General features: G+C 41.5%; 5 protein-coding genes across 7 annotated transcripts in view; 3 read left to right on the top strand and 2 right to left on the bottom strand.

The window, feature by feature from the left end:
- LOC307019925 (protein FAM200A-like) overlaps positions 1-251 on the top strand; it is a gene marked incomplete at both ends in the record, with an annotated part of 1284 nt that extends 1033 nt beyond the window's left edge. Inside the window, one exon of the mRNA XM_079651024.1 lies at positions 1-251. This exon is cut by the window's left edge and continues 1033 nt beyond it. Coding sequence (XP_079507150.1) covers positions 1-251 — 251 coding nt within the window.
- Positions 252-1293: 1042 nt separating this feature from the next.
- LOC307020841 (ephrin type-A receptor 4-A-like) lies at positions 1294-21066 on the bottom strand. The gene is given in 17 exon segments (XM_079652441.1): positions 1294-1680; positions 2172-2381; positions 2549-2610; positions 2926-3111; positions 3235-3311; positions 3313-3346; positions 3665-3723; positions 4573-4684; positions 4792-4951; positions 5095-5219; positions 6631-7152; positions 7996-8151; positions 15916-16270; positions 16674-16784; positions 17088-17285; positions 19394-19461; positions 20100-21066. Coding segments are annotated over 17 exon segments (2811 nt in total). The 5' UTR covers positions 20257-21066; the 3' UTR covers positions 1294-1461.
- Positions 21067-28078: 7012 nt separating this feature from the next.
- On the top strand, positions 28079-29948 carry LOC307020928 (C-C motif chemokine 17-like). Its single transcript, XM_079652630.1, has 4 exons — positions 28079-28218; positions 28325-28445; positions 29236-29313; positions 29439-29948. Exons 1-4 carry the CDS (start codon positions 28137-28139, stop codon positions 29581-29583), a joined length of 426 nt encoding a protein of 141 aa, XP_079508756.1. The 5' UTR covers positions 28079-28136; the 3' UTR covers positions 29584-29948.
- A 543-nt stretch (positions 29949-30491) lies between these two features.
- Positions 30492-51757, bottom strand: LOC307020842 (uncharacterized protein). The gene is made up of 6 exons (XM_079652442.1): positions 48513-51757; positions 35309-35431; positions 31400-31565; positions 31065-31173; positions 30870-30944; positions 30492-30749 (listed from the first exon to the last, which is right to left on the bottom strand). Exons 3-6 carry the CDS (start codon positions 31473-31475, stop codon positions 30698-30700), a joined length of 312 nt encoding a protein of 103 aa, XP_079508568.1. The 5' UTR covers positions 31476-31565; positions 35309-35431; positions 48513-51757; the 3' UTR covers positions 30492-30697.
- A 17344-nt stretch (positions 51758-69101) lies between these two features.
- LOC307020464 (ephrin type-A receptor 3-like) overlaps positions 69102-72089 on the top strand; it is a 93856-nt gene continuing 90868 nt past the window's right edge. For all 3 annotated transcript variants that reach the window (XM_079651827.1, XM_079651826.1, XM_079651825.1), the window contains exon 1: positions 69102-69286. In XM_079651827.1, the coding sequence (XP_079507953.1) occupies positions 69169-69286 (118 nt within the window). In that variant the 5' untranslated portion in view covers positions 69102-69168. The remainder of the gene's footprint in view (positions 69287-72089) is intronic.

The raw sequence follows: 72089 nt of genomic DNA, 5'->3' as shown, positions 1-72089 counted from the left end.
ACTTTTGGATCAACATGGTTCCCCAAGCTCGTTTCAAAAACACCAGAGCTATTGCTATGTTCCTACTCACAATGTTCCCCTCAACATACATCTGCGAATCAGGATTTTCTTCAATGAATGCTATCAAAAGCCAGGACAGGAACAGACTCTCCAGTGCACATCTTGGACAGTGCCTCAGGATTGCCACAACAGAATACAAGCCCAACATCAGACAGGTTGCCTCATCCCGCCGCTCTCACTTCTCTCACTGATTGGTGAGTGAACAACATCAATTTATTTTTGCAATTTGTCAATTCTATTGTGGTATAATAATTATTAAGACAAAAATAACCATTTTATAGTTATATTTTATATGTACATTCATTTCCTAAATAAAATGCTACGCAGCGTAATTAAAAACAAATTATTAATATGATAGATAAAAAACCTTGGATAATGCAGGGCTTTTAACAACAGCCCACAAACTGGTTAAATTGAATACAACATTAAAATAATATATTAAAAATAAAGTAAAAAAAAAACAATGCTATTTGTTATTTACAGCCTGATATTATTTGGTACACATATTTAAAAATGTTAAAACTGATAATGTGGTGAATTTGGTACGACATTATAAAAGTAACTAACTGAAACTCTCTCTCTGTCTTCCTGTCTTTCCCAGTGTGTGTGTGTGTGTGTGTGTGTGTGTGTGTGTGTGTGTGTGTGTGTGTGTGTGTGTGTGTGTGTGTGTGTGTGTGTGTGTGTGTGTGTGTGTGTGTGTGTGTGTGTGTGTGTGTGTGTGTGTGTGTGTGTGTGTGTGTGTGTGTGTGTGTGTGTGTGTGTGTGTTACAGTGTTTGCTGAATTGGATGTGGACCTGTCTGACTATTTGATCAGAGTTCACTGTTGTTTTTTATTTTTGTTTTATTGTTATACCCCATCAGACCACAGCAAAATCATTTGTATTTGATAAAGCATTTATTTATTATTATTGTTAATAAATGTTTGATTTCGGTCTAATTTTGTTTCAAGGATGCATTTTTCCTTTACTCTCAACACAGGGTTTGTTTAATTACTACTGCCACTACTACAACAATTATAATAGAGGTAACATCTGCACATAGTGTAAAACAACTTTTAGTGACACATAGCATTTTGGCCCTTAGCTTGTCATGCTTGAAAAAAATTGGCCCTTTGGTAAATATAATTGGGGAACCCTGCTCTACAGTATGTTATAAAAACATGCCCGGATTCTTAAATAACATTTATTGTAATTACCAGCAGCATATGGCTGGAACTATGAAAAGAAGGTGGCAAAAAAAAGAATTTCCCTTTTAATCTTCAAATTACTCCATGTTGTGGAGCTCAATCTTTTTTTTCCTCAAATTCATCATATAATATTAATGGAGGCGTTCTGATTTGTAATTTACCATTTAAGGTAAGGTATATACAAAGTCTTTATGGAATGAGCTCCCTCTTTTGTCTTAGAACAAACTGTAGGTTAGATGATGTATAGAATGACTCACATCCTGGTTGTTCATGTCCCAGTAGGGCCTCTCTCCGTATGAAACCACCTCCCACATGACGACACCATAACTCCACACATCGCTCGCCGTGGTGAACTTCCTGTAGGATATGCCCTCTGGAGCCGTCCACCTGATGGGGATCTTCCCTCCAGGGGAGAGATAAGTCCCACTAGCCTCCTAATAAAGAAGTCAAAGTCATTGTGGTCCAGTGAATAAAAGGTTTTTATTTCTATCATTGTTTAATTTGGTCTTTTGCCTGACTGATTACCTCATTGATTAATATATCTGAAGAGAGAAATAGTTTTTATTCCTATTGTTGTGGCTTTAAGATGTATTCTTTGATTTTTTTCCAATCTCAATCTTTATTTATTTATAAAGCACATTTAAAATAACCTCAGTTTACCAAAGTGCTGTACAGGGAACACATACAATATACAATAACACAAAAGGAGTAAAAGAATAAAACAATAATTAAAAACAAGATAAAAAACAACATGTCATGTTCAACTAGTATTAAAAGCCAGTCAATTGTTCATGCATTTGTCTATAACAAATCTTTTAACAATAAAAAAGCAGCTAATAAATAGGCTAGGAATGACAGAGCTAACAAGAATGACGGCTAACGGTTAGCTGTTTGTTTGTATATGTTATTTCTGTGTGTGTCTTACCCTTGTGGTGTAGGCAGCCTCTGGGTCGTCTTCCAGAACTCGACTCAGGCCGAAGTCGGACACCTTACACACCAGGTTGCTGTTGACCAGGATGTTACGAGCTGCCAGGTCTCTGTGAACATAGCTCATGTCCGACAGGTACTTCATACCTGAGGCGATGCCGCGCAGCATGCCGACCAGCTGGATCACCGTGAACTGCCCGTCATGTTTCTGTAACATGAAAGTTATAGAGACAGGAGGGCAGGTTAGCAACAGGTAGCTCTCGAGGTCATGACATGGTTATTATCTGCTATTTAGTACATTTTTCAGTGAGATGGAAAAATGCAAAGCTGTATTTATTGGAAAGAAAATTAGACAGTATGAGGAAATGCATGTACCCGAAGAAAAGTATCCAGGGATCCATTTTCCATGTATTCTGTAATGATCATCAAAGGCTTACCTAAACAAGTAAAGAGTAATAAATGTTAAAATGCAACAAGATCAGACCTTCATTAATCCCTGTAGGTAATTTCAGGTATCAAAGCAGAAACATCAATAAGAGACAAATAAAACAGGATAGGGCAGGTAAGGGTAGGTAAAGGGATAACAACCATATAATTAGGTAAACTGTTAAAATATATACAGATGTGAATATATGTGATAAATATATGTACTGTATGTGCAAGTCTGCAGGTGCGAGTCCAAAATATGTACATATAGTGCAAACTCACAACCCAAATACTACAAATTTGAAATTGCAAGTTCTTCAACTCACATCTTGTGACGACACCCTCCAGCCTGATGATGTTGGGATGGTCAAACTGTCCCATGATGGAGGCCTCAGACAGGAAGTCCCGCCTCTGTTTGTCAGAGTACCCCGCCTTCAGACTCTTGATGGCCACGTAGATCTCCCTCTTTCCCTGAACACGCAGCCGGCCACTGCACACCTCCCCAAACTCTCCTACACACACAGAGCAAACAGCAGTGTCAGCGCCAAGCCAGCATGTGTGTGGGGGCCTGTTACTGCGCGCGCGCGCGCGTGTGTGTGTGTGTGTGTGTGTGCGGGCACTGATGCCAAGCTTACCCATGCCAATAACCCTCTCGATGTGAATACTGCTAACATCAATCTCCTTGGCAAACTCGTGGATGGCCTGATCGGGGTTCATAGGTGAACGGATCCACGTAGATTTTAACTCCTGCCATAAAGGAGAGGCGGGAGAGGAGGAAGGATGCAGAGGAGGGTAAGAAATAAGAGTTGTATAACTGCTGCATATGCTATGCAAATAGCTTTGGCAATAAGTGTGTAGGATGTGTGCAGGTGTAGAAGAAATGTAATAAAGAGCATCAGTCTGTGTGTGTGTGTGTGTGTGTGTGTGTGTGTGTGTGTGTGTGTGTGTGTGTGTGTGTGTGTGTGTGTGTGTGTGTGTGTGTGTGTGTGTGTGTGTGTGTGTGTGTGTGTGTGTGTGTGTGTGTGTGTGTGTGTGTGTGTGTGTGTGTGTGTGTGTGTGAAGTACCTGGGTTAAGATGTTTCTCCTCCTCAGATTCCTGCTTTGTTTTACTGTACTTGCTCCTCCTGATGAGATAAAGAAGGTGATTGACATGTAACACTCAGATAGAAAAGTCACAAAATAGATTTTTGTCACTCTTTTTTTGGTCAGGATTTTAACAGTTTGCAAGAAATGACAAATGGAAAAATATTGTTGTGTCCCATTTTTTTCAACTTTGTTTATTTTCATTCCTAGTAGCGCTGGGCATTCACTGGCTTTTTCAGGATTTGCCGCCATTGAGAGGGAAGACAATGAGAACAGAGAGCAACGGGCTGCAGGAGAAGCAGAGCGAGGAGATGAAAGCATTTCAAGAGAGAGGGAGGAGGGGCGATGCCTCAGGTAGTGCAAGATAAAAGGTGTTTCCATTAAACAAAGAAACTGTCAAAAACACCTTTGTGGCTGAGCAGGTGTGTGTGTGTGTGTGTGTGTGTGTGTGTGTGTGTGTGTGTGTGTGTGTGTGTGTGTGTGTGTGTGTGTGAGAATTTGCGCATGCTTGTGTTTCTGGTGTGTATGTGTGTGTGTGTGTGTGTGTGTGTACACACCAATTGAAGTTGACATACAAGCTGTGCTGCTGAAGAGACAGTAATGACAAGTCAGGGACAAAGGGATTATCACTGTCTCACTATAATCCCCTTTAAAAGCTCCAGGTAACACACACACTATTTACCAACACAATAGCAGTTGTTTGTGTGTATTGTGGCAGTTTGGTCAAAAGCAGTAGTTAGGGTTGAGGCAGCACGCATGTTGACGTCAGCGATGCACTGATGGGAAACTTCCCACCATCATAAAAAGCCTATAGGTGTGAATGCCTGCCTGTATGGATGCCTATATATGTGTGTGTGTGAGTTGGTGCGTGAGTTTGTGTGTGTGTATACCTGCGGCTAATGATGAAGACAGCTGCAGATATCAGCAGTAAAATTCCGACCCCGCTGACAGACAGCAGCAGGAAGGCTGAGTTTACTCCTTCTCCAATCAGAGGGAAGGGATCTAACAGGGAAGGACATAAAAAGGGCGCATCCAGAAAGTTGTTACCTTGGAAACAATAAACTTTATCGTATAGTTTTAAAACTTCATGAAAATTACTGTCACAATACCTGAGTTGGTGGCGAATTCGAACGCGGTGCTGAAGTCTCCGTACCCGGCAGCGGTGCGAGCACGCACATGAAACACATACACAGTGAGGGGGTTGAGACCCGTGACATCCACGCTCCGGGAAAAGGTCCTCATTATGCGGTAGGAACGCTCCTTCTGATCCTGATTAGACGGGACAAAAAGAGGGGCTCTTTTCAATGTCTGACCGCAAATCCATCGCCGCCATCAAAGTTACACAAACAGCGTGCCAACATATCGGCATTCCAGACAGCTGCCTGAGCTGCATTAACCTGCGGGCGCCTCACCTTTTCATAGAACTTGACCTCGTATTCTAGGATGACCCCGTTGGGTCTATCCGGCTGTTGCCAGGACAACGACAAACTGTGCCTGGTGACGTCGGTGGCTAAGATCGACGAAACCGGAGATGGAGCTGGGAGGGAGAGAATGATGAGGAGGGATAATTCAGTGACAAGAAAAATAACTTAGTGACAGATATATATTATAAGCTCATAAGATTCCATGTATCATAGTTTAACAGCACAGCAACGTTTTAAAGGTATGTCTGCTGCCTGTATGTCAATAATCCCATTGACCCAGTGCACCTGAGAATTGACCTAAATCTCATTCCTTCCTATTCCCCAGGGACCAGCCTCATTCTCCACTTCCTCTCTGCTTACATTCCTCTACTTTCCTTCCCCGCACACTGTTTGTCTTCCTTTGTGCCTGTTCATGTGATATCGGGCCATATGGTGGTGCAGGTTGGACGAGACAAATCCCAGGCAGCTCTCATGCTGTGCACACACAGCTACGTTATTTCCCCGGGGCATCTAGATCTAGGCAGGTGTGCCGTTTTCTAAATGCCACCATAACGACTTAAAGCAATGACAGTTTAGATGTTACAGCATGGGGGAAAAAAGCACTCGCTGAAAACTAATGGAGAGCATGTGTGAGGAGCGCCACACACTAGCTGACACCTTCACAACCTAAATGAAACACGCCATAAAAGCCGGGTGACTTTCCACACACTTCCGTGGTTAAGAGCTGACAAGAGGGAAATCCCACCCTCACATACACTAATGCCCTTATGTGTCAACTTTTCTGCTCTGTGCTTTTTTCATTTACTTTTCCCTCAACATACACTGTCTATTTGTATTTAAATCAGTGATTTACATTCCCCTGAACACTTTCTGACATCCTCTCGAGAACACCCCTATAATTAATTTGGCTGTTGTTAGGTGTAGGAGGACGGAATAATAACTATGGCAGCTCTGACAGATAGTAAGAGCCAGAATTTCCAGTTGACAGAAAGCAGGAAAGGTGTCTTGAAGTGTCATTAATCTTGATGTGGTTGTTAGTGGAGAAAGCGTCACATTGCATAAATAAGTTTTCTATTGAAGAGTTATGTAAACAATGCATTTGAAGTATATTTGCAATATATGGATTTTTTTATACAGTATTACAATGTGGTTATGTCTTTTATGTTTCAAGAAATGGGGCTAATTTATCCTATCTGCATTTCAAATGCTATTTCAGAATCACATGCATTCTTAGGATGCACTGAAAATATATTTGTGGCAGTACAGATATATTAAGCATACATTTCCTAATAATCATAGCAACAATAGTTGTCTCATAGCACTGAAATATTGTTGGATGGAGGTTTTCCCCAACATGCTTCCACATTACCCATAGGGCCTTGCTTCCCTGGGGGGTCTGCATGCAGTGAACAGCAGTTTGCATTGTGCTGACCCACTTACGGACCAACAACCATAAGCATATTTTATGTTGCTGCAACAATCCGACAAACACATTTACTCTCACACTCAAAGCCTTCATCTCACCAGCTTGGTTGGTGGTGACGGTGACGGACACACTCTGGGTCGCCCCTGCACCGCTGGCCAGGGAGACCCCGTTGCGCGCGTGGACGATGAAGGTGTAGTGTGTGTGGGCCCTCAGCTCGCTCACCACCACCCGGCTGCTCTTCAGGCCACTCTGCTCTGGGGAGAAAATCACATCGGAGGCGCAGGGCAGGCAGAGCTGAGAGCTGGAGCCTGCGCCGGGCCTCGGGTAATCCCCAGGTCTGCCCTGGTAGACCCCCCTCCCTGACTGGACTTCAGATCCCACAATCCCCTGGTCTGACTGCATCCCCAGGCCGACGCGCTGAGCCTCGGGCTGAGAGAGGCTGTGATTCCTGGGGGGGGCTTTACTGCCAGTCTGACTGTGGCTGGCGGTCTGACAGATGAGGCACTCCAGACTGTAGCTGGTGTCACTCCGTCCCCCCAACCGGCGGGGGAGGGCCCACTCCAACACCACCGAGGTCTCGTTCACCACAGAGATGAGCTGCTGTGGAGCTGATGGTGGCTCTGGGGAAGATTCGGGGGATATAAGCTTGATTAAGCATGAACAAAACCAATAAAGTTTATATTCTATATTGCACATAATGGGGAGGGTATACGGGTTGTATATGGGGTCGAGGGGGTTGCTGCAAGCCATTGGCACAAGTTGAAAAGTAGACATCTGGCATTAGACTGAAACCATAATGTTCAGAGATGTTTTTGATGGGGTGGATGTTTTATTCTGTGGTATTTCTTTTTTGTGTGTTGTGTGTCTGAGAGACAGGGCATGTGTGTGTGTGTGTGTGTGTGTGTGTGTGTGTGTGTGTGTGTGTGTGTGTGTGTGTGTGTGTGTGTGTGTGTGTGTGTGTGTGTGTGTGTGTGTGTGTGTGTGTGTGTTTTCATTTTTCCCAGGCCAAGGAAACCATGTGCTGTAAATAGGCATAATTAAGTTTATGACACACAGACCGAGGCCTCCAATTCTGTCACAGAGGACCTACTCAGCGTCTTAAAGACAGAGAGAGAGAGAGAGAGAGAGAGAAAGAGAACGAGAGAGGGAGAGGACATTTATTCACTATTTAATATATTTACTTATCACTAGCAGACAGGATGTAGATGGTGGCTTAGTCATAAGTAATGGGATCATGAAACAGGGGTTGCATTCAGACTAGTTTGTTTCTCCCTCTGTTTGGTAGAGATAGAGAGAATGGGAGACAATCAGTGTGCTTTATTTGCTTGTATTAGCAAGCAATGCGCACGTATTGTCTTGGTTTGACTTGTGTATGCTGTGTGTGTGTGTGTGTGTGTGTGTGTGTGTGTGTGTGTGTGTGTGTGTGTGTGTGTGTGTGTGTGTGTGTGTGTGTGTGTCCTTACGGGTGCAGGCCATGGAGGGAGGGTCGCTGTCGGCGCGGTAGAATCCAGAGTGGCAGTCGCAGGCGGTCGCCCCGTCTCTGAGCGAGTGGCTGTGCGGAGGACACTTGGAGCATACTGCTTCTGAAGACTTGGCCTTGTAAAACCCAACAGAGCAGGCTGCAGAGGGACAGAAACAGACAGATTTAAGACTCCACTTCAATAACAATGCATAGCCACGTACACCTGGTCCCGAAAATGTCCATAACAACAGGTCACATTGATATAAACTTTATTGTAGACATCAATAAATATCTTGTAAAATGAAGTGACAACACGTTTCCTTCAACAGAACACTGTAGTTGTTAAAGGTGCCCTGTTTTGGACCACTAGTGGTGCTAAGGGGCAATGTTTTTGGTCATTTCGGGCAATCATATTCACAATTTAGCTGACTGATTTTTTATGAAATGTAAATGGTTCACAGGTATTTTAATTTTTAAACTGTTGGTTGGACAAAATAAGCATTTTTTTTAAAATACGTAAACAGGGGACATTTACTGTTGCTGCTGCTAAATAAAAATATTAAATTCATTAGTTACAGCCTTAATTTGTACAACAGCTGTCCGCTGATAGAAAAAAACATACATTTTGGTTAAAATAACATGTTTTGTTGAGACACCAAAAAAATGGACACCAAAACATCCATGGTATTCGTCAGCTTTGAGTAATTAAAGCAGTGCATTAAACACTGACTTCAGGTCAGCTGACCCCTGAGCCTTGTTAGAGTCTTAGTTACCCTACATATTGACGGCTGACAACAAAGTCAACACATAGACTGCAATTCCATCCAAAGATAAACAAGTGTACAAAAAAAGATCTAGAGATAAATAGATATAGCATGAGGGGGAGGGGTAGAATGATTTCTTTTATCTTTGCAAAGAAATAAACCACCTAAAGGAACACTAGGTGATCAGCTCCCACTCACACACACAAACACCACAACTGAATACATCAAAATGCAACGCCAACACAAATATAACTGACATTTAAATAAGTGAAAGAGGAGAAACAGAGAGGGTGATGGAGAGACAGAGGGGGAGTGGAGGGGGGAAGAAAGCTTCTCTCCGTTTACCAAGGAATTCACGCATTGACAGAGTAACAATACAATAAATGAGTACATAATTATACCGCTTGACATCCACTGGTGAAGCGAAAGAGATGGCAGAGCGTGGCTGGTTCGAGACATTTTTTTCATCTTTTTAATTTTGGAAGGAAACCCTCTCGTTTGTTTCCACGGCAATCATTTTCTCAACACCTTCCTTTTCATCATCACACCCTATTCACTCTCCTTCCTCAATCCCACCATCTTTCCCGGTTTCTCTGCTCATTCTTTTTTCAAAGCTTTCAATTTCCAAGAGAGATGAAGACATCCCAGTAGGAGTGGATAGGAATGTGGGAATGGTGTGTGTGTGTGTGTGTGTGTGTGTGTGTGTGTGTGTGTGTGTGTGTGTGTGTGTGTGTGTGTGTGTGTGTGTGTGTGTGTGTGTGTGTGTGTGTGTGTGTGTGTGTGTGTGTGTGTGTTCTAGTGCTTTATGACACACTCATCAGCAAATGAGAGGGAGGAAGTCTTCTCTGTAATCTTCTCACACCGACCATCCTGCTCCATCTGTGTGAGCCACCATAGATTTGCTCTTTCACACACTCATCTGCCCTCCCTTTCACATTTTTCACAACCTCCCTCATTCGCTCCCGGCGCACTTCCTCCTCGACCTCTACTTATCTGTCTTTGTGTCTCTGACAACTCTCTCCATCCTGCTCTATCTCGGTATGATACTCTGCGTGCCAAATCCTTGAAAAGCTTTGAAGCAGCGTTTATGGCTTGATATTGATAGTAATTCAAATGAGACCGCACACGTAACACACGAGGCTTTAAAGCGTTTGTCGAAACCTGTAAATTCATAAACACATTCACGGCTGATAAGGCTGGCTTTCAGGAGTCGTTAAAATGTGTCAGCTGATATGATCAAATGGGAGATAAAATACAGTTTTATCACTATTCTGCTGTTGTGCACATTCCTTAGTGTTTAATCATCTATCTGGCGAAGTAAGCCATGGATGGGAAAGCGAGGGAGATAAAGAGAGAAAGAAAGAAAAGTATTTGACCTGCTAAAGACTTAAGGGTTGATTATAGGACTAAACAAGACGCTGCCAGGGGAGTCACGCTGCCTTTGTCTCTGTCAAACCAATCCTCTATCCTTGTCTCCAACACAGAGGACGGATTGAAGGAGGAAGAGGAAGAAAGGAGCAAGTATTTGAAGCCATAAACTTCCTTCAGTGGCCTCTCATGTCTCTATTCCCTCTGTTGCCTTTTGTGTCTTTTTTAGCGCTGGTTTTGACAGGGGGGGGGGGGTGAGCGCAGCTGACCCCAAATAAGAGCTCATGAGGGTGTCATTAACCCGACATTAACCCTACGCTACCGAGGGCTGTGCGGATCCTGAGCCTATCCAATAAAAAGGGAGGGATTTGGACACAAACATACTTTTAAAAAAAAGGGAGATAAGGAGAGATGTGTGTGTGCATGTCTGTGTTCACATTTTGCCTGTTAGCACGGGAGCAAATAGACTGCAATCAGCTTTTTTGTCAAGCACGAGAAAGTGTGAAAAAGATGGAGGGAAGGTTGACTGGGAGAGACAGCAAGCCACTGACAAGAAGCAAGAGATAAAGAAGTGGAGAGACAAAAAGATAGCGAGTGAGGAGGAGGGACAGAAGCACAGGGGAAGGTGCCCTTTGATTGTTATCAGCATTGTCGGCATTTGCATATGCATTCATCTGCTACCTAAAATGCAAATGGGGCTCACTGCAAATCTGAGTAAGAGCCTTGTCGGCACACTGTATTTGTGTGGGTGGGTGTGTGTGTGTGTGTATTCCTCCTGACCCCATGTTATCTGTCATCATCCCTTGTTCTTTCCCAGCAAAGGGGTGTAGATGGAGGAAGTACCCCCGGCCGCTCCACAGTGACACCTGTCCGTGTGATGGATGGAGGGAGGGACGGACTGACGGATGGATGGACGGATTGATAGACTGTCACGCGAGAAGGAGGGACGCTATTAATCACAGGGGTCATGGCCCGTTAATTAAAAGCCGCCGAAAAAGCTGGAGATAAGCCGTGATCCTTATCTTCTTCCTCCTGTATGTCTTCATTGAAAGGACAGCCCCCGCTCCCCAGGAACTCACATTCCTACAGAGCCTGGTATTAAATTCATCTCATACATCATGCACGGGCACTAGCTTCTCACACGGGTCTGCATTTAAAACCTAAGGAATGTGCTCAGTGTAAGCCGCAGCTTTAAGTTTGTCTACATTTCAATACTCACAGAAACTGGTGCTACGATGGATTTGTGTGTTTGCCTGCCCAAAGCCAACAGTGCGGACATTAGCATGTGAAAAGGGCTCTGCAACAATACACCCCCCTCTCCCCCCATCGCACACAGATCACCCCCTGCCACCAGCAGCAGTAGCACCCCCACCCACCCCTGACCACGGATCAGGGGAGAAGAGTTGGAGAAGAGAGAGGAGGGATAATGAGAGGGAGACAGAGAGAGAGCGGGGCTTGTTCCGATGCCAGAGAGCTACAGACTGACTGCTGGTGCTGGCAGAGCTCCTCTACATTAAGAACAACCTGGGAGAAAGGAGACAATAGCACGCGCAGACCCTGACTGTGACGGTAGAATGCAGACCATTCCCCCCACCTGAGTTACACACACACACACACACACACACACACACACACACACACACACACACACACACACACACACACACACACACACACACACACACACACACACACACACACACACACACACACACACACACACACACACACACACACACACACACACACACACACACACACACACACACACACACACACACACACACACACACACACACACACACACACACACACACACACACACACACCTCCTCCCTCTCTGTTTGCCTCAACACACTCTTCTCTCTATAGGCATTCCATGGGCAGTCCTCCAAACTGTGAGTGTATGGGAGGGAGGGCTTTGTTAGGCAGAGAATCAGAGATACAGTACCCACACATGAACACTTGTGCACAAACACGCACACTAAATCATCACTCCAGCATGCCCAGAGTCCAGAAATGCGGTGCAATAATTAGGGGCTGAATACAGCGATTATGCACTCTTTTCTATCCAGCGCTCACTCTTTCTTTCTGTCATCTCCCTTTGAGTCCCCTCTCCCTCTTTTCATCCCGTTCTCGTCCCAAACACTTTCTGCGTTTGACGAGACACTGCAGGTGCGTTGGAAAGAAGCACAAGCATGAAATCTCTGTGGACGCAGGGAACACAGAAGCAGTCCAACCCTCCCAGGCAGTCACACACCAGAAAAAGGGAGGCCAGTGCAGGGACAGCGAAACAAAAAAAGGCTCCTCTTTCATTCCGCCTTCCTGGCCGTTCACATTTCAAATTCTCTCTGTTGTTTCACTCCTCTTGTCTCTCCTCCTTCATTTCCGATCCTCCCAGACGGATCGCAGCTGTCAAACTTTTGACGTCTTCATCTACCTCGGTCATGACCCTGCACCCTGTAGCTAAACTCTCTCTGTGTGAGTGTGTGCGTGAGTGGCTGTCAGTCAGAGTTTTTGACGTCTTCATCAGGCTCAGTCATGACCTCGGTCTTAACCAAGGGTTTAGAAAAAGAGGGGGCGTTCCCTCTCTCTTGTGTTTCTCTACTCATCCCCTTTGCACCCGATGGCGAACCCCCAGCGGGGGAGGGGCAGGTCTGTATTGATGCCTTCTGCTGTCAGTGGCCTTCTTTCAATCTCCCTCTCGCCCTATTCAACTCCTAATCCCTTCTTCCTCTCCAGAGCTTCTCCTCTCATCCTCTCCATCCTCATTACACTGTGTCAACAGTGAATGAACTTTTCACATTTCTCCGCTTTGGCAAAGTCCTGTTTCAGTTCAGTTCAACAGGAGTTTTGGGGTAAAATTAAATTAAAAAGTAAAAAGGCAGTACACATATCAACACAGCAATGAGTGGTTGTTGCACCAGGACTCTAAGCTTGATGAAAATGTTGTAAAATAGTTTTTTTTAAATAAATTCCATTTTACATAGATATACAGTATGCTAAACAATTACTGGTAGACATTCAGAGCAGACACAATTATGAATATATTTTACAAATCATGCAAGTTTGAATCAAGAATTTTTATAATGAGCCTTCTACTAGACAAATATGTGTTTACCCAATAAGGTCTGGATTTATATTTTAGTTTTGGCTTAACTTCGATGTTTTCACGGAGGAAATTTTAGAGAAATATTTCCACGTTTTGGGAAATTATGTTTATTCAGTTTCTCGCCAAGAGTTATATGAGAAGATTGATACCATTTATTGATGTATCCATTGAATAGGAAACCAGTAGTTAACAGCTAGTATTGCTCTGCTTTAAAGGTTCAACAAAATACTGACCAGAATCTCAAAAACCCACCAAAAACATGTCCTATCTGTTGTTTTTTTTAAACGCACAAAAACAAAACTTACAAAGCAAAACGTTCCTGTAATCCTGGGTGTCAAGTACAGACTGTTTCTTGGCCCAGAGGCTGTGATTTCCTCTGTCTTTCCATCTAACTCTTGATAACAAAGCCAGTATGAACCAACCCTTAATAACAAGAGCCTCTGTCCAGTTATAGCTGGCTATATTCAATCATTCTTTGCCAGTGAAGGCACGAGGGTCTAGAAGATCCTGAAACCTTTTGACAAGAGGAGAGACAGATCTCATCTCAAAACTATCTGCCTTTTTCTCTCTATCCCCCCCTCTGCCCTCCCCCTCTCTCTGCACATTTCAAACTTAAAATGGAAGAAGTGTTGAGGCATCTATCCAATACTGCAGGGTCAGAGTTTTCACTGTGCAACGTTGGGTATTCATTCAGACTTTGATGGATTTCCACTGAGGCAGCTGAGCCCGGCCAACAACCTGACAAGCAGCGAGAGTGGGGAGACAGGGAAGAGAGCCGCAGATAGATAGATAGCACTTCACATCTGCTGGAGGTTCAACAAAGTCAAGGGTCTCCACTAAATCTAGTTGAGGAGGAGCATCTTTCAGGCTTCAGGGACCATCCTGCAAACCTCCTCCTCTTTTCACAAAGGACAATCGGGGGAAGCGGGGTAAAGGTTTTCGAGGACGTTTATCACAGAGAATTTTGGCTAGTGCTCCTCTTATTACAAAGAAAAAGAGTCACATTCCCCCCCCTCTTTAGCGCCAACTGGCAGTAACCGCATCGCTCTCTTTAGGTCCATCTTTTCGCCTTTCTCCCTCTCAGCGGCTCTTCTCTCCTCTTTGAGTTATGGGTCTGTTTGTTATACAATTAGCCTTCTGGGATAGGATTCATAAATAAAACAGATGGAGCAGATCAGTGTGTCTCTCCCTTGTCTCTGTGCATCTGCATGTGGATGTGTGTGTGTGTGCGTGTGCGTGTGTGTGCGTGTGCGTGTGCGTGTGCATGTGTGTGTGTGTGTGTGTGTGCGTGCGTGTGTGTGTGTGTGTGTATGAGAGAACATGTTGTGTGTCCGTTCTGTATGAGACTGAATGGGGGAGTGAAGCCATGTTGTAAAAATGTCTCCACCGAGTCTGTTGTCCCCCATTCCCTCCCCGCTTTCTCACACAAACACGCACATTTAGTTGTCTTCAATATCACAACAAGTAACTTTTACACGTCATTCACGCCACATGCATGTTGGTGAAATGTGTGAACAGCTTGCACATTTGTTACCGTAAAGTTCAGACCAGATTTGTAAGTGATAGAAAGACATGTTTGTCCAGATGGCAGTTATGTCAGCACACCTCACAATCAGACCTTTGAGCTTCCACGTATACTCATTGCAAGACTTAAGAAACTCTTTACATCTTGAATTCATCAGGATATTGAAGTGTTATGAATTATAAATTCAAACTGTTATTTGGGGTAACTCTACAGATTCTACAGCAAAATGCAATGATTGTTACTGGTATCTCTTACAATCAGAACAGATGAATGAAGTGCTCTAATGTCCTTTCTTTAGTTTGATGACAAGATATTATTCACAGGCTGCATTCAGGATCCAATTAGCATAGCTTAGCCCAAAGACAGTAAACAGAGGAAAACAACAAGCCTGTCTTTGCTGAAAGGTAACACAATATGCCTTCAGGCTCCCCAAAGCTCACTAATTAAAAAATGAAATCCTTCTTGTTTATTCATAAAAAAGATTAAGATGAGATATGACATGTTGTGTTTTGTGTGTCAGACTATTTCTGGACTGGGTGCAGAGACTCTCTCTATGCCACACGTTGGAAGTGCTGGTAGATTTTGTCCCATTTGGACAGATCCAGGCTCTTTGTTTCCCTGTTTCCAAAATTGTTAGACTTTTCTACAAATATGCAGCAATTTAAGAAAGTGTAATATTTACTTGAATTTGAATGAATTCAAAATTGTTAGGCAGTCTTGTATTGTGCACCTATCTCTAAACTTCATTCGCCTCACAAATATTTTTGAATACAACTCCTCAACTATCAATTTGTAAAAGTTAGAAAAAACAACCCTGATGATTCATTTGTTGCGGTGTTGGGGAAACAGACTGCACAGTTAAACTGTGTGAGTATCCCCTTTACAATGACAACAATTCTAAATATATCACGTGGAAATAATTAAAACAATCCACAGAATAATCAAGCAGGTGTTAATTATTACACAAGCCAAATCTGTCAGTGTTGGTTAGCAAATAGCTTGTTAACTCAAGGACTAATTATTCATATGCAGATGAGCTTAAAGCAACACAAGGGGAGCCGAGTGCCTTTAGACTTAATGCAAAATGGATGAGTCTGAAAATCACAAAATTAAACATCAATTTTATGGTTTTAGTAACCCTGCTTCTCTTACCTTTACATGTGCCACCCTTCTCTTGATATCCTGGGTTGCAGTAACATCCACCAATAGGAACCAACCACTCTCCATCAGCACCGCAGTACATTTTAGGCTCTTCTTTCTCCTCTGATTGGTCGACACAAGACCCCCTGACCTCCACTAAGGAAGACGTATCGGCCCCGGTTACAGTGTCGGGGAACGTTGCCAGGTTACGGATGGTGAGCGGGCAGGTTTTGTAGAAAACTCTGACAGAAACCAAAGCGATACAGGCGCCAACATCCTGAAAGGCCAGGTAGAAACCCTTCCGGGTCGTGACCTTGACGTCTCGCACCTCAGTGTTTAGTTTCATGATGCGATCACCAACGTCCACCTGGATGGAAAAACATTTAGAGGTACATTAATTAATTGTGATGTAAACAGTGTCAGCCCTCTATAATTTAAAGTGGTAGTTGCTATTGAACCGTGGCTGATCTTTATATCGTCAGCATTTGGCTCTCATCCAGATTGGCTTCTATTGATTGCAAAGGTAAAATAAGATGTAATGCCTGCAATGCCAAAAACTAAAGTAAGTTTTGTTAGGACTAGGCAAAAGCACCTAGCCAGCATTCCTGGGACAGCAGACTGGACATGGAAGACAAAAGTGCTTGTAAAGTAAATACAAAAATTACAGCTAAGTACCCAGGGGAGGTTTAGTTTCAAGATAAGAGCAAATTAAAGCGAGCAGAGAAGGGAAGATAAAGAACTCAAAGCCTGACTCAGTTGTTCAGTGTTACCTGGGTGAAGCTCTCGTCTGCTGCCACAGTGTCCACCTTAATGAAGCTGCTCTCTCTGATGTAGCTCTCTCTGTCTTCGTTAGACTCGTGGTAGTACAGATTGAATGTCTCCTACAAGACAAAAGAGACAGGAAAAAAAGTGAGACTGACGCCTCTATTTATCTTCATCAGCACTCATCTTTTCTCTTAATATGATAATGAGTCAAAGGGGGGGGGGGTTGTGTTTGAATAACCAGCAGCTGTAATATATAATAAAGCGTCATTAGCTGCAAACGGTCCGTTAGATAATTAGCATAAAGTTAACATATTGAAGAAATCCTTGTTGAAATGTCATTTTGCTTAAAACTTTATGGGCCTGAGCCATACAATGACCATCATGCAGTGTTCAGACAGCATAAGTATGTTTTCCTGTACCTTGCAGGTGCCGGTGACCCCTGGCAGGCTGTTGCAGTCTCTCAGGGTGAACTTGACTTCGACGTAGACCCGCTGAGCGCCGGACCGAGGGATCCAATCTGTCCTCAACCAGTTATTCTGATTGGGTTCTAAGACGTTGCACACCTGGTATGTTCTGATGGGGATGTTCTTCTCATCCATTATACTCACCTCTTCCCACTGCAAACAAACACACATCCAATTGAATTAGTACACTTGTGAGGGCGTCTACTTATGAAGCGTGTTTATTTTCTCGCTCATTGTAAAACATCAATATTGAGATTGATTTTCTACTTTCAAAACATCAACTGGTTGAATTGCATGCCAAAAGAATAAAACTCAATTTTGCGGAAAACTTCATTAAAAGATGATTTTCCATCCTAGTGATCATTAAGCAGTCATAGAGCAGGTCAAAACTTTTTCTGATTCAATACAATTTTACACATTTGATAATTAGCTGCTAACTAGCAATCTTTCTAAGGGACATTGTTCAAATCTGGGGGGAAACTAATACACAGATCTTGTGGAAAAAGGATGTAAATGGAGAAGTAAACATTTTCCTGGCACTCAAGTTTCACTTGGAAGAGTATTTGAATGTTAAGGGGAATATTTATTTCCCACAAATGCTGAAGAACAAGATCAAATAAAATTCAGATGCTGGGGCACATCCTCTAAATTAGTGCTGTCACTTGAAATAATTCCTTCTTGCATCAATATTCAGCAGCGGACAGTGGTTCAGATTTGTTGGGACTCCAAGGTTTTACAGGCACATTTCCATACAAGTAAAACAGGCTCAGCCTTCACTTCAACATCCATCTCAATACAGCCGACGATTTGCCTTGTACTGTGACCCTTCAAATGACCGCAGGGCCTCCCAACTCCAAATTGGCTTTTTATTGCCACTGAATAATAATCTGCTTTGGGGAGAGCTGTATACACACTAAATGTGCCGTGTCGAAAGAAAGAAAAAGAGAGGGAGAGTCAGAGAATGTATCAATGTGTGTGTGTGTTGGAGGGGTGGGGGGTCTGTGTGGGAGTGTGTGTCTAATGAGCTTGATCGATATGTCATCAGGAATGATTTCAATGGGCAATATTGGCTTATTACAGCTATATTGATGAATTAATATTGGTGTATATGTTGGCAGAAACTGCACGGCAGTACATTTCTATTTGACTTTTCTAAAACCATTTATTTATTTCAAATTATTTGTTTTCAGTTGAGCTAACTGTTGAACACTTGTGGTTTTCTTGTCTTTTTGGCCAGTACAATGTAATGTGATAAAAATAGGTTAATATAACCATTATCAAGTTTGTATTAATCTCAAATATCCACATATGCATCAGCCTCAAAAATCCAGCATCGCACTTTAGTCTGTAACTGTGCACTCCTACAGTATGTGAATATAAGAGAGTGTACGCATGAGCGAGAGTGGGAGCTCATGGTCACGTCTTTGTATGTTGTGTGTGTGTTTTTGCAGTGCATGTGTGGAGTATTGAGGAAGAGAGCAGTAAAAAAAAAAGCTGTCATGGGGTATGAGGCCTTCTTGTCTAGTTTCTTTTGGAGTCTTTGTCAGCAGACAGAAATCACAGCTGTCAGAGGGAAAAAGCTTTGCCCCAACCATACAGAGATGATGTTTTGTGTGTATGTGAGTGTGTAGCTGAGGGGTGCGGAAGGTGGGGGTGCCTGTAATCAAAAGCTCAGTGCGTGCAGACCAGGACCCCGTCAATCAAGCAGCATGTGAGAGAATGGGAGCATGGTGACTGAAAAAATAAGAGTCAAGTTCACCAATAACTCTTAAACCAACAAAGTGGTGAGAGAGACACTGAGTGAGAGAGAGAGAGAGAGAGAGAGACAAAGAGAGAAAGAGAGAAAGAAAGAGAGCGAGAGAGAGAGAGAGAGAGAGAGAGAGAGAGAGAGAGAGAGGAAGCACATATATTAATTGTAGATCACAATGTACCAACAACGAAAAGAACAAAAAGATGAGGGCGCAATACAAAATGGATATCTACAGGATTTGGCAACTAGTAGTAGAAATCCCTAAAAAAAATAGACACCCACCACCAAGCTGGTTTATGCTTTTTCTTTTGCCAAACACAACGCCAGCAAGCTCATATTAGCACTTAGGCTTGGTGAACAACAGCACATTTCAGAATCTGTGGGATGATTATTTAAAGTTCCCAGACCAAGTGTGTGTGCGTGTGTTTGTGTGCGTGAGCGATAGAGAGTGTGTTTGTCCAAAGAGAGAACAGGTTGTAAACAGTGTATCTGTAAAAAAGCTCCCACTCACCCCTCCCTCGGAAGGACTGGCTGCCCATTTCAGCTCTCCTGGCACTGTCCTGGTATCCAGCAGGGTCACTAAAATGCACACGCACACATGCAGGTGGTTTAAGGGCAAACAGCCTACAGGGTATAAGCACAATAAAACTCTTTTGCAGTGAAAAATAAGTCACACGTTTGCACTTAGCCATACCACAAGATCAACACTAAATGACTAAGCATGGTAAATGTGGAATTAGCAGATATCATACCCCACAAATGTGATATGTATAACACTTTTAATATTCATTATCATGAACATAACATTATATCATATACATAGTCTTCATCTTTTCAGTTTATAGTATTGATTGCATTTCTTCAAATGGTATTTATGCATTAAGAAACATCAACCGTGTATGATTTGTAAGCTTTTACTGCATGCTCCACACTAGATTTTTGATCATATCATGAGGAAACATCCAAGATCAATGGGAAGACAGAGCATGCATCTGAACAGCTTTGGGGCTCAACTACACAAAAAACTGGACAAATAATACATTTCCTCCAAATACGACTTTTTGACGGTTCAGGTTTCTTGCATATTCGCCCTGCTCTTCACAATCATCACGCGTACGCGGAGCGCACGCAGAGGTGTCTCCCAGCGTGCAGGAGCGGAAACCCGAAGTCACACACACACACACGCGCGCACACAATCAGAATCCTTCGTTACTCACCTTCGTTCAGCTGATAAATCCTCGTCCTCGAACTTGAAACTAGTGTTAACATCCATATTAAGGTAGAAAATAATCGCCGTAAGTGTGCAGCCATGTGTGCCGTGTGAAAGCGTGTGTGTTCCGCGTTGGCTCTGCGCACTGGCTGAAGCGGCTCCATCCCGGTGGGAAAAGTGTGTGTGAATGAACCCAAGTGTGAAAGCGAGTTGGATGCAGCAGCGGATACTGGGGCGGTCTCTCACACTCAGATGCTTCTCTTAATGGTAATTCAAATGACACGAGCCAAAAGACATACAGTACTGTGCTCCATATCTGCGTCAATGCATCATTTCTACAGTTTATTTCCCCAACTAAAAGGACAAGCGGAATAGGTTTTTGGAAAAAGACCAGGCTTCATTTGGTAGATATATCTGTAGGCTCCAGGGATTCAAAAACGGGACCCTAGAAAGTAATACTTTCCTGTTTAATAACCACCATCTTACATTAAATATTGTTGACATTTCTCCTTGATTTTCCAGGATAACACTTGATCTCCTGAACAACTGCAGGTAAGACCCCACTTCGAAACCACTAATCTAAGGTGAATATCAGAGGATACAATTAACAAATGCACAACTCCTGCAGATAGTCTTTGTTCCACACCAGAATTGATATTTAGCAGTTAAAACCCTGAAAGGTGCCAGAAGGCATCTGGTCACAAACGTCACATAGTCAGATAAAACCACGGAGGCGTGTGGTGCAGTGGATAGAGCGTTGGTCTTCGGATCAAGGGAGCACAGGTTCAAACCCCACTGCAGTCAGCATGTCGCTGTGTCCCTGGGCAAGACACTTCACCCCAAATTGCTCTTGTGGGGATTGCCCAAAGTATTGAGTATGTAAGTCGATTTGGATAAAAGCGTCTAACAAGTAACATGTCATGTAAAAAAAAGAAAAACATGAATACCAAAATATAAATGTGTCACCATTTTTTGGCCGAATGGCTGGTGGAAGCTCTTTGTCCTGAGGAGCATGAAGAGTGTGACTGCAGCGCCACCTGTTGATCATTGCTGAGGGGGGGAACCCAATATATAGTCATGGCTTTTTCAGTGTGTTGGATATTTTAAGGCTAACAACATAATAGTAAGGAGCTTCAAAGATCCCCTTACCATCTGTCCACTGAAGTTTGTTATGATTTAGATCTATAAACCCCACGTGATGAAAACAATAGAGAAGAAGAGCAACCTATCTATTTAGTAACAAGGCACAGGAGTAGGGCTTCATGATGAAACGTGGTGGCACAGACAAAGAGCAGGCTCATGACCCATCCGCCTACACTCTCCCTCTCTCAAAGACTTTGGAGAACAATTACTCACAATGGAGACACAGCTTGAAGAAGTAAATACTTTAATTTATTTCAATACAGTGGGGTTTTCCCCAAAGTGTTGTACATTTTAACCACAAAAGAAGAAACTGAGATATGCTCCCATTTGGTTTGACCTTGTTGAACATGTACAGAGTTCTAATGACCTTTGTGGAAATTGATAAACAAAGGGCACTGAGTAGCAAGGGTTTGGCTCATTTCAAGTAAAGTGTTTTAAACAGGGAACTATATGTGAGTGCATGTGTAATTGGTGAGAGTCTGCATTTGCATGTATGTGCTTGTGTGAGTCTTCATCTCGGCCGGTCTCCATCTCGCTTTGTGTCTTCACAGTTGCTACGCCGAAACCATCTCGATCCCCTGTAAGGCATCATAATGGACCCAGGAAGAGCATCTGGCGCTTTGAGACCCCAAAAACGATCTCCCTACTTCGACCTGCCACTCTTCCCCCATCGACCATAATACAGTTTTCACGTTTCATTCTCCCCCAGCGACACGACAGACTGCGCAATCACAAAGACCCAATTAGCCAAGAGGGGATCACGATTTCGCCCGGGGACCAATGAGCCAATCCCATCGGGCGGCGTGCGGCAAGGACCAATGGGGCAGCGACGCAGGTGGGTGGGACATGGCTGTGGGGCGGAGAGGACACAGTGACATGGATGGAGAACGGTCTCTTGTTTCTGGTCATTTGTGTCACCGAAGTTTTGATTGATGACCGTCGGGATGTTTTTCCCACTCTCCCCTGAGATTCCCAGCTCTCTGGAGGGGGTTTCCACAACGGGCCCCCAGCCTCGAATCTCCACTTTAAGTTTGGCCCTTGGTCCTAAACCACACATCGGCACACACACACTTTTTGTTCCGTTTGGGGCCCCAGATGGCTGCTGCCCACACATCTGTATTGTAAAGCACCAAATTAGGCCCTTTGATTTAAGTATTTTCAAACATCTGAACCTACTTTCGTACATATACAGAATCTCCAAGTGTCTAATAGTTACAAAGAGAACAGGAAGGGAAGAAATAAATGAAGTACATACCAATAAGCCACATGTTAATGCGTGCGTCTGTGCAAGAGTGTAAAGAGAAAAGCCAGAGGGACTGTAGGTGTGTGGGTGGCTGAGAGAGATGAACAAAAGATGCAGGGAAGAGATGAGGAGCAGCGCATTGCCAGTGAGCATTTGATTGGGTGGGTGGATGGTGGTGTAGAGGGGGGGTGTTGGGTGCTGAGAAAGGATCTTCCCTCGAAGCCTCACTAAGATATTCCTGGAGCGAGTTAGGTTTTCATTTGGCTCGCAGTCCTACACAGAGTACTTACATCGTACTGGGAGCTAAAACCATTTAATATTCATGCCACTACACTGATATTCTCTGCGTTATATGAAGGATAATAGTCAGATTTGAAAATCTGCACGGTATGAGTGTGTGTGGTTTGACTCTTTGGGTCATTAGCATGTCAGAGTCGTCCCGTTAGTCCTCTCCATAACAGCTGCTAGTCTGGCAAATTACTCAATTCATGTGTGTGTGCGAGTGGATGTGCGTCTGTGTTTATGTACGCGTGTGTTCGGTATAAACAAAGGAAGAAGCGAACAGAAGGTTTCATCAAAAACACCAAGACAATAAAAGTGTGTGTGTGTGTGTTCGTGAGTGTGTGCATCATGTGCTTACTTTGATTATTGAAGACATTTCCATCAGCATCTTGCTTCAGAGCGTACGCTTGTGTTTGTGTGTGTGTGTCTGTTTTTGTGTGATTGCATAAACATGGTGTCAGTGATGAGATGTTCTCTCCATCCATCTGTTCTGCTGGCATTTACATCTTCAGAGGGCTACTATACAGGAGAGACAGAAAAAAAGCGAGAGCACGAGAAAGACAGAGATAAATAGTTAGTGAAGAGATTTTACGATAATGTCGGTGTTGTCTCTCAGTCACCTGAGCAGTAGCCCCTCTCCAGTCACCCGTGGAGCTGAGAGTCTGCACTCACAAGTGATCTTAAACACGTCTGAGGGTTCCATTGAGAGGACATGTGAAGCTTGTATTTTCCCGTGGATGTGGTTACAAGACTGAGTGTGCCTTTGTGGACGTGCAAGTGTGAGAGACAGAGAGAGATCTCAGTGTTCTGTTCCTCCTTATCTGCGGTCTCGGCGGACAGCCTTTGCTGTTTCCCCCTCAGCGCTGTGACCCGGCTGTGATACTGCACGCCCTCGTCTCTGCAGATAACAGACCACCCTAAAAATACTCCTCTTTCTACCATTCTACACTCTTTCCCTCAGTTCTCCTCACCTCTTCTGGCTCACTGTATCCTCCAGAGTCTCCCATGGCAAAGAGTTAGCTCTGCCAGACTGAAATACCTCGGAGCGCTTCCTAAAGTCACAGGTCCTTTAAGTCTATATTTTCCCTTCTTTTCGTCTTTTACTACTCATTCTGTGGCTTCAACAGCAGAAGTGCAACTCAGACTGTTACATCACAAGTTTTCTTATAATTTTCCATAATAATTCATCATACCCCCCCCTGCAGCTACTTCAGTCACCCACACTCTGGACACGCAGGGCAGATGGGATGTAGGAGGAGACGGTGAGGACAGAATCCGCCAAGCTCACATAATTATACATCAAGTAACTTAACATAACTCCTCAATAAAATATTGAAGAGTGCATTGTTTTCCGTGCCTCACGGGTTTGACAGTCTGGAACAATGCTAATTATGATAAACTGGGCTTTTTTTTTGAAGACAATGCCACAGCCAAGTGCTGTGAGAGCTTTTTCCTCTCGCCTCCCTCGCTGCGTTTACTCTCCTCTGTTGTGAAGTGCTTTAACGGATACTGATAATGCCCAATACGGTTGTTTTGAGGAAGTTTTCTGCTAATTTAAAACACTTTTATCCCAGACCCTTTTGCCATATTTGACATTTGGGGTTAGAAAGCTGTCGTTTTTGTTCTTTTTGTGTTTGCACGCATCCTCGCCTTTCTTTTGGCCCAAGCCCACGCAGGTGACCGGAGGGGGTCTTGTGTGGGTGGACAACTCAATGGTGACCCCCTCTCTTTTTACCCTCACTCTTCCTCCTCTCCCCTCCCCTTCCTCCTTTTCTTGCCCTCCGTCGACCAGTTTGAGTCCAAAAAAAAGGGCGAGGGGCCCAGGAGGAGAAAAAGGCTGCTTCACACCAACCCTCGAGCTCACGCACTGGCCAAAATGTTGGAATCGCCAAAAAAAAGCATAATAAGAACATTTTATTAAAATGAATGTTGGCCTTTGATAATGAAGTAGCAGCTTCTGTAAAAACTTGACAAAACAGGAGAAGTGGTTGCTAAGAGATAATTGGGAGACTGCTGAAAGAAGTAAACAACACATTAACACTGACTATTTAAAAGGAAAAATCGACTTACTGCTGTAAAAGCTGCTGAACCCAATATTTCTTTAAATTAACAAAAGTTAAAATGACATTTGGTGTAAAAAGAGTCACTGTTAGTGAAGAACGGACACAGAATTATCACCCAAATCAGTAGTTCCCCTCAGCTCGAGGGAGTGTTGTGAATAAATGCAAATGAGCCTGCATGTCAGCTGCATCTTTGTAATAGGCAACAGTTTGCTAATAGTTGGCCAATCCAGTCGCTATGGTAAAAATGTGTCAATGTTGTGCCAAAATTGGCGTTTTTGTTGAAAGAATAAACATGGGTTGATTGATTTTCCCTTTTTTTTTAAACCTTGAATATTTTTAATTTCTGTGGAGAAAAAAAGATATTTTTGTCTAATTTAGATATTATTTTCAGATATGACTTTTTTGAAGACATTCTTTGGACGCTATTTTTATGATTGGTGAATCTGCCAGTTCTTTTTCAAGGGGACATTTTAAGTAGGTTTTTATTTGTGTTTACCCAAAAGTCCAAGTGTTTGATTAATAATCTATTTTCAGTGATAAAAAACAACGGAGAGTGGTGAATCTGATTTATTGGCATCTTAATACGTATGTATAAAATAACTAACTGATTATTATTAGATTACTGAAAAAATATCTGGGATTGACTCGTTTAAAATGATGTTGATTTTATTATCAAACCCTCAACTTTTTCTAATTAAAAAATGTGCACTAATGAATAATGAGAGTAACCCTTTGAAGTAGGGCTGTAACTTCAGAGAAGGGTGTGTGACTGTGTCTGTTTGTGTGTCCTTCATTGAAGAAAGACAGGATGAGGATAAGAGGCTGTGTTACACGGAGGATTAGCAGGGATTAGGCTGTCAAACCTGACGATCGTCCAGTTTATCATTTACCTTTTCCCTTTATCAGTAGTCTCAAGAGTTCACACAAACATAAGCAAAAACACAAAGAAAGAGGATGGATTAGAAGCCAAGAACGGCTCCTGAACTCGTGAAAACAATGTGTCAATGACACAATGTTTGAAGACTATTTGCTGTGGGCGAGGATAATAACTTTCACTTGTGCGCTGTTAGGTTAAACTGCTTCTCTGCTGTTGACATTATTCAAACCATCTTATTTTTACTTGGATTTGCAGTTCCTAATGTCTTGACAGATACTCAGCCTGTGTGAGGTATTCACTTCACATCCATTTATTTTGTCTTGCTTGACATCCATCTGTGGCCAATACCAACACTGCCCCCCTATGGGTGAAGTTAAAACAAACTGCTGCTGGACACCATCAGAAGTGGTTTATGCAATGTGCTAAAATGAGCCATGAGGGCCAGACTGCCAAGTGTCAGGACAGAGGAGGTTTCAAGGAGGGTTAGGAAGTTAGGCAAGTCATAACGAGAACATCATAATGATTCATGATCTTTAAAACTGTCACAAATTGACAAAGCTCTGAGCACTAATTTAGGTTTACTAGATTAGACAAGGCGATGACTGTGCTTTAAAATACGAGAACCATATTAAAGTGTGCCAATATAAACCAAATAACCATATAATCCAGACATTAGTATTCTAATCTGGCAAATCTATCTGCAAGGGAAGAAATAATATAGCTAAAAGGTTTTGTTTTCTTATGGCAGTTATTCCCAATCATTATAAACCCCAAAGCAGGAGTAAATTGTGACTTCAGCTCATTTACTTCCTGTCTAACTAACTCATGATTCAAGGGAGCATTCATTTTAAGGGAAAAAAGTTGTTATTAAGTTTAGTCATTCCAGTTAATGTCTGTGGGTGAGGATATGAAAAATCCACACATTTGTGGCGTGCACACACTTATTAATCATAGCTACATGTGGTGAGAGTAAGGAGACTCATTTAACTGGCAGCAGGTTCTCCAGCTGTCTCCGTGCTATGACAGCAAGCATCTGCATTTCTGAAGAGCCCTTGAGCAAGACATACTGAATCCCCATCAGCTGTAGTGGCCCTAATCTGTTTCTGGCCTTCACACTCTTGATTTTCTTGTGAAAAGGGCATCAGAAATAGATTTCTCCTTCAAGGATCCGTTGAGTATCACTCTGAAGAATGTAAAATGACACTAAATGCCAAAGTGTAGTTTCAGTGTTTATATATTGCCTGGCAAAATATCTACATGCAATAACATACCGTATGTAGTGTAAACAGGGAAAAAGAAAACCCTACGTCCCTCTGCATCATGAATTAATTCATGAAGATTTCACAGTTTTTTTACTGAGCATGAGGCGTTGATTTTTACAACTAGTCATTTACATCTTGAGCATCTTGAGTCGTATAGTACGCTATAGAGCGTTTACAACTTGCAGATGTTGTGCTTATCTAGGTCAGCTGAGCAAGATTTGGAGTTGTCAGCTTTCTGCAAACTAAATAGGTCATGCTAACGAGGAAGGGGGATTTTGACAAACCTCTCATACTCCATCATTCTTACCACAAAACAATCTTAAGATTGCTGATTACCTAAAACACTCTGACTCCAGCTTTAAGCTAAAATGTCAAATTATGACTATGGATATTGCATTATGGATATTATCCATTTATGTTACTAGAACAAATATATGAAGCAAAATGAGGACAATATTTTGTGGAACAAATTCCATTCAAGCGTAATTATGCAGGCATATGCACTGAGAGATAAATATTCAGCTATATGCTGAAGCTTTGGAGGAATCGAAATGAAGCGAAGAAAGTGACGATTAGAATCTGCTTCGCTGTATATGAGGAACTTCACAGCTAAAATTATGAACCCAAAAAGCATAAATATGGATGAAAGCCAAAGGAGATTGCATAAACCATATGCATCAGTGCGCCAGCTCCTCTGTGGTCCTCTCACATGCCCACATAAACACATTTAGGTGTTGATTTTCATTACATCCAATTACATATCTTAAACAAAACTGTGCCTTTTATTATTGTATTTTATATCTATCTTATTCTATTACACTGTAGCTTGTTTTCTTTTTATTCCATGCACTATTAATGAATCGTATAATTATGTGTGTCCTTTTGCACTGTCTTAATGCTTTTTAAGGTTTTTTGAAAGGCACTTTGAATTGCCTTGAAATGTGCTAGGTAGATAAAGGTGCCTTGTGTTGCGTAATGGAACAATAGAGGCTTAATTTATATTATCAATGTGCAATGGGTGCAAATCTGGTTACCATGATGCAACAGTGGGCTTCCTGCCCTCAATTTAGCAGCCACAGGTTAAAAAAAAAAAAATTGTAACCAAAAGTATATATACAGTTTACGTGGGTGAGGTTTTTAGAAGATCCCGCTGCTTCTTCTGCACATTGTTAACATGGCTCCCAGAGGTATGATCGCCGTGACAACAGTCCTCCTCTGCTTCATCCTGGGCCTGCTCGGTCCAGCTCCAACTGCCCGTAAGTTTATCTCACCACATCCGTAAATCCTATTTACATACAGTACATTACGTTGGGACTTGAAGCTGAACTGCTCTTTAAAGATGTGGTGTGTGTTTGTGCCCAGTGGGATCCCATATGGGCACTGCCTGTTGTACGAGTTACAACAGGAAGGCAGTTCCCTTCCAGCGTATAAAGGGCTACAGAGAGCAAACCCCCATGGAAAACTGCAACATCGAGGCCATCATGTAAGACTCACTCACACTAAAACGTCAAAACTCAAGTCGATGATATTTTAATTTCATTGTTGACCTGGCTTTTTAACGGAGGGTTGGTTAAGACTATTACAATGCACTGATTGGCTATCTTCCAAAATATGTAAAATACATCGGTAATTGTTTTGTGGCATGCGGTACTAATGTTGGTTTTTCAGAATTTACTGCAATAAAAATAGACCATTAATTTTGATCTAGTCTACCACAACATTTTAACATCAAAACTAATTACTGTGGATTTCATGACTTCATGAAAAGACAGCTGTTTGATCTGCTTCATATCTCCATAAATGCTGTTTGTAAATGATTTTAAAGCAAGCTGTCTAGACTTTAAGATTGACACAAATCCAATTAAACAAGAGCTGGGTATCGAACTTCAATCCATTTTGAATATTTACTGAAAAGCTGGGACTGACTTGATAAGACACTTGCTCCAGCTTATTATTTTTTGATATTTCATGTTATAAAGCCTACAGCTTTTGATGTTTTATAATTAAAGCTCCGTAAACGTGTTTGGTACGACAAAATAAAACACTGCATACGATACACTTGTGTTATTTAGTTTTCGTAGAAAAACTTAAAAGAAATGTAATTCATATTAACTTAATGTTAATATTTCTCCAATAATTAATCCGTACTGGAACTCAAGTATCAAACAGGCACAATTATCAAAATATGTTATCAATACTATGACTCATCATGAACACTGAATTACAATACAATGCTCTCTGTTTGTGTCTGATAATGTTTCTCTCTATTGTAGTTTCTACACAGTTAAGAACAATAAGGTATGTGCGACAAAGAAGGATGAGTGGGTGAGGAAGACTCTTGAATTACTCAGGTACGGGACTTCTCACTTTTAAATATCAACTTTTTTCATTTTTAATATGGATTTAAAATCAAGACAAGCTTTGTGTTTTCTTATATTTTGGGGCAATGTTAGTTATACTTTTTATTTCTTTACAGTTCAAAACTGAAGAAGATGTCCAAGACCGACTCTGCTGCAAGTAAAACTGCAATGAGGAAAACTGTAAACCCTGCGCTGAAGAATGAAGGCGGATCTTCCGTCAGTACCACAGGAACCTTCCCACACACCACCGAGGACTATTAGCAAAATCAGGAATCTTTAAATAAATATTCCCAAATAATGCTAATGTGAATCCGGTCCTGTTGGGGATATTAATACAAATAAATTAAAAAAAAGTAAAAGATGGTAATTACTTTTACTTGCCTTAGCATATGGAGAATGTTATCATAACTTGGGGGGGAACCTTAGACAAACAGCTTTGAGATAATTAAAGTAGATTATGTGCTTAGCCACTTAGCAAATGTTCAAAAAAAATTGTTTTAAACCTTGCTTTTGGGACTATGCTGTTTTAATGCCTGCTTTAAATCTCCTGCTTAATCCATTGAATGTACTAAAACATGCCATTAGCAATTCTCATAAAAAAATAAATGTACCGGTACTTTATTCTATCCAGTATTCCATCATTGTTGTCCATATGTTGTACTGAGAACTACAGCTCTCATTCAATTGTGTCAGTCAATTTAAATAATAACAGCAATTTTGAAACTGTCACCATTCTTAGAAGTTGTGCCTTTATCCAATCTCATAGCCGGCTCTCTGCATGGTTTTTTTTTTGTGGCATGACATGGTGCCTGGTGCAGAAAAGGATGCTGCCAGCACATCTGCTGCAAGGTGTCTGAACATTTTTCTATGAGCTGTCCTGCTTTCGAGCTCATGCAGATGCGTGACTTGACTGATAGAGGCAGTCTCATGTGCTATTTAAGATCAACCCCCTGAGGGGTTGCTGCTCTCGTCAGACAAGGTGACTCCCTCAATGACACGCTCTTCTGATCCAAACTGTCCTGAAGTAAATTCAGGTCCCCACTAGATGGCACAATCGCTCTGTGAAAAACTGAGCCTCTGTCAGCTACATCATGAGGTTAATGTGATCATTTAATAAGCAAAGCTACCTCATATATCTAATATCAAACAATCACAATGACACCTCTCGATTACAGACAAGAACATTTATTTATTTATAAAGCATACAACATGCAACTATCAGCATTGGACACTTGTTATCTCTGCTAAGCCTTGACAAATAAAAAGCGCTAATTATAAATATTAAATATCCTACAATACATTACAAAGCATTTTAAATATTTTAGATTATTCAAGATTTGCCATAGATATATTTGATGATACTGTGGACAGCTTTCTAAGGGCTGGAGGTTGTAGGGGCAGCGGTGATGCTTTCTCTGCGGGCCCGCCTGTAAAACAGACAAACAACAGGTTCAAATATGAGAAGAGTTGATACATCACGTCTAAAGCAACCATCATCAAAATGGTTCAATACTTAAGATTGACAGAGATGACAAAGGCCTACTCACTCTAGCTTTCTGATGCTATCTCTCACCCAGCCCTGTTTCCAGTGGCTGCAGACCACTCCCTCTGTGGTCTCAAATCTGGAAGGAAAAAGGTAGAAAAGATCATTAACAACCTTCAAACCAATTTTCATAGATAACTTACATTTTCAACTGTATACTAATTTTAATCATCACTTAAAATAAGTAGATAATACTCACACGACAGCGGCTACACATGAGGCAGTCTTCCTCTGGATCCTGTAGCCAATGATGGGAGCGCTGATCTTTACAGTACCAACCTTGGTGCAGCACTTGATTATCTTTATTTCTGTTGATTCAGAAAACAAAAATGATTGGTTGTTATGAGCATACATCTCTTGAATGTGCAGCATCAAATATGAATAAATGCAGTTTGTTGTAGGCCTACATTTTCTTAAAAAGTCAGCAATTTGAAACGTGCATGGCCTGATACGATTTCCAAATGTACTCAAACTGTCCTGGAGTAGGCAAGTACTAATCTATCTATGGTGAAGGATCTGAAAAAGAAGACTTACCAGAGGCCGTTGTGGTCATTGCCAGAACCAGGGTGAGGAAAGCCAGGCAGGCCAGTCTTCTGAGGCACAGCTGCATGTTTTAGAGCGGGAGATGGTCCAGAGGGTCTTTGCAGCAGCTCAGTGTTTGATCTGGCTGATGGAGGTGAATGATCTCCTTGGACCAGACCTCCAGTATTTATACGAAAGAAAAAAAGGAAGTAGGAAAAATGACGGGATGTATTGTATCTTAGGGCTTTCTACATAATGTGTGTGTATGAGGGTGGAGGACACACTTGGATGATGCTGGTGTCAACCGTTTCCCTTTTTTGTGATTTGATCATGATATTGACTGGGCTTGACCTCAGTACTCAGAGCAGGCCACAGTTTTAACACTTTTATCACCACAAGTAACAAATAAGTAAAAGTGAAATACATTATAGGAATTTATAGATAACAACACAACTTAAATCTTACTTTATTAGATTTTTGCAACATGAGTTTGATATTCTGTTATTAATTTTGCATGGAGTTTACACAAGTGTTTATTTTTCATGTATGTTTCCACTGGGTATTTCTTCCCTCAGTATAAAGATTTAAGGTTTGGTGCCTTGCTTAAGGACACCTCTGCAGTGACCAGAAGGTAAACTGGCACCTCTCCAGTCTAGTTAATTATAAATTCTGCCTAATGATTGGATTTAGATATTCTGTTGATTTCAGCAATATTAAAGAAGCAGCATCATGTGCCTATCACTCGACCCAATGTGTCATCGTTCTCTCTATCTCTCCCTCCTTTCTCTCTGCTGCAGACTGTCAGGGGCAAAAAAAGGGAAGGAAGGAGATCCTTTCCACCGCATATTTCCAAGAACATCCTCCACCCAAATGTGGTCATCTGCCGTTTTAGTCAAGTCTGGACTTGTTTGAGAGGGACTTATTGCAAGACGAATCATATTGACATATGAATGATCTTATTTAACAAAAGACTAAGTGTGGATTTATTTTTGTTTCCTTTTTGTAGCTTTATAAAAAGCTCCCAAACACCAAATAACTGCTAAAAAGACTAAGAATCAGGTTTTTTAAAATTGATTTACCATTTAATGTAAATGGATACAGTACGTTTTTATAAAACGCGGTGTAGGATTTGAAGATGACCAAAGCTTAAATTCTCATTCAAGTCATGTGTGTGTCCTATTGCCCTTAGGAGACACAGCATTTTGGTTTATTTTCAAGGTTGATAGGGATGTCTGGTGTATATATATTATATATATATATATATATATATATATATATATATATTATATATCCAAAGGAGAGGATTTGACCATAATTAGAAAAAAGCCAAGGAAATAGATGATGGGAGAGATACAGGTTTTCCAGATGTTCACATTGGGATCTTAATCTACTGGGAAACACAGCAGACCTTCGTTTTTAGGCCTAAGGGGCTAATTCTGTGATGCATGTAACAAGTGCATTTAACAAACAATGGTCATTGTAACAAAAGTTAACCAAAGTTACACAATATACATACACCCCGAAAAACATTTTTCACCACTGTAGCATTATTCTTTGGTTTTTACTATTTAGTGTATACTGTAGGTATATGTTTGAGAAAAAGGAAAAACAAATATTTTACTCTATTAACTATTGACAACATTTCTCTGTGTTGGATTTCAACAGACACTGGAATAGAATGGCTGCCATACATGTCGAGATTTAAGGAAAACAAAAGGGTCTCCTAATTTTAATTCCAGAGCTGTACATAAATGATATATTTAATAATCACATATTCGAATTAAGTTCACACCTATACAGTATTAGGATCTTTAAACAAGAACATTTCAAAAAGTTGACCCATAATCTTCATGTCCACACCTTTGAAGTCTATATTTCACTTGCTTTGTATCTCACCAAACTGTCCTTTCATGTGTTTCTATTTATTACAGAAAGACAATGTTATTTTATGTGTGTATTATGTTTTGGGTCAAAATCTACGAAGAGGGACATTTGCTTCCACTCTTCAGAAAACCATCAGTTACTTAATATTTATTTGTTTTAGTTTCTGAAAATGTGCATGTACAAATGGTTTAAACGCATGCATCTCAAAACATCTATAGCAGTTTTATCAAACAGCACATGGTAAAGCCACCAGGCTCTTTAGCAAATTAAGCAAATATTAAATCAAACGGGCAGGCTCTTACTGGATTTGATGAATGAAACATCAAAATGTCTTTTTCAATGAAAAGCAGAAATGATTTCTCCAAATGAGGAAGGAAGAATAACCGGTGCGATTGGCACTTAAACGGAGATAAAATTACGAAACATTTCTGAATGAAAATGGAACTTCTCCTTTATGAGCCTCATTCACAAGTTTCTCCTTTACACCAAGGATATTAATCTGAAACATTCAATCAAGACAGTAACTGTGATTGTGTGAGACTTATTCATTCCTCATATAATTATCGTTATGGGCTCCAACTTATTCCTAAATGAGAGAACAATAGAGAATAATCTTAAAGTGAATCAGTGCCCAGCAGACCTCAGCACTCTGCGGTACAACTAAAGGATAAAGCAGCGATTATTCCTAAATCGTAATAACAGAGTGTCGTTGAGGAGGGTCAGGATAGAGTCAATTAAACATAATGGACCCATTTGAAAACAACTCCTCTTAAATTGTCTTTTGGAAAGTGACGGGGTGACAGCTCCATCAGAGCTTATTGACTATAAGATTACTTCTGCAGAGACATGGAGAGTGTAATACCTAATTTAAGCGATGTGTTCTCTTTTCTATGTTTATAAATATAACTTCACTTAGCTACAGAATTGCCCTACATGAGAGAAATGTGGCACACTTTCTTTGCTTTCTTTGTACTACTTATTAGGAAATGTGTTGTAGTTCATTGAAATTAATCTCAAAATACATCTCTATCAAGGTTCTACAACTAATGCTTTATGAAAATATCTACAACACAAATGAATGAACACAAAAAAGCCAAAGGTCCTAATAGTCAACAACTTCTTACAAAAATGTTAATGAGAAAAGTTTGGAACACAACATGGATATATCAGCTTTTAGGTTGATATGGCAAACGATAATATTAATTGCCTTTTTTTCACATACATCAGTTCAAAATCTAAATAATCAATCCTTCATTTAGAGTCATGTTTCTGTCCACCTGATGATTGTCCAACATTCACTCTCTTTGAGCTGTGTTGTTGATCTCCAACAAATCCCAAAAGAATTATCTGGCAATTTAGATGCTAAATGCTACGCTATGTTCACCAGCTAACTGAGCAGGTATATAACAGTTTAAAAAGCTGTTTTGCTGGAAACAGCTGCCTGCTGCACCCGAAAACAGTACTAAAAGAGCAATGAGAGTGAACCAAAACATTAAAGTTGAGAGTAGCCAGTTTAGAAATGATCTGAGAGCCATAGAGCTATGTAAACCTGAGAGGACCGTCAGATTCAGGTTTGAATTCTGTTTAGGTTAATCTAAATGTGCGACTCCTTGGGAATTGTCACAATCTTTTCACAGTTATTAGATACACATGTGTAATTGTTTAAAGAAGGGAAATCAATCGTTACACTGATGATTAAACAATGTTCACTTAGGTTTTATTTCATGCTACTTCCTCTTTTGCTCTTGACAATCAAGTCATCAATGTAACGGCCACTAGTAGTACTTGCCAGGTAATTATTAATATATGTTTTTTTTTCTTCATTTGAATAAATGACAAAGGCTGTCATTTTCTTGTGAAGGTCTCAAGAAAGTGCTGACATCACACCAAAGTCACCCTTCATTGCTTGAATGTCTCATTGCTTTAACCTGGGCATTTGTGTGTAGTGTTATATGTTCAATATGGTTGTGCTTTAATGAAGTCAATTGCTAGATAAAAGCTTAATTCTAAGGAATGTTTATGGTTTTTTAAGCTAACCTGGAATCCAAGTGAAGAACCCATAGTGTCAAAGCCAGAATCCTGGGTTGGTCTCTGTGTCCTCTCTCGTGTAGTGGCAGCATCTCTCAGGCTCTCACACAGTTGGACCAGTTGAAAAACGACCTACATAAGAAACAACATACAATCAGTGAAGCCATTGTTGATTGTTGACTAAACCAGGGGTTGGCAACCCGCGGCCCACGGGCCGCATGCGGACCTTTAAGCCCTCTGCTCTGGCTCCCTTGAGTTTAGACAAAAATAAGAAGGAAATAAAATAAAAGTATTTGTAGGACTATTTATATTTTGTTGCATGGTTGAAAATGTTTCGTATCTTGTATTTTGAGGTGATACTGTGACACATAAATAAAAAACAAAACGGTTTTAATTAGGTCAACTAAAATATGCGTCACATCCTGCTACGGTCCCACGCGAGCGCCTTTTCCTGCGGGTGAATAACCTGACCCCCGGCTCGATGAGCGAACTATGGATAAATCAAAGAAAAGTACCGGAGGAACACAGGATTTAATTCTGTGTGGACAGAGTTCTATGCTTTCACAGCAAACGATGCTGGTTTACCAGTATGTTTGATATGTAGAGAGAAGTTGTCAAAGGTGCTGCACTGCAGCTTTTACGTATCGAGAAACAACGGGAACAACACGGAGAGGAAGACAGCTGACGATCTTCCGTCATAATTCAATGGGGTATGTAATTTATTTCAGAAAACACTTTTTGTTATATTCAATGGAATGCTCTTAACATCCTGATAGCAATGAATATATTAAATGCTTTGACAATAAATACATACAAAAATTAATCTCTGGAAGCCGTAGCGCTGTAAAAACCACGACCAGTCATCTGAGCCGGCCCGGCTAAAATAACTGGATGGCCTACCTGCCTGTCATCCTGTTAGCCTTCCATCTGTGCACACATTTATCTCGTGCCCTCATTGGTCATGTGCGCGTTCGTGTGTGTTGGAGGAGGGGCTCTGTGAGGAAGCCTGAAGGAAGAGGCATATTTTTTCCGGTTGTGTATTTTCAAATTCTAGCGCACTCGAGCTGGTTTCTCCATTCTTACCTACCCTACCTTTAACTATTTTTAGGGTGCAGCTATGTTTTATTTATTTCAAAGTGGGCCCATTTTAATAATATTTTTTTTCCTTCAAATGTGCAGAGGACTCCCCAAGTGCTGTGTTTAATTTATTTTAAAGTAGGCCTGTGTATTATTTTTTTATTCTCCTTATAGGAGTTCTTTGTTTCTTATTAGAGGTTAACAGTTTTATATAATGTAATAAATAGCCTAATAAATGCAAAAAAACTGTAGTTTTTGTCTGATATAACAATAAATACAACTTTATTAGCTATCAAGCTATGAAATATGTTTTGCGGCTCCAGACAAAAACATGTTTGGAAAAAGGAGCAAAATGGCTCTTTTGGTCAAAAAGGTTGCAGACCCCTGGACTAAACAAATAGCCTATACAGCGTTATCTATAAAGTTACTTTATGAATATTACAAGACCTTGCAAGTATCTTATTACCCTGTGACCTTTATTTCTAGCTGAAATGCAACAGGCACAGTTCATTCACTTGAAAGTTCAGGGTTTTCTCATATATAAAACAATGGCTAATATTGTGGTAAGCTAACATTGACATAGCAAAGATACTCACTAGGTATTTTTAAAACACATATCAGGATAGATTTGACCAATGAGACACAGCATCCCAAAAAAAACATTACATAAAATAACTACGACCCTTGAAAGTTCGACTTCAAAAAGACAACAAACTTTTACTCTTGAAACTTTTAGCTAACTAACTAGCATCAATAGAGTGCCACAGTGACGCGTCCTAAAACCCAGAAGTAAGTTAGCATTTTGCCACTTCCGGTTCCTTTGACAAAAACCAATAGAGTGGCGAAGTCACGCCCATCTACTTCCGGTCCATGGGACCTTATTTCGGAAAAATAATGTATTGAAGTCAATGGGGAGAGAAAGATTATCTTTCGATCCCGTTTGAATTGTGCCACGAATTACACATATGGAGTGGAGTGCACCAGCTGGGTGTAAGCTGGGCGTAACTCTACGTCCGACGTAGAACCGAAGGTTAAGACCAAACTAAAGTTATGACTAGTGCACCACTTAGACTTAAGCCCTGTATTCGTTGCGCCTGGGTGTAACTTTTACGCCTAGTATGGAGCAGGCGTAAATCGGAAAGAGAGACTAGTATCCTTAGTATCGTAAAACAGGCAAGAAGGAAAATAACTATGGCAGTGCGTCTTGTTTACATGTTGTAACAACGAAAGGGCATTAAGACGAGAGAGTCGTCCGTGATCGAACAAACCTACTGGATATCTATTCAGTGAGCTGATAGAGAGGTTTCGTTTTGGCAGACAAGCCCTTTTTGATTTAATCGAGGTGATCTCCCCTCAACAACAAAACGGATCAGACAGAAACGCTGCGCTCTCCCCAACCTTGCAGGTGCTGATTGCGCTCAGATTTTACTTTAATACTGTGGGAGACATGGGAAGTCCCTTCAAAAACCAACAAAAACCAACAATTTCTCCATAGGATTTTGGAAAATAGCTCGAAATAAGGTCACAGTTTAAGAAACAGATCACGTTTTGTTCAGCCGGATAATATCAACATGTCTACCCTACTTTTATAATTTTCTAATCATAAATCTAATCGATAGATTTATGATGTGATATATGATGCGGACTGTGCTTGTTTTCTTCTCTTGTACTGATTGTGTTTGTGTTTGTATTTGGTAGCGCCCTCTGTTGGACATTAGGTGAAGAGCAACCATTCCTTCCAGGCCTGTGCTATTTCTTGTAAAATGAATGGAGGTAACAACATTTAACCAGTTCAGTTGTGTATGTGTATGTGTAAATATTAACAGTGGTAAGTCTACAGTGAAGGTCTTCCTTACATCCATTTAAATCATGATAAGGAAAGGTAATGATGATAGGCCAAGCTAATCGTTATTTGTCATTATTTAAATAATACCTGCTTATTTTGTCCGAGATTTTAATGACTCATCTTGGTTTAGTGATTGTTGTTGGGCTATTTAGTATTTATTAACAAGCATATATTAAAATCCCCTCTTGATTAACTGTATATCTCAAAGGGCTGAATTGAACCATAGTATAAGTAATACATGGGGCGAAGCCTGCGAGCTAGTTCAGGCACTCAAGTGAGTCAACTCGAGCACCAATGACACATTAACAAGTGACCATTGGCGAGCCGTGACTTTTATACCTAGGCCCTCTGACCCTCCCCCCCCTTCCCTCTTAAAAAGAAGAGATATTACGTCACAGCGTATACTTCAGCGGAATATCAAAACAGCGGCCCGGGGTGCAAAACGCATCAATGATAGCGACCCTCTACCACACAAAACAACACCATTTACATAAACACCTATCATGACAGGGCACCCACAGCCAAGTAACAATTACAAATGAATTAAGTCGGCACGGCGGCCCACATTGAAAATGACTTAGGCCTACCTTTGATGATCAAAAGTCCATCCTCCTGTCCTTTTGGATGAAGCACTTGGGGGTCATTCAGCGGATCCTTTGCCACTCCAGTTTATCATTGTAACTCAATCTTGAAAATGACTCGGTTAATAATTTCGCAACGACGTCATCACTATCACTGAAGTGAGCCATCATGAATGAACTTATGCTAATCATAAATCTATCGATCATAAATCTATCGATTAGATTTATGATTCTAAAATAATAAAAGTAGGGTAGACAGCTGCTGCGTTAATGCTCCTGTTGCTGTGTTTCATGTTGCTGTGTTTCATGTTGCTGCTGCTCGCCTGCCCCACCACCACCCCAGCTTCCATCCCAGCATCCACCTATAGGCTCGGGGGATAGTTATCTAATCATCACGCAATGTTCTATGTACATCTGTGCAGGGCCGTCTCTAGACAATTTGCTGCCCTAGGCGAGATTTTAGCTGGCGCCCCCCACCACCCAGCAAGAGAATCGTACAATAGAAAAGATAAAGAGAGTATCCAAGGAATACGCAATAGAATGGGGGATGGACGTCACATCCTCTAGGGGGATCCGGGGGTATCCCTCCACATTATTGTAGAAACATCTTCTTCTTATATCCGTTAGAGCAGCTAGCACCAGATTCTAATAACAACAGCGCCGGTACCGGTGCGCCTTCCCTCTCTCCCTCGCTCGCTCCCACGCTCACTCACATTTTGGCTGTGAGCTGCGGGCGCCTGATAAGCCAAGATCCCCCATTTTCATCACTTACAGCGCCCATCGTACAGGGCAAATGAAAAGTGTAACCGGGGTGAAAAGGGTGTTACATTTACTTAATTATGAATAGTGTTACATCAAGGCCGAAAATTAGGATGAGCACCAACGGTCAAAAATGTTTTTTTCCCTCCCAGAGCTGCCAGGGCAGCGCCTCCCCAGATCTGGCGCCCTAGGCGAACATCTATAACGGCAGTGCTACGGGCCGGTCCTGCATCTGTGGAGTGATGAGGCCCGAGCCTAGACGCCAAACTTAAACTATATGCTGCTTTTAATAAACATATTAAGAAACACGTGAATTGTCTGACTGAAATACAATTAACATCATGTGGGTTTCAGGGGAAAATATAAACCTGGTACCTGGATTCTTAGTATAACCATAGAAGTGTACGTTTTCTCCCCCTGCATGCACTGTGGTGGCAGAAATTAGTACACAGCAACAGAAGCACAAACACACACACACCTCAAAAACCTCACAGTAAAAAGTGACTTTACCAATAACCCCTGACCTTTGAAGTAACAGAAAAGGTTTCATCTTTCCTATTTTTCAGGTTACATTGAGCCCGATTATTAGTACAATCCGTTATTAGTGGATTATTATTACAAAAACTGGCAAACGAAGAATCTAAAAAACTGAGAAAAGCTATATCTAAAAAATGTGCGTGTAGGAAAGTTGCAAAAAATGTACTTTGATCCTTTTAAAATGATAGTGAAGTAGAGAAAGTGCCTCAATCACTTCATAATTTTCTCTGACCATAATGAATTATTTATCAACTTCATTTTAAATATTATGTGCATGACCTTTCTAATAGTGTTTCATTTGTCTCTATTTTCTGTATCAATGCAAATTTCCCCTGTGTAGGACAGATAAAGGTATTCTGATTCTGATCATAATTTCTGAGCTGATCTATGTAGCTACTAATGTAACATTTACTTTCCATATAGCATTTAGAAATTTGAATACTATAAAATACAAGCATAAACCACAACCTCCTGCAGTGGAACATTCTCTGACACCTCCAGACCACCAGTGATGAGTAGAGGGGCGAAAAACCACGCCAGTTAGCTGTTAGAGGAAATATGTTCTCTTCTTTCCAGCCGTCTGCAGAGCAGTGGGTGCAGCATGCTTTACTTGTAATTCACGTACTGCAGGTTGGTGGGCTTAAAAGGGCTTGCAGCAGAGACACACACATCATATCATTTCTAGCCAGAGACCCAAGATGACGAACCTTGTCTTTGTCTCGCTTCTCATGATCACTATCTTGGTGTCTACAGCCTCAGCTCAGGGTAAGAACATGTTTGTCCATTAATTTAATATTTTGTAAGTAATATCTGGTGTAATGGATTATGATTATAGAAAATAAGTTGCTGATAATAATATATTTTGTGTCTTTATTCAAAGGTGGGATAGCCAGTTGTTGCCGAAAACTTACAAATACTCTGGTCCAGCGAGAAAGGCTGATGAAATACTACAAACAAAATAAATTGGTATGCCCTATCAACGCAGTGGTGTAAGTCTCTCATAACATGTCCTTGGATCTATTGATATCACTGATGAAATTAAACTGTGATTCATCAAGATAAAATTGTTTGATTTACTTTGTTTTGATCATCTCCTCTTCAAAATTGATACAACATTTTACTGAAAGTGTATTTTTCTGTGTTTTGATTTTCAATAGATTTACCACGCGGAACAACAAAAGGATCTGCTCTGACCCCAAGGAAATGTGGACATTGACCAGCATGGCCTACATCGACGGAAAGAACTGGCAACTCCAACGTTTAACCTGACTCAAACATCGTCACACAAAAGTTAAAATGCTATAACTTCCTATTGCTTTTGTTTGATTTCCACAGAACTTTCAACATTTAGATATTTTATTTAAAGTCCTTGCCTCATTGTAGTCTATCATATTTGCCATTTTCATGTATAACTGCAATGATTATGTATATATGATGACTGTAAATATGTAAATAATACTTTCTGTGTACAATTATTCTGAGTGACAGTACTAATAAAATATGGTCACAAATGAGCAGCTTGTTGTGGTTATTGTGAATTGCAGAACCCTGTGTGTTTTGGTTCATAGAGCTACCTTCGGTATCTCAGCATCTGAGGGGGCATTCTCTCTTAGCGTCTTATCTCATCACTATATGAACTTTATTACCTGAAAAATACCTGACAAGACAATGATTCACCATAGTGACATAGTTGAGTCAGTTGGTAGTGCAACTCTTTTTAGTGTGAAAGCTGGTAGAGATTATTGAGTCAAAGAGGGTCCAAAAAGTAGTATTCACTATTTATCATAACATATTTAGAGTCTTTACTAAAGTAAAATAAGGAATACCAGAATCTAAAGATACTGCTTATATTACCATATTATATAACTATGACTCTTTAAATACTATAAACAATATTAGCCAAGTTGAAAGTGCTTATTGCAGAACATGTGAGTATTAAACACCTCATCACATCGTAGAATAAATACTAAAGGATACAAGAACCTTATAATTGCACTTGAGTACAGTATAATCCACTACCCACAGAGCAAAAATAGTTTTGGGGGTTTGGATTTGTACTTATGCTCTTTACATTCATATCAACACATATGTTTCTTGGAGTTTAGATGATGGGTTAGTCTTTGCTCTACATCTGCTATCTCATCTTGAAAGCGGCCTTGGGTCTCTTGAAAGGCGCTATACAAATGTAATCTATTATTATTATTATTATTGAAACCACAACACATATATTATAATTCATTTAATAAAAAGTCCACTTAAAACTTCTTCGCGAGACCATGGGTGAGTAATTCACGGTTTCAGTTAATTCAGTTTCCCCCCACCGTGATGGCCGTCCTGTTCCACCGCCATCATGTGACGTGCTGGGTTTCTGATGGACATCGTGGAAGGGTTGGGGGCTTTCAGTTAACATGCTTCCATCCTTTGGTGGCACTACCACAATGACAATATGTATAAAATAAACCGTTATGTGTAGGCCGCAGAGAAAGTACAACTCTGTCTCAATGTGCTGAAACCGGGGGAGGTTTGAGGGGCGGAGAGAGTTTGTGGTAATGCAAGGCTTGCATGAACCACGGTGCAATGGTTTTTCCCCGACCCTCACCTTGATTAGTGGCCCACCATTTGTGTTAACTGTATGACTAAGATGTTGAATGCACATGCTTAGGTGTAAAAATAAGTGTTCATGTATTTTATCTAAGTGTGATACAAACCTCTTGGTAAATCGTTATAGGTGCTGTTAAGACTGTTCTATTCCATAATTGTTCTATCATTTTGCCATTGAAATATACAGCTCTGTTATTGTTGTAAATTAATCAGCACAGCTCTGTCTTGTGCTTGGATGATGTTGAAGCTGTAACTTCTGTTTGAGCAGTGTTTGCAAATGATTGTGGGTTACAGATCTCATTTGAGCTGTGTATTTTCCATCTTGGAGCACTTTGCTTGGTTTCTGTCTGTCTGTCTGTCTGTCTGTCTGTCTGTCTGTCTGTCTGTCTGTCTGTCTGTCTGTCTGTCTGTCTGTCTGTCTGTCTGTCTGTCTGTCTGTCTGTCTGTCTGTCTGTCTGTCTGTCTGTCTGTCTGTCTGTCTGTCTGTGTGTGTGTGTGTGTGTTGTATGGCGCCAAAGAAAAGCGTTCTTAGATGCACTTTCCTTTTGACCTGTTAACCACAAACACCTACAGCACACACAAACACACAGTTGCTTGCAAGTCATGTCACATAGTCCACCATGTGTATTAAAAGACTGCTAAACTAAATGATTTGTCGCTACTCCATAAATGACTCTTCATAGTATGATGTATAGTGTAAGAAATTAAAATCAATATTGAATGACGTAATTTAGTTTAAACCAACGCTGAGTAAGCTTAAAACTGTTTTATTCTGAAAACAGTCCCGGTTAAAGTCTATTTTGAAAAGCTGTATTGAAAGGCATTGCCGTTGACAACAATGACCACTTCTGGTTTTACGTTAACATCGATTACAGCCCTTAAAATGCATTAAATAAAAAGTCATGAAAGAGTGTATGAGGAGAAAAAAGGCGTGTGGAGTGATGCAATGAATACACAACGTTTAAATCCTCTGTTTTACGCGATATCGGACATATATATATATAATAACTTATATTGTTTTTCTTGTTATGCTGCTGCAACACAAACATTTCCCAAATTGGGATCAATACAGTAATATACTATCTTAATTAATTAAGAAATATAACTATTATAATTAGTGTAGCAGCTGACACCTATTTTCAATATGGATTAATCTACCATTTATTTCTTTAGTTCGATTTTGATCTATAAAAATATCAAAATAGTGAAAATGTTCACGAGACTTATCAAAGTGCAAGGTTATATCTTTAGATGTTTTGTTTTAGCCTATGTACTGTATGTCTTAATGCTCTTATATGTGACTGGGTGACTTCCATGAAACTAATATGTTATATCTTCCCAACAGACGAGCTGACAGGAAACCTAACAGTCTAAAAACCACAACATTGCAACATCCTCCACTGAATGCATACGTTTAGCTGCCTTTGGCTTCTTCCACTGACAGGGGGTGTCAGTGCAGCTGAAATTGTGGATGGCAAAGATGGCTCATGCAGCCGCATGACTGCATTTCCATTCTCCACATGGGCATTCACATTTTGTGGAGAGAATTCCCTCTTCTCCTGTAGATACCTGTGGTGGTGGGATTGTTTTATTAGTTAAAATATATTTACATTTGTAATGCCTTCCCAATTATCCCTTTAATTGTTTATAGCCTACTGTATGTTTATTTCATGGATATTTCTGTGTTTTCTGGTGTATAATCTTGGGGCCTCTTCTCTTTAACGTCTACATGCTACCACTGGCTCAGATAATGAAGAACAACAAAATAAGTTACCATAGCTATGCGGATGACACACAAATTTACGTAACCATTTCACCAGGAGACTATGCTCCAATTCAAACACTGAGTAAGTGCATTGAACAAATCAATGACTGGATGTGTCAGAACTTTCTCCAATTAAACAAAGATAAAACTGAGGTAATGGTTTTTGGAGCCAAGGCAGGACGTTTAAAAGTTAGCGCTGAGCTTCAGTCTGCAATGTTCAAAACAACAGATAAAGCCAGAAATCTAGGTGTAGTCATGGACTCTGACCTGAGTTTCAACAGTCACATTAAAACAGTTACTAAATCAGCTTACTATCACCTAAAGAACATATCTAGGATTGAAAGACTAATGTCACAGCAGGATTTGGAAGAACGTGTCCATGCTTTTATCTTCAGTAGACTGGACTACTGTAATGGTGTCTTCACAGGTCTCACTAAAACATCTATTAGAAAGCTGCAGCTGATTCAGAACGCTGCTGCTCGAGTCCTCACTAACACTAAGAAAGTGGATCACATCACTCCTGCACTGAAGTCTTTACACTGGCTTCCTGTGTGTCAAAGAATAGATTTCAAAATACTGCTGCTGGTTTATAAAGCATTGAATGGTTTAGGCCCAAAATGCATTTCTGACCTCCTGCTAAATGAGGAACCATCCAGATCTCTCAGGTCTTCAGGGACTGGTCAGCTTTCTGTCCCCAGAATCAGAACTAAACATGGAGAAGCAGCGTTCAGTTATTATGCTCCAAATATCTGGAACAAACTCCCAGAAACCTGCAGGTCCGCTGCAACTCTTACTACTTTTAAATCCAGGCTGAAGACTTTTCTTTTTGTCGCTGCTTTTAATTGAACTATTCATATCTAAGACTGCACTGTAACTTTTATCCATGTATTTTTTCTTTTAATGTTTATTTGATTAGCTTTTCTTTTTAATGACTGATTTTAAATGCCATTTTCTTAATGTCTTTCATTTTTTGTAAAGCACTTTGAATTGCCTTGTGTTGAAAAGTGCTATATAAATAAACTTGCCTAATAAAGATTTCATGTGACACATAAAATGGATTTGTTGATGGGAATGTATGTGAATAAATTAACTCTAGGTTAACGCTACTCTTGCTATCACTACTCACCGACACTATAAACCTTGTCCCTCATGAGAGCCCTGACAACACCGGTAAGCACATCTTCATCATCCTGACTTGTAGTGGTTCTCTCCTATCTACACTCTTGTCATCTTTGTAAAACGATATCAGACTGGTAATTGACACAGCCATGACTTCTAGTTAAATTCAGTGTGGCTAAAATTAAAAGCTTTGTTAAAATATGAAAGCACGCGAAAGTCAAAGTCAGCTTTATTGTCAAAAATTCTACATGTGTTATACATCCAGAAATATCGAAATATCGTTTCCCACAGTGTGACATGTAAACATAAAACAAAAAGGGCCTAGATAAACGTGGTATACATGAAACAAAACAAAAAAGGCCTAGATAACCGGGGTATACAGTTTAAAATGTTAATATATTTAAAGTGTTCAAAGTGCAGTTTCAGTGCAAGTCAGTTGAAACGATCTTAAGTTGGCGTGACGTTGAAGTCGTGCGACCCTGCTGCTGTACTGGCTTGTAGTTCGTTTATAGCATAACGTTAGCATTTTGCTTCTGGCGACTAGATTTATGATTCAAAAATTATAAAAGTAGGGTTGACATGTGGAGATTATCCAGCTGAACAAAACGGGATCCCTCTCTTAAATGTGTGTCAACCACAGACCTTATTTTTGAACTATTTTCCAAAATCCTATGGAGAAATTGCATTGGTTTTTGACAAAGGAACCGGAAGAAGTTTACTTCCGGGTTTTATGACGCGTCACTGCGGTTCTCTATAGAACCTAAACTGAAACCACCATGAATTAAAGAGCATCTTGCAGGGTTTTTTTTTTCTACATTTATGCTTAAACTTGCTTGAAAATTACAATTAAAAAAGTGAATGTAGGATTTGATATGTTTTACGAGACACAAGGGCAGGAATTCAGAGGGAAAAGAGCAATTTTGAGCTCTGCTCTTAAAAACGGCTTTTTTTTAAGGTCATACGTCAAACGCGTCATATTACATCACAAAGGGTAAACATCTCCGCTCTCTAACCGCGTATAGTTAGTAGTTGCGTTGAGTTGAGCGGTTGTGTTTTAGTGAGCTGGTATTTTTCGGTAGTTTTACATTGTATTTCACCATTTGTAATCATGGTGCAGTATTGTGTTTTTGCAGGTTGCACAAATACCCTCCTGTCAGGACATCGAGTCCACAGTTTCCCTCACGGGAAAAGGACCGGAGCTAGCGTTCGTTCCTGGGTGCGTTGTGCATCCACCTCCCTGCAGCACATACTCTCCACAGCTTTATCAGGAAACCGTATTACATCTCTCTCTCCCCCCCCCCCTTCGCTGCTCTCTCTCTCTCTCTCCTCTCCGGTACACGGCACCGTAAGACATAGTGTGGAGTTGCATTAGGTAACGCTGTGGTGGCTGTACTGCTCCAGCCTTCTCCTTTATGTTTGTTTGTTTCCCCCTGTCTGTGTTGTTTGTGTGTGCATGGTGGCTGTCACTCCTGGCTCCCGGCTCAACCTCCACTCACCTGCTGCAATCAGCTGTGCACCCTCCCCGACTACACACCTGCTTTCCATCAAGCCATTTACAACGGCATATCAACGGAGGCTCCACAACCTTTCTCCGCCAGATCGTCAAGTATCAGCCGTATCGCGTCTCCCCTCCGGTACACAGCACCGTAGTGTGGAGTTGCATTAGGTAACGCGAGATACGGCTGATACTTGCGCATTAGTTTCTGTTATGGATCAGTATCAACAGTCCTGCCAGTAACGTTACGATATTATCAATGCTACTTTAGTTATAGCCTGATACAAACGGCGGTACTACACTACCGTTTGGTTGCCAGGCCCGGAAACACTTTTTCCCATTGACATACATGGGGAAAGAGTGGTCTGTAAATCATTGGATAATTTTTTTTAAACTAAATAAACTACCCAGTATGAACACTTGTATAGCCCTTATTAAAAACATTCGTTCCTCAAGTTGTAATAATGTGCTAATAACGTTATTCTGAGAGTTATTCCCCTCTGCATTATGAACGTGCATCTAACCCACGGGACCGCGCCGCCCGGCACGTTCATGTTACGTGTCCCTTACAGAGATGCTGTTTGAGAAACCAATGAGAGTTGCGTTTATCTTTACCCATGGATGCACAATAAGAACGGACCCATATCGTCTTACTGCCATCCCACGGAGCTGTAATAATGGATATATTGTGGTGACCACGTATTTATACACTGGTTCATAATTCACACATGGAACTTCAGTTGGGGTTTTGTTTCCACACGGACATGTTGTGTGTTGTCTTGTCTATATATGTTGTGTACCCTCCTGGCTTCTCTCTCTTCTTCTCTGACTGCAACCAGTCAACAGCTCTTAAATAAAGTCCCCTTATACACCATCATTGCACCGCCTCTGACTCCCTATCTCTCGGCACTACACTGGTGACCCTGATACGTCTTGAGAAGTTTCCGGGACGGAACCGAACACGGCAAAAGGAACTCGAGTTTCTTTCTCGAAATGCCGGGGATGATTGGAGACGTCCGTGGCTGCCACCAGCACGCGGACTAGAGGCTCGTTGCGCGCCCTACGGAATGGCTGGGGATGTTGCTCGCCATTCCTGCATCGGCCTTCCGGCTACAGGGAGACCGTGCACGACCTGCTGGGTCGACCAACAAACTGATTGCTACCTCGTGGGGTTGTTTTCTTCTGGTCGTGCGGCTGCACGTCCAGGCTGCGCTAGCCTACGGCGACTAGCGGCTAACCACGTGGGGCTTCGACGACTAGCAGCTAACCTCGCTAACTAACGGCTACGGCTAGCAGCTACCGATGGCTACCAGCTAGCGGCTAACAGCTAGCTGCTAACGGCCACAGCTAACGGCTTGAGTTTGAGTTTATTTATTTTTTGGTGCCGGAGAGGAGGTTCAACCAGCCGGTTGGCCTCGTGTGGACACTCTCACCTTTTTCACCACCTCGACGGCGGTTCCAGACGCCACTCACGTTTTCATCGGCGCCTCATGGAGCACTCCTGGACCCCGTCTCGCCTCGACGGTTTCGGACATAGCCCATGCTGCCATCGGCCCGTGGGTGGTGCGCTCCGGATCCTGTCTGGCCTCTCCTGCCTTCCGGGGATATCCCAACGTCACTCACGTTTCCATCGGCGCCTGGGTGGCGCACTCCTGGACCCCCTCTTGCCTCGACAGTTCCGGACGTCGCCCATGCTCCATCGGCCCATGGGTGGCGCGCTCCGGGACCCTGCCTGGCCTCTCATCTGTCCACGGCTCTTTCCTCCCGGGGAGACTGCTCCTGCCTCCCGGGGATACCTCAAGGCTTGCCGAGGATTTCGTGCCCGCCGCCGCTGTGCGTTTGCCTGCGGCTGGGATGCTCTCCTGTTTCCCGGGGGATACCTCAACCTCTGCTGAGGACTTCGTGCCCGCCACCGCTGCACGTCTGCCTGCGGCCGGGTTAAACAGCTATCAAGCTGTCAAACAAGCCTGCTGTCAGACGATCAGCTGTGCGGCGTCGTCACAAACGGACGTCGCTTCACGTGACGCTCCGGAGGAAAGGACGTCCCATTGCTCTTAAAACCATAGCTTAAAACTAATTTCCCTGCTTCTCGTGGGTTCCTTGCGTCTCTCCATGCTTCCCTGGTGGGAGGGACTAGTAGTCGCAGGGAAACGACGCAAGTGAGGGACGCAAGGAATCAATTTAACCGAAGTGAGAAGGGCCCCTAGTTTGCTCTCTTTCCACCGGAAACACTTCGAGACAACAGCTGCTGTTCTCCACTACTCCTCTGTCTGTTTCATTACCACGCTACTTAATTAAAGTACCAAATTGAACCTTTCAGAGACTCCATTAGTCTCTTTATTTTAACTTCTCTCCTGGACGCAAGAATAACGAACACAATTCAACAATAGGCATGGGCTTGGCCTGTGAAATCCAATACCTTAAGGACACTTTTGACTGACATTTATCCCTGTATCTATACATTTTTAGTAATCTCTATATTCTACAGGTTGGTAAACCTGTAACCATTGTTTTTATCCAACATGGCAGGAGAGCAATAAGCTATAAAAGTCACATTGGTCTATTATAAAGGTAACATGCAAAAGGTTAAGAAAGATTTGTTAATAAATAACAACTAATTTTCACTTTACAAGTTAACCCTAAACCTATTTTTTACCCCAACCACTATCTTTTCTGAGTCTACCCAAATGTTTTTTTGCCTCATCCTGAAACCTAAGAATGTTTTTTTTTTGTGTACAACATCAGATTTCATTATGTGTTTTATATAAGTTTTATCACTCGGTTTTAAATTGATGACATGGAGCAACATTAGCATTCAATTTGAGTCTGCTTCCGACAATCTGATGAATGTAAGTCAAACATATTTGCTTGTTTTAGCTCTTGAGAAAATACCTAGCTCCATTGTTGTTAAACACTGCACTTTGTTTATTAGCTGGTCACCAACTTTGTCTGTCTGTTTTTAATGTACAGAGTGGTGTTTTTATGAACGTTTGTTTGCTGAAACTGTAGGTGAGAGTGTTGAAAGTGAAACAGATATCATAGTTGGTGTGAAACCAAAGCAATAACGTGCTAAAATGAGGGGAACAGCAGTTGAGTGATGATTATCTATGGATTTATCCACTTTCACATGAAAACATAACATACTTGGTATAATTAACGTTCATTTGTGTGTTTCTACCGACTGACAGTGGTCATACATGCCCAGTTTAGCATGACTTTTATATACAGTTTTGTGACACTGTTTATTTTTCTTAGAACAGAGGAAACGGTCTCGATATAATTCTTCTGCTGAATTAGGTTACAGAGAACATGCACTTACATAGACAGATGCTCGCATGAGTATTCAGGATGTGGTGGTTGTGGTGGCATGGGACCCCACAGTTTCAAATAAAACCAAACAAAATCTTTGAAAGGCATTGACATTACAAGGAAATATCAACACTTATATTGCGTGACTTTTAGACACCAGGTACAAATATAGAAGCTTTACTAGTTTGCAACTTTAGATGTGATGTGGAAAATTATGTGTAGGTTTAGACTCCATTAGAGGAAGGGTACTAAGTAATATATTTATAAAATACACTGCCCGTCAAAAAAGAAGTTGCACACTCTAATATTTAATTGGACCGCCTTTAGCTTTGAGTACGGCACACAGTCGCCGTGGCATCGTTTCGATCACAAAATGTATTTCTGTCCAGAGTTGCATACATTTTCTGCCAAAATCTTGGAATGAAGGGAAGACCTGGTCATTCACTATATTCATATGGTCAAATGACCCCATTCTTTGGGAACATAACATTAATAACATAATGTTGCTGAACCTAGACCTGACCAACTGCAGCAACCCCATATCATAACACTGCCTGCACATGTGGTATCATCATGATCGGTGCATCACTTAATTCACCTCTATTCTTACCCTGAGCCCATCACTCTGGAACAGGGTAAATCAAGATTCATTAATTTGGTCTTAATAATGCGTTGGACAGTTCTTAACCCAATTTTAGTCAGCAATCTCCTTAGTTGTTTTCTTTGCTTGATGCAGGCCAATTATTTGACCCTTCTGAAACTGATTAACATCCTTTCCGACCACAGGACATGTCTTCTGACATGGTTGTTTAAGAAATGAGAAGCTGCATCAATTAGGGTTAAATAACTTTTGCCAGCTGAAGTATATCAATCACTGCATTAATTATCCATTGGAAGGCTCGAAAAGATTTGGTTAGTTAAATCCAGTTGATTACTTTCTTTTTGGGACTGGCAGTATATTTGAAACATATAACCAATTGCAGTACTTTTTACATTTCTATTATCACAGCTTGATCTTGACTGTGACATTCAGTTCTGTATGGTTTCTTTGGTACTTTGTATGCGTCACACACAGAACAGGTAGTGTAAATTAAAAAAAATACTACAACATACAAACATTTTTTCGCATTATGTTCCATCTGACTCAAAAAAACACCACATTTGCTCAAAAAGACTTTATTTGCAGTTGATTGGAAAAAAGTACGATATACAAATATTGATATATACAATGCATATTGGATCATGAATACAAATAAAATATAAAAATCAGTTTCAGGTTCATTTAATATGTATGCAGTATAGCAGGACAAGTACACAAGGAAAGAGTAATGTTTGCTGACTGTGGTATCTTTGATTTGTCTTGTTATTCCTCACGCACGTTTTCTCTGCCCCTTCTTCCCTCTCCTGGTCTTCTTCCCCTGGCATTTTTTTCCATTTTTGCGTCTCCTCTGTGGCGGTGCCTCTTTTGATGTAGCGGACACTGCTGGTGTGATGCTGCTTGTTGATCCTTCTTCTTTCTGTCTCCTCAGTTGCAATGCTTGTTCTTCTTTTTTCTTGTCCACTTTCTTCATGGTTGATTTTGCCCAGTTATTGTTAGGGTCGGAGCAAATCTTGATTCCACTTTTTGTGTGAAACCTGTAATGAATTGTCATTTTTTTCAATTGTATAATAATACTTTTTCAAAAAAAATATTAAATTCAGACAAATTATCTTTTGGTGCCATATTTCATCCAAACAAAAGTTAGATTTCTCACTTTTTAGAAGAGTTAACATTTCACGCACATATACTTGATCTGCATTGTACATACAACCAGAGGTACGCAATACAAAATTAGCTGTTGTTGTTTTTTGTTATTCAAAGAAATATATAAATATGTTGTAATTTATTTGTGACTACATTTGGACATTTGATAAATAACGCTACATCTATTCAGTGTGAATTTGCATGGACACTTACACTATGGCTGTGATTGGACAGATGCCTTCAGACTGAATGGTGTAATACTGAATATTTGCTGCTTTGATTCTGGTTGAAGACCGCTGGAGACAACAGCTGGATTCTGGTCCAATGGCTTAAAAAAACAGACAATGAAACAAAAGATTAGTACCGATAACTAATAAGCAGTCAGACCACAACTTCAATCAAAAATCCTGAAATTCCTTAGTAGTACTCACTTGCATGGACCGTGCTCATCCATGTGGTGAAGCAGAGAAGAGCGGCTAACACCAGGCTGAATGTCATCTTCTGGCTTTGTCTTTCTTTTTTTGAGTGAAGTATCTCTAAACACAAAAGTACACAATGTGAATCACTCACAGAATGTAATCTTGCTGCTTGATAGAGAAGTGTTCAAATAAAAGTACTCTACACAGTCTTGCTCACACAGCTGCTGTGTAATGTATGTATTTTCCAATTGGCTAACTTCGTTCTGTCTTACTGATCGTTCAAGTGTTGTTCTGGCATTTATAAAACACAAGCCCCTTCCGCCTCAGCCCCATCCTCTCGTCATAACGGAGCGCATCATAGCTGTGGCCGCACAGTGGGGAGAGGAAAGAATGAGTTCACCTTTGTCAAGCCAAAGATTAGAAACAGTCCATTACCACAGCCCTGGCCACAGAGTACACAGTGTTGCTTCATCACTTTCCTTTACACTTAGCCACAAGCTGCCTCTTTGAGTCACTAGATGTACTGTATACAAGTTTGGTTTCTGAAAGGAGCATTTTTTTATATTGTAAGTTAAGTTTTAAATTATTTTATTAAATATTAGATCAGGTCTTCCTGGTATTCAGTCAGGCTCTGTCTAGCTTTCTAACTAGAAGCTCAGCAGCCTTAGATATAAAAAAGATGGTAGTTTTGAATGGCAACAAGCCAATTTGATTTTCCCCGCAGACTTGAACAACCAAGAGGAACGGGTTAAAAATATATAAAATAAAACATCCAAATTAGTATTGAAACGCACATTGATAGTAGTTTTAGTAGTTATAGTAGAGGACAAAAAGGAAAGGTCATGAATGATGTATAAAGAAGGAGGCATTTGTCATCTTCATGTTTTACCAAAGCATTTAACCAACCATGCAACCAGGCAAACTGACAACAAATGGACTCAATTTAAAGCTATTTAAAAATATGCATAAAAAAGAAAGGATGAATTGAGGGAAAGAAGAGTGAAAGGGAAACAAGGTGGGATGATGTACAAACAAGCAGAGAGATAAACATCAACACAAAAAGAATCCTTCGAAATCCATAAGGGCCCACCGTGATAGAACGAGCTACATTTCAGAAGCTTGTTTTTTGTTGCTAAAGGTAACATTCAAGCCATTTAAGAAATAAAATGCTTACATAACATGTCCTTTATTACATTGAACCTGTTGTGGAAACATTTCTTGATCAAATTGATTTGAAACAAATGTGACAAAGATTGCTGTGACACTGGTGTCACATCGGGACTTTAACCCTAAACTTTCACAGTAAACCCAAAGTGACATTATGCACAATTAGAAATATTATTATGATCTGCTCAGTTAATTTAGCTGATTCAATTATATTTAGTTAATATATTCTTTATTCTTCAATTCAAAGAATGTAAAAACTAATTTAAACCAATCATCCTCGTTAATGAAGTTATATATAAGATTTATTTTACCATTAAAGCCCAATGTGACATATATGTCACATCTCAGATATTTGAAACTAAGGGGGGTTCTTGTCAGAAATGTGTTCTAGGTGGTCTATTTAGTCTAAATTGTGTTCCCCTTAATTTCCCCAAAAGTAGAAATGGGTCCGGGTTCTTATGGGTTAAGAAGGAGTTGAAGGGAAACTGAGACACAACAGGAATCACGTTAAAAACGGAAAATAAATAGAGGAGGTGAGCCCGAAACATACAGTACAACTCAGCCAGCACATCATTATACCATTTTAACAACAAATGCAAAAAGTGACACCTGATTGGCCGTTCCAGCTGCTGTCAGGATGGCAAGCTAAAGCTAGCCTCATGCCTTTGAATTCTTCAGCCAACAACAACAGCAAATACCAAGGCACTCCTACGCCTGTCGTCCCAAATGTCCTGTCATTAAAATCAATGAGAACTTGGATGGTGTGATGCCTCCACTGAGCACAGAACACACAAATACACACACTGGAGAACATACTACATACACAAGGCCACATTCAAGCATGCACACGCATAATAACCTGTCTGCACGGATGTCCTCGACACACGCACACAGAAAAACACACACACACACACACACACACACACACACACACACACACACACACACACACACACACACACACACACACACACACACACACACACACACACACATACACGTTTATCCAAACCCAATATCTCAGCCTCATCATTATCATCCCCGTGGCAACCTATTTGTTAGAGGAGAAATGCCTCACAGGATTATTTGTTCCTCTCTTATTTATTAGCTGTTCTCCGCCAGGGCTGTTGGTTAGCCGACAGCGAAGCTGATAGGTATTAGTCTCCTGATGAAGCTAGAGAGTGGAACGTAGCATTGCAGGAAATTACAATCAATACTGACTCTCATATCCTCATCCGATATCGACCGTAAATTGGAATGCCAAGCACATTGTCGACCCCCGATGCAAAGACACCAGGGCATGCGTAAGACCATATTTACATATTTATGCATGTTGACACATACAGAGACACACGTATTAAAAGGCTACATTCAATGTGGGTATTGTTTTAAATAACCCCACATTCAACCATGCAGAGAGGTGTGTGAAACGGAGATAAGGAAACAAAACTCCTCTGCCTCAAACCACAACTTTCTGATCACTCTACCTGCTTTCACACGCACTCATGTATGATTCATACACCCTTAACCTTGTCGTGACCCCGGAGTAATGTTCCATGCACGTTTAGTATAGTAGATATAAATTGCAGGACCAGATATGATATTAAACGCAAACACTGGTTGGTGCGCTGCTCAGAGCAAACACATGCACCGGCAGACACAGACACAATGTGAGTGGCATGTCGCAATAAGAGTGTTAATTAAAGAAGTGTCTGATCAGATGGATTTATTCTGCTCTCTCTTTTTAATAAAAAATCACCTCCCAACTGATCAGGGTTTCATTTTCATCCTTTATCCAACACTGAGGAATCCGATTGATTAATTTCTTAGGAATACAAAGATATATGTTTTTCGCTTCTTCTTATTGGAATTATAATAATCAGAAAATCTGATTAACTCCCTCCCTCTCCTTCCTGGCTGTGTACACACACTGATAAGTTCAAGTGAAGTAAGAAAAGCAGGAAGGAAACTTCTGGGAAAGGCCAGGTATGCTGTAACAAAGAACTATGTGTCTGGAAGACGCTGGTGCCTCAATGGATGGCTGTCTGGGGAAGGGCTGCTGTAAAGAGCACTGCACTTCAGGTCATCTTTAGAGAAAGAGAAGTGTTGAGAAGAGCAGAGATGCTTTTGATATGTAACAGTGGAGCCATACACGCCGATCAATACGTCGACCTTTCTCAGACTGATTGCATGATGTTCTGCTTTGCCCCCAGCTCCAGCACCCTCAAGAGGTCCATCAACCATCAAGCATTGTTATTCTCTGTTTCAGCGGGTCAGCTATGGTCAGTTCTCTTCTGCTGCCTAGCTCTTTTATTGTACCTCTGGACTTTTATTGTGTTGTGCTCTTTTCATGTTTATTTCTGTCTTCTTTTTACAGTCCCAAACACACACAAACTCCCCCACACACACACGTTGCCTCTGCAAACATATAAAGAAAGATATAAATGTCTAAATGAAAACAATGAGTGGTTGATCTTCAACAAATGGCTGTGTGTGAACCGTTCCCCAGGGCCTCTATCGGTGGAGCTTGTATATTTATGCCCAGCACCAGGGGATGAACAGAAATCCCTGCTGGATATGAAAAATGTCATTTACTTTCCAATTAATATTTCAATTAATGAAGTAATTCCCAATTCATTTCCTGAAACCTGAGTCGAGATGAGACTGACCTCCTGCCCCGGTATCAATCTTTTTGCCATTGACCCCTCTTCACAAAGCTTCAATTGTAGATCAACCGTCCATTTAGGGAACGCGTCAATAATCGACTCAGACCGGTGGCTGTATTACCATAGACATTAGCATAGTAACAGTGAGTGACCCGCGCCTCTGGCTCACGGTCCAGAGGACGCAGGAGCGCGTAGAGTCTAATCAATAAAGGCTTTAATTATAGGCCTGCAGCTCTTCATGGTTGGGAGAAGCGCAATGCCACAGCTGATCCAGCACGATCATTTCAGACGGAGTGGGTATTCACCGCCTCAGTAACTCGTCTCTTTTGGCCAGTGCTATTATAGACAGCAAATTGTCAACTCTCTCTCCTTAGATTTGCTAAAATGGGTCGATTAGCAGGGAGGTAGTGGTGGTTTTTCTATTGTGTTGCTGCTTTGTGCTGTTAGTGCACAATGGGCTGACTTTCTTTTGTAACAACTACAGTGCTTACTCTGAAAATATGTTTGCTGCAGTTAATTTGATTAATTTAAGTATTTAACATTAGGGTAATAGAGGAGATTAAACTGCCAATGGCAGTAACAATTTGGTATGATACTAAAACATTTGAAGTAGGTACAAGAGGCAAACCAGTTAAAGAACAGTCGGCAACAGGTAGATATCTTGGGCTTCTTCCACTTCTGTTGGCATTTGGATTATCTTTTACAACGCAAGTTTATTTATATAACATTTTTCAACACAAGGCAATTCAAAGTGAATTACAAAATGTAAAGACATTAAGAGCATAAAACACATTAGAAACATTAAAAAGCAAAGATAATAAAACATGAATAACACAGGTACATGAATACAAGTGACAGTGCAGTGTAAGATGTGAATAGTTCAATTAAAAGTAGCGTCAAAGAGAAAGTCTTCAGCCTGAGTCAGAGGGAGAAGATTTGGGAATTGTTAAGTTGTTTCCCGCTCTGAAGGATCACTTGTAATGACAGGACAATCTGACTGTTGATTCTTTACTACATTTAGCATATATATTTGACTTACAAAATGAATGTATACGTATTATATTCACACTTGTGTATTTTTCTGTTTGAGTATTAAATTGCATGTAGTTGGTGCATAACATCACTGGGATTTCAATTATAATAAAGATCGAGCATTTCTTAGCTTTGGTTACTAAACATCACAACTTCTTTTAAATAAAGAAGCACAGAGGGCTTCTTCATCCCTAAGCATGCATAGTATGGTAGAGTATAGACATTCCAACTTTGACAGACCTGGTGCAGTTAGTCCCAGAATAAATATTAATGTTTAAGGTTTGTTAGTATAATGTTAAAATGCATAATCTGGTGCTGAAACTTCCTCAAAGTTGCTTGATTGTTGGGATAGACCCTTCAGGCCTAGGGTCATCAAATACACAACAAGGGGGAGAGAAATAGCAGCTGTATGTTATCCATCCCATTTATATCAGAGTGTAGGCTAGAGAACAAAAATAACTAGCATAATACAATATTAATCTCCATGAAGGTAGGATCAATTGCAGGACTGCTAGAAAAGTCTGCATTCGTTTTAGCTAGCTGTCTCTGATAAACTAACTAAGAATGTTTTCTTCTGCGAAAAGTCAAATCCATCGCAATCTCATTTATCTCTGAGAAATTCTTGATAGCTCTTAATCCATTTTAAAATATTCAACCATGGTGCTTGGTGGAGTCCACACTAATAATATTTCACATTTCAGCACAGCATCCCTCTTCACACAATGACCTACTCCTCTTTATTTTCAGTTTCTTTGTGACCCTTTTGTACTGGTGCACTAGATGGCGCTGTTCCCCTGCAGTGAGTGAAAGTGGCATGTGAGCTTGACAGCCTCTGAGAGAGTCATCCAAATTTAGCCCAGTAGTGTAGTGGCAAAAACACAACCACTGTACCCCCAAGGCTATAGCTGACATTATTCTGCTCTTCGTGGCAATACAGTACGTTGTGAGACTATAGAGATACAATGTCAGCTGGCCTTGAATCATTTAGACTTCCCATTTCAACCCTACAGACCCTGATGTGTATCTTCTCATGGGCAGATGATAAATCCACTGATTGATTTTTGTGTCTCCTCGTCAGTCATTTGTCTCCCTTTAGTGGTGGCATTTCAGATCAGTCTGCACTTTAGAAATATTATAAGAGGAGGATCAAAGTGCATGTGTGCCTTTTAGACCACCAGGCTCGTTCAACAGCAGCAAGGTCTCCCTCGCGCTTCATCTCTCTCTCTCGTTATTTGTCTGCTTTGATCATACAGTCCTTTCAGTTCATATCTCGCCCTCATGCTTCTTGTTACTGTCCTTTGCATGCACTAGCTTTCTGTTTGCCAAGCACATGTCCAATGATTGCCCTTTTCATCCACAACAGCACTGGGTTTTTGTCCTTTCGCCCACGTAGACCCCCCACCCTTAGAAACGTTCTGCCTAAAGCCCTCTATTTCCCCAGTGACACACCACCAATTGTTACTCTGTTGGGTTAAGCAGGTCATATCAAAGCCTTAATGCCTAAATGCGTGTTTGTGTGTGTGTGCGTGAGAGAGAGAGAGAGGGAGAAAGCTATGTCCCTCCTGCTTGAGCCAGATTATTCTAAGTTCCTGACCTCTGGGTGGTGAGAGGGGCCCATGTTTGGAAACACAGGCACTTGTCTTTGTCTCCGGTGCGCGGCGGGGGAGCTTGGCCAGGGGCCTCCACTGTGACGACCATGGACGCTCGGCCTGTCCTGCGGCTGCCAGTCTGTCCTCTGATCCTCACCACCGTCTTAATATTAATATGCCGTGAATAGGCAGACTGCTGGTTGGGCAGGCAAACAATCCCAAAGCACACACATCCTCACACACACTCACACACACATCACAACAACAAGATGAGTTTGGCTTGCAAGCAAAAACATTGATCCTGAGTCCCCTCACTGTGAGTCAATCTGGCCCCAATAGCCATTCAAGTGTATCTGCTTGATCTGATGTTTCCCGATAAGAGAGAGTCCTCCGAGGCAGTGTGTACATGTGAGGGGGTGTGTTTGAGAGAGATATTGATTGTTGAGTGACATGGCACTATAGATCCCAAGCAGCTGCTAAGAGTTTAAATGAGGCCTACAGCATATCATTAAATCCCTTTGATAATGTCAAAGGAAACTGTTAAGTGTTTTCCCTTATTCCTCCTCTAAAGTGTGAGTCTGCATTGCATTGAAGGTTGCCTTCTCTGCTTTGCTCTCATACTTTAGAAACTTCCACACAGAGGTCAGAGGTAAGGAAGCTTTCTAAATGCGGACCATCGCATCAATCACACTCAGTCTGATTGGAGTACAGTGGCCTCAACCTCCTAGGTGAAAAGGCTCAGCCAACTTTGAACTCCAGCTCAGTGTCTCTCCTACATTTAACCAAAGACTAGCACACATATAAAAGAAACAAGTCAGAACCAGCTTTAGAATCTTCCCTCAGCCAGGGTTATTCATTGCAAAACATCAATATGGTCTTCTAGTTGACCCTTTGCATCTGAAGTTTCAATAAAAACGTTTGTTAAGACTAGCTTCCACAGATTTGAGATGAAGGCTACAAAGAGTGCGGGAGAGACAGAGAGCCATATTTTGTAGCATGACATTGTCGATTTGTTGATTGTTTCACCCTAACTAAGTTCTCCCACACTACACAGCTCCTTCCATCCCATGGTGGCTACCAGTGGATTCCATCTGATTGAAAGCAATACCCATGCACATCAGAACATGGTTAAACCACATGCCCAGGCTGTCTATTCCACTCAGCTACTGCATATCAGCTTTATACGGTCCCTTACTCAGGGGGTCTAGCTACCACTCAACACAATCCCAAATGTAGCAGATCCAGCACCCCTTGAAATCAGGACAGCAGAATTATTTTTTTCAATTCACTTATGTAAGTTCCTTCGGATAAAATTGTCACTTAAATAAAATGTAAGGTGATTTGATATTTAGTCATAAACACAACTGAAATATTGAGGAAGGATATAAGTTAGGTGACATAGCATCTGAAAATTGTCATTGTGAATATACGGTGTCATGACCATGGCTCTTATGCCCAATGATTTTGTCATCGGGCATCATTTATAGTATAGCATTTATAGTCTTTATTAGATGGAAAAAAGTGAAGGATAAAATTGAAAAGAGACCTGAGACCTTGCCTACACTCCTGACTGATAACAGCTTTAAATGTAAAGTCTTTTACCAAACAAAATGCTGTCTTTCAGGGTTAAAGAGCATTGGCAATAATGTTATTCATACAATGTGAACCCTATTTAACTGTGCTGATTGGACTTGATGACTTATGTTTATTGATACACTACGTTAGCATTGAAAACTTAGATGACAAGCTTGAAGGCCAACACAGCAGCACTTTGACTTTCTTTTGCTCCAGTTCTCATTTACTTTGACTGTGAAGTGGTCCAAGTAAACACACACACACACACACACACACACACACACACACACACACACACACACACACACACACACACACACACACACACACACACACACACACACACACACACACACACACACACACACACACACACACACACACACACACACACACACACACACACACACACACACACACACACACACACACACACACACACACACACACACACACACACAGAGTTACGTTTGCTGTTTCTGTCTGCTCATTAATCTGCCGTGGTTTCAGCTGTGCGTGTAATATGTAAATAAGCTGCGCAGTAGCCCTGACGTCATTGGCTGCCCATCCTCTGGTCCGCCTCTGAAGATGGTGATTGGATTGACGTCATCCAATCGCAGCGCACAGCCGGCGCACACCTGCTGGGGAGGAGTACAAAGGCCGCGGACTATCACCACTCTGGAGGCTCTGTTGAGTGAACAGACGCCTCTCGCTACTTGCTCTTTGTTCTGTGGTTAACTTGTGTGGTCTGTGTTTAGATAGTGTTTAGAGTGGTTAGTATTGTGTGAATGTTGCCTTTAGTTTAGCTGTGTTTTGTATAGATTCTTTGGTTAGTTGTACAACTTTTGAAGTGAGGTTTTGTTTCGTTCTTTATATTAGTATTTATTTTCCCTGTATGCCATTAGACTCCTTTTTTAGAGTCCTCCTTTTGTTTGGTTATCAACCTGTGCCCTTTTGGCCCTTTTGTTTGTTCAGGCTGTGTGCCTTCCATTTTGTTTTACCCGGTTCTGTAATAAAACCACTTTATAATTATTACCAATTATATACTGGTGTGTGTCGCATTCCTCTTCCCAGTTGGGACGTAACATATACAGACACACACACACACACAAAAACTTCCAGATGGCAGAGGTGCTGTGGTTATGAGCGACGTTATCACAGGTAATGTGATCATGGCGCAGAAGGAATTATATGTTTATATCATCAAGAGTGAGACAGGATGGAGGGCGGATGGAGAGCAGCAGAGCGGGAGGGTAGGACAACCATGATGTTAAGAAGGGAATTGAAAGGGGGTGAAGTGAGAGGGTGTGAGAGGGAACGCAGGAATGTACACAGCAGGAGGGAGACATAATAAGGTATGAAAATTGATGATAAATGATGAGGAAGCGAGGATAAGACAGAGAAGAGGAGGGAGTCTGCTTGTCAATCAGATTATGAACCAATCATTTCACAGAGGATTGCTCTGACCTGAAACCTGCCAGATCACATTCGCTCCTCCACACATACACACATTCGCAGATGCACTCAGTATCGTTTCCACACAGTTGCATGGAGATAAATGTGTCTCGCTCGCATCCAGTCTGGTGTTAAGTGCACGTATTAGGGCGTATCAGCATTCATGTATGTGCTCCGTGCATGTGTAGGCCTATGTGTGTGTCTGAGTGTGTAAGTAAGTGAATGAGTGATGGATGGACAAGAATGCACGTTTACCCTATCTCACAGGGGCTCAAAGCGCTTAGATGTCTAGCCTGGCTCACACATACACACTTAAACACAGAGTTTTGTTTGACAAGACGACTTCCCTTTTTATTTATTGTATGCATAAATCTCCTTCCTGCTCCTCTTCCTTTCTATGTTTACCTCTCACATTTATCTCTCCCTCTATGTCCCTTATCCTAGACCTTTGCTTTCCTCTCTCTCTATCGGTCTCTCTCACCCTAGCTGTCTGTCTCTTCGTAATGGAGCTAATTTGTTTAGCACACAAAGAGTGTCCGTCCATTAGCGCGAGCCTGGCCGTGCCAAGAGAGATGGTGACAAATCACACCACCCTGTGTGTGTGTGTGTGTGTGTGTGTGTGTGTGTGTGTGTGTGTGTGTGTGTGTGTGTGTGTGTGTGTGTGTGTGTGTGTGTGTGTGTGTGTGTGTGTGTGTGTGTGTGTGTGTGTGTGTGTGTGTGTGTGTGTGTGTGTGTGTAGGGAGGTGAAAGAAGAAGCCGGGGAAAGTGTTTAATTTACAGTTGAGGATGCATTTTGGATTTTAACTTTGAATCTGAAATTACGTAATGTGAAAGGGCCTCTGCAGCTTTTAGCCACTTTGGTTTGCCAGACTCAAACTGTTATTTGCCAAGAGACAGACTTTCCCCACCACACCAGCACTTCACTTTATTAAATTATGTGAGCACAGCAGGAAAATCTGCTGCCTTTGTGCTACCTGTGAATGCAATTATGTTCTGTGGCCCACTACTCTTGCTACTTTCTGCCCTTTAGCAAAAAAAGTGACTTTTATGCAAAACATTTCACCTTATTCTCTCAGGCCAAATCTTAAGTCTTTGAATTTGTCCAAAATATGTTCATCTTCCACTAATTCACTACTCTCTATAGACACCATTAGGCCTTGTTAGTAGAAAATGTACGGGTCGACACTTGTGAACCATAAGTCATAACTCAGGTTAAGAGTGCTTCAATGGTAGTAAATGCAAAGATCGATAAAATGCAAATTGCATTGAGAGAAAATGGTGTACATGCCGTGGAATCAATTTCACACTGAGAATTTAAACACTCAGTGTATTCGAAAAAGATTAGTTCATGCAGAGGGATACCGTGAGGAAAATAGACCTTTTTCAGAGCAATCTTTTTGACTAGTTAAAGCAGGAAAGAATGGTTTCTGCTAACAACATTTACTGTGGCTCTGTTCAATTCAAATGTCTGAGTAAGTTATGATAGTTTTGTTGTGAACCGACAGAAATGTTAAGGGAGTTTCATTTTCATGTTGTTTTATGTTTGTTTTGTCACTCATAATTTACCTGCCATTCCAGGTTTCCTGATTATCTACCTCTTGTGTGTCTCCCGTGCTCATCAGCACCAGCCCCGCCCCTGATTGTTTCCACCTGTGTCTTGTTGTTGTGTGTTTAAATTCCCCTGTCTCCCAGTGTTCCTTGTCAGTTCGTCTTGTCTCATACCTAGGTCAGATCTATGCTCTCCTTGATTCCATGATGTTTTTGTTCCTCGCTACGTGAGCGATGTTCTTTTGTTCACTTTTCGTCATCTCATCAAGAGATTAGAAAGTGTTTATTTCGTTTATCTATTTTGAAAATAAAGTATCTTACAAATACTTTACTTCTGTCTCCCGGGTCGTGCAATTGGATCCTATACCTTGAGTTCCTGAGTTCGTGACAAGTTTGACAGTGAGCCAGCATTAATAATACCAGGTTCTTGAAACTGAAGCAGCTATGGAACCAAGCCACCATTTTCTTTTTTTATTTACACCTCTGTTTTTCCCTTGAGACATGTCAAATTGTATTCTTTGGAAGGTTTATATAATGATTCTCATAAAAGGTAATAATGGTAATTTAAGGTGAGTATTCCCTCAATACACCTCTATTCATGTCTAGCATCATTTCACTTTGACATCATAGCACCAAATAGAACACGTGTCAGGCATCAGAAACTAGGAGTCCTAATAAGACCTGATGACTGCAGTTCTGAGTGATCCATATGTATGACAGTAAAGCCTTAATCCCTATTCATTTTTTTTTATGTGATATGGATCTTGAGTCTGAAATAAAGATTTAATTGCATATTCAACTTGATCTCAGCCCGTCTATGGATAGAAGGCACTAAGCACACAGGAAATGATTGAGCTCTGAGTTGGGCATCTGTCCCTCCTTTCTCTGCCAACAGACTGCCACTGTTTGGGCAAACTCCAATTCATCATGATGACTCCATCCTTCCTTTCATCCATCCATCCCTTTTTCTTTTAACGCCTTTGATATGATGGGACACTGGCTGAAGCAAATTAAATCAATGTGCCGACGCACTGCCATTTGTATGATTAAACTCAGAATAATTTTCCGGGCTACATAAAGGTAGATATTTCTACTATTCAAAAGGACATTTGTTTTGCCAATTACCTTAAATTGTTGCTGACCTCACCTCCCGCTGCTGAATTTGTGTGTTTTTCTCATAGTGATTCGGCTCCAGCAGGAATGTGATACAGGAAGGCAATGTCCGTTTTCATTGATTGTTAAACCATTCCTCTGTTAGAGAAGGCCACGATTGAGACGGTAAGACACTGACTGCTCTTCCCCAGCAGACTTACAGTAAACATCCTTCTCTGGGCTCAGCTATTCGCCAGACGGTGTTCATTTTTGCATAGGAGTCAGCAGTGTGTGTGTGTGTGTGTGTGTGTGTGTGTGTGTGTGTGTGTGTGTGTGTGTGTGTGTGTGTGTGTGTGTGTGTGTGTGTGTGTGTGTGTGTGTGTGTGTGTGTGTGTGTGTGTGTGTGTGTGTGTGTGTGTGTGTGTGTGTGTGTGTGTGTGTGTGTGTGTGTGTGTGTGTGTGTGTGTGTGTGTGTGTGTGTGTGTGTGTGTGTGTGTGTGTGTGTGTGTGTGTGTCACAGATTTGGTCTCGAGTTACTAGAGAAAACCCTGTGCACTGGGCCCAGATGAGAAGACAGTTGGAACAGTGTGAATATCCTCCTCTCTCAGCCTTTGTATGTGTTTGTTTGCCTCTCTGTCTATAGCTGGTATCTGTCTCAAGGAGATCCTCCCACTCGTTTCTGGTGTCTTTTTGTGGGTACAGCTGGCAGAGACTGGAAGAATTTTCTCCCTAAATAGCATTTTTTTTTTTTAATCTCTCTCCCTCCCTCTATCTCTAACTGAATGGCTGTTGGGACTGAGCTAAAGGGTTTATCTTAGAGGTCCAGAGATCTGATGTCGAGATTTTTTTTGCACTAACTATGAGCTCATGCAGTTTAGGATTGGTGGCCAAAGTAAAAATGTCAAGCTCGCTGCTGATAGAATGGGGGGCCTTGAGGACTTCAGGGTGGGGGGATGCTGAAGGGTCTCTCGGCCTACGTATGCAGTTGAGACAGGGAGACAGACGGGGGCAGGGAGTGCTTTGTGCATCCGCCCTTTCCCACACTCCCTTTCACCTTTTGTTGTATGGCAGCACCAGGGTTCTCTGACATGACTAATCGCTCTGCTTGCTTAACTGAGACGGAAAGTGAGAGTAGAGTGAAGTGGAATATTGTGAGTGCGCAGACTCGTCCTTTAATCTTCCTGCCTGAAACTTTCTCTGCTTTCCATCTTCAGTCCTGCCCCTCTGCTCGGTCTGGAGCCAAGGTTTAAAAAGTTTTTTATCTCTAGATGTTCAGATTCCACAGAGGATGAGCCAGACACAGGCACACACACAAAGTCGCGCACATGCTCATATACTCACTAATTCCTCTGCCCAAATGCCAGCACCAAGCTGTTGCCCATAGAGCGTTCAGGCTGTCACAATAGAGACATTACCACATGAGTGAGTGGCTTTGAATAGGACTAAGGGTGTGTGTGTATATAGAGTGTGGTGACTACGGGGGGAGTTACTGGCAAGGCAGACAACCCTGTCATCACCTCTGCCCCTTGTCAAACAAGCAATCACCCCCAATGGCACATGTATGCAGCACACACTCTTGCACACACTCCTACTACGCTGCAGAATCCAAGAAATCATCCCCACTTTGTAACACTCTTATTTTCTTTAAAGGAGATAAATCATGTATGGGAGAAAGAGAGAGATGAGTAGGGTGGCTGGTTAACTGGCCAAGATAGATACATCGATCCTTCCAGAGCTGAGCAGGGTGAAGGGTGAGAATCCAGAGGTCGAGGAGGAGGGAAAACGAATGAAAGAAGAACTCTTTTCAAAATGAACGAAAGAGCTGGGAAAAGATCAGCGCTTCCTTGTGGAAATAAACTCTGTAAGCTGAAGTGAATAGTGAGCTGTGCAAGAAGCAGATAGTAAAGTGTGAAAGAGAGTAAGGAAGCACATGACACTTTTCAAACGTTTGTTAGAGGCTACTGTCGCTCAGCTCTGACAGTGAATTGTCAGTGCGCGTGTTGGTGGGCGAGTGTGCAGCCTTGAAATGTCATTGTGCAAAAGCAGAGCGAGATCATGCTTCCAGGAGGCATGCAGGATGTGTGTGTTTGGGCGCATGCATGTGTCAGTGTGTGGTAGAGGCAGCGACAAGGGTTTAAGGGGCCACGTCACGTTGGAATGCATGACAGCAAAGTTTTGTCACCGTGAGGATGAATGCAGAGTCATGGCAGCAGAAGAAGAAGAAGAAGGACGAGGAGAAGAAGAAAGGAAAAGGAGGAATGAGTAAGTAGAGGGAGGAGAAGAAAGGACTAGTATTCTTTTCTTTCTTCTCCCCACACTCAATAAGGAAATTAGGTCATCCAAGTAAAGCCATTGCAGGGAACAAATCATCATCATAATTGGACCCTTAACAAATCTGTGGAGGTGGCTGCTTCACGCACACACAGGAAAAAAAAACACAGAAGCCGACACACACTTTCACAGCAACGCACATGGCCGGGAGGGGGTGAAACAGAATTTCAGCATAAATCAGGGTATGTTTGACAGTTTTATAGCTCTTTCAGGAGCCTCATTTGGGACACAAGCGTGATAGAAGAACGTTACTCGTGGTAAAAATAATTGTGGTCATGATCCTTCCATAAATCTCGGCGGGGTTACACATTTGCTTGCAAGCTGCAGGGAAAACATCCCAGCAGATCAGGTGGGATCTCTGTACCTCATTCTTTCAGCGGTGCCGAGCATTCACAGAAAAATGCTAAATTTGATATGAAAATAGGTTCTAATTACACCCAATTTATAGTCAAAACCACAAACCGAAATGCACCCAACCACGAAAAAGTCTAGCAAATAAAGTTACGAATATTTCATGTTTTTTTACAGATAAATAAAATGTATATGACATGTTAATTAGAGAGCTTAATATGTGTTGGTACAGTATGCGTTGACTGAGCCGCTGTGGGTTTTTAGCATTCCTTTTTCTTCATGAAGTGTTGCTTCCATGACCATCTCAACTGTTGAGTGGACCTCAACTTACATGTGATAGAATTGGTCAAGGCAGGTGGAGAAGCTGAAACAGGAGGGATGATAAGTACAACACTCCATGTATGGACACACACACACGGAGCAGTAAAGCAGGAGAGGTAACATTTCCCTTTTATAGGCGTCTCCTCGTGTCAGAGGCAGAGGTTTCGCTACACGATCTCTGCCAGTAGGAAGTGTTAAAGAAGATGAAGATTGAAAGCTTGACCTTGCACACTCTCAGCTCTTCCTCGCACATTTCATACGACAGGCGGCACAGTTTATTTATTAATGTTTAAAGACAGTCTGCTTGATACCAACAGCAGGATTCACACACATTCCTGACGCCTACACTGCAGTCAACACATGTCATGTAGGCAGAATAAATTTCCATAAAGAGTTTGATTGGAAGCTGTTGTGCATGTCAGAGTTGTCTACTGCCTGTAGCATCTGCAGGAACCATATCAACAACTGGGCAAAGACAGAGAGAGGCAAGCCGGAGCTGACACTAATCCAGTAATTGCCATGTGACCATGTCGCTTTTCAAAAATAATTGACAGTATTTCTAAAGTGAGATGGGAGTGTTTATCCTGTTTCTGCCCAGACAATTCTGAAGAACCCAAAAACTCGGGATCAGTAATGAGATCTTGTTTATTTTTCTAAATATGTGGTTGAATCCCTAACATCTCACTTTACGAAATGGGCATTTAAAATGACTATCTCACCTCAGTCATTTTTTTTGTGTTGAATATGAATCAAATACAAGTTAATAACTTTTCATTTCATAAAAGTGATTGCTTCCTATACTAACACGACTAGTAGAAACCATGACTAAATGTACTTCTCATTCTCAGTGATAATCCCTTTCATTGGTCCTGGAAGGGGGATGGGATGCACAGCTGTCACTCTTTGATCTGCTGTAAATGGGTAGAACATAGAATACAGCTGTGCAAAAAAAAAAAAATTATTTTACCTTTAAGCATTTACTTAAAATAATAACAAATGGCAAAGCAATGACATTTAAGAAAAAACATAATTGTAACCATCTGATCCCAATAAATGGTTTGGTTTTGCTTTGACATGTACAGTGATTTATACTCTGAAGCACACTGTGCATGATTTTCAGTTTAGGATGGCCTTGAAGAGATTACGAAAATGTGATTATGTCCTTGAGTCTTCATCATTTTTGGTAAGAAGATGAATTTAATACATGTTAAAACTGCATATCAGGGCTAAATCATTATCATAAATTATTGTGTACAGTGTTCTCTAGTGTGATGAGTCTCCAAAGGCCTTCCATACAACCCTAGAGCCAGGCGGCTGATTGACTAGACTCAGCTGGTTGTAGACCCTCCTTCCCAGCGTCTCCTCCTCTCTCTCTCCTTTCCTGCCCTCTCCCCTGCTCTCTCTCTCCCTCTCTCCCCAATCGCAAGGCTGCGCTCACCGACTCTACACCGCTAACAGGGATGCAGCGAGGGCGCAGCGCAGCCTGAAAAATGGCACCAGCACGCGTCCTGTGGATCTATCCATCCCTTCCCCTCCTGTCCTCCCTGCTTCTTCTTTTTCACGCGTTGTCGCCGTGCCGAGCCTTAAGGAATTACCCGGAGAATGAAGGTGAGTGAGGGAGTTGACACGGGTTGTTTGCTGCGTGTGTCGGCGGATGGGGAGCCCCTTCCCGCGGTTCCACTTGCCCGGGTAAGAGCGACGGAGACTCCCGTTAAGTGCTCGGCTCGGTTATGAATCATGTATAAAGAAAAGCGGAGAGAGGGAGCGAGAGGGGGAAAACTGTTCGTCACGTTTTTCTTTTCCGAGCATACTGACATTAAATTTGTATGATATATACACACAAGGCAACCCTGCCATGCTGAAGATAGAGAGGACTGATGAAGACATTTCACTTTCTGACATCGGGAGAGCTTCTTCACATTTGTATTCATCTCTGGAACTATGTGTCTTGCATTAAAGTAGCCTAACTTAGAAGGATTACGCCAAAACAACATTGACATATCTGCCAAAAATCCATTATAATTATAGATATCTTCATTTTAAAGCACTGATACATGTTTTTGTTCCCCTCCTGCTGTAGCCCTCAGTCTGCAAATGAGGAGCAGCAATTACATTACATTTGTCACACGCTGCTGCTGAGCCTCTCTCAGTTATTGTATTAACATCGATGCTTGGCCTGAAATTAGCCAATGCATTTACTCACTAACTACTCCTGACTGCTTGCTGGGCGGAAACATGGTAGCTGGCTTGTTTAATGGGAAGTTGAAATATAGTAAAGGGAGGTCAGAACAGACCGGTTTGCACAAGTTGTTTTCACCATGATGTGTTTATAAAAGCAGATGGTAGGTTGTTTGGACAAAATCAGAAGTGTGTGTTGTTTTTCGCTGGCAGGCTTTCAGACAGACTTTGATACAGCTGTGAGATTATTTTCATTCTGTGAATCATTTAATTTAGTTTTCCCCAAAGCTTCAGTCATTCCTGCTCTGTGGCTCAACAAAGCTCTAGTTTCTCAGTTTTGTTCCCCCTACTCACACACACATAAAAAGTCTGGCTTAGGTTAAACACTCAAATAATTCACCTTAAACTCATGCACACAATGACAGGCTGAGGTTGGATGGGATCTCCTGTGTCTGTCTCACTTTGACAGTATGAGCTGAATGTATGTCACAGCCCCGTGGAGTTCACACAGAACAAAGGCTCTGGAGGGTACAGGGAGAGAGAGTGGAGATGTGTTTTAACAGCAGGAGACAATGCACATGAAGGAGACACTTAACACTGTTGAAATATTCATTGAAATGAGCATGAATGAGGAAACCAATTGGAATCAAAAGGAAACTCCTGTTGATATAGATTAACAACTACGTGTGTGTCCTACCTGAGAATTGTTAAAGTGAGTGACCAGTCTGACCAGATTGCTCAGATAAACACTGCCAGTCCACATCTGTTTGTGATTACCTGCCTCTGGTCCTACTGTTTTAGACTACTGTCCTAAAGGGCGCCTACAGTATAAACCCATTGTTTGTGTGTATATGTAGAGGATGTGTCAATGAAGCCGTTTTTGTCCGCCTTTCTGTGCCCTGCGTTAACCTTTTCGGCCTTCCCGTTATCCTGCAACTGCACGGAGATTGCTCTTCCTTTTGCCTGTGTGTGTGTATGTGTGTGTGCACACCTTGCGTTTGTCTACGAGTGTGCATATTCTGCACCCACGTCTCTCGGTAAAGTCGTGTTATTCCAGGACATTCCCTCTGAGTCTGTCGAGTAGACGCAAGGCTGTCATAAAAGAAGAGACAGACCTCTCAAGGCTCGATTAAGAACACAGTCCCTCTGATAGGGCAAATAGTGTTAAGTTGTCAACAAGTTTACAAACAGGGCTATTGATCTGCTCTAAAATTGTTGGCATTTCCACGAAACTCCGTTCTGAGGATGGACCTGCCAGAATTGATAGAATTGTTTTAACCTGCTCGAATTAGGGGTTGAGATGTAGAGGACAAGTGATAATTCAGAAGTTGTTTTGATGAAGAGCGTGCTCTGAAGGTCTTTGTTACCACCAGAAAAAAAGAGGAAGAGGAGTGGATGAGTTTTTGTGCACCAGCAGAGGGAGCCCAACACACCCTCTGTCTGAACCCTGAGGGCATACTGATGTAACTGCAGGGTGGATGCTCAGTGGTCCCATGGTTTGTTTAGGTCCCGCTGTCTTCATCCTATCTTTAGTTCCTCTCTGTATCCTTTCCAACACGGAGTATCTTTTCCCATTTTGTCATTTCTTTGCAACTACACCTCCCTTTTTTGCACCCTCCTTGTGCAGCTTCTTGGAGGAAGGGGAGCAGACTATTTCTATTTTTGTATCTCCCCTCTCTTTCTATAAATAAACCACCTCAATCCTAGAAAACATCGGAGTATGACTGGGAGCCCCCAGCCCTATGCTTTCTTCCACTGTGTAATAGAGTATGCTAATGAAGGTAGATGAGTGATTTTACTCCAAATTCTCCCTGAAAACAGCATGTGAGTGGATACATACACTCACATACATCATTGAATTAATAATCAAGAGATGGCAGAAAGGGAAGGGAAGAACAACTAAACATGAGAAAGAAGTGACTCATCTGTGGTTTTATGTTATAGTCTTGGGGTTTGATGTAATCTGTAATTGGTCTCGGAACTACAGTACAATTGAAGCTTTTTATTGGATTGCCCTCAGGGTGCTGGGGGGGTGAGGGATGCTGTATTGCTTTGTAAGGTTAACATGAGGGTGAGCAGTTAGTGCAGAGGCAAGCATATGTAAAGCATGCCCTCTTCGTATGATTCACACAAGCTCCTGACTGTGGTATAATGTTGGGTCAAAGGTCTCTTCTGGTTTAATTGCTTTAATCTATAATGGTTGCTTGTAGTTATCGGCAGAGCCATAATTCCA

The sequence above is a fragment of the Notothenia rossii genome (genome assembly GCF_949606895.1).
Source record: "Notothenia rossii genome assembly, chromosome: 9".
Taxonomy (NCBI): Eukaryota; Metazoa; Chordata; class Actinopteri; order Perciformes; family Nototheniidae; genus Notothenia; species Notothenia rossii.
Note: the sequence above shows the minus strand (reverse complement) of the source record. Positions and strands in the feature narration are given on the sequence as shown.

What these genes read in the sequence shown, in the direction of transcription:
- LOC307020842 (XM_079652442.1), bottom strand. Translation starts at nt 31,475, where the DNA reads ATGCAGCTGTGCCTCAGAAGACTGGCCTGCCTGGCTTTCCTCACCCTG. An exon ending in TCATGTGTAGCCGCTGTCGT is followed by an intron (nt 30,945 to 31,064) that starts GTGAGTATTATC and finishes TTTTCCTTCCAG; the next exon opens with ATTTGAGACCACAGAGGGAG. An exon ending in GATAGCATCAGAAAGCTAGA is followed by an intron (nt 30,750 to 30,869) that starts GTGAGTAGGCCT and finishes TCTGTTTTACAG; the next exon opens with GCGGGCCCGCAGAGAAAGCA.
- LOC307020928 (XM_079652630.1), top strand. Translation starts at nt 28,137, where the DNA reads ATGGCTCCCAGAGGTATGATCGCCGTGACAACAGTCCTCCTCTGCTTC. An exon ending in CGGTCCAGCTCCAACTGCCC is followed by an intron (nt 28,219 to 28,324) that starts GTAAGTTTATCT and finishes GTTTGTGCCCAG; the next exon opens with TGGGATCCCATATGGGCACT. An exon ending in TGCAACATCGAGGCCATCAT is followed by an intron (nt 28,446 to 29,235) that starts GTAAGACTCACT and finishes TCTCTATTGTAG; the next exon opens with TTTCTACACAGTTAAGAACA.